The sequence below is a fragment of the Kogia breviceps genome, chromosome 7, assembly GCF_026419965.1.
Source record: "Kogia breviceps isolate mKogBre1 chromosome 7, mKogBre1 haplotype 1, whole genome shotgun sequence".
Taxonomy (NCBI): domain Eukaryota; kingdom Metazoa; phylum Chordata; class Mammalia; order Artiodactyla; family Physeteridae; genus Kogia; species Kogia breviceps.
In genome coordinates, this window is record NC_081316.1 from 92,882,097 (window position 1) to 92,949,888 (window position 67,792).

Genomic DNA, 67,792 nt, shown 5'->3' on the forward strand with positions numbered 1-67,792 from the left:
ATGAGGCCTAGGGTCGAGATTGTGGTACATACATGTGTTACCGGGCGTTTTCTTTGCAGGGCGCGGCTTATCGTTAGGGTAGGCCTCAGGGTTCAGGCTGCGGGTGAGGCTTAGCGTTCAGGGTCAGGCTTGGAGCTAGGGTTAGGTTTAGGCTCCCGGTGAGGCCTAGGTTCGAGAATGGGATACAGATACGAGTTCGGGGGCGTTTGCGTTGTTGGTCGTGACTTATCCTTAGGGTAGGCCTCAGAGTTCAGGCTGCGTGTGAGGCTTAGGATTCAAGGTCAGGGTTGGAGCTAGGGATAGGTTTAGGCTCCCGTTGAGGCTTCGGGTCGAGATTGGGGTACGGATACTTTTTAGGGCGAGTGTGCATTGCAGAGCGCGGCTGATCATAAGGGTAGGCCTCAGGGTTCAGGCTGTGGGTGAGTCTTAGGTTTCAGGGTCAGGGTTGGAGCTAGGGTTAGGGTTAGGCTCCCGCAGAGCCTTACAGTCGAGATTGGGGTACAGATACATGTTAGGGGGCGTGTGCGTTGCAGGGCGCGGATAATCGTTAGGGTAGGCCTCCGGGTACAGACTGTGGTTCAGGCTTAGGGTTCAGGGTCAGGTTTGGAGATAAGGTTAGGTGTAGGCTCCCGGTGAGGCCTAGGTTCGAGATTGGAGTACAGATACTTGTTAGGCAGAGTGTGCGTTTTAGGGCGCGGCTTATCGTTAGGGTAGGGCTCAGGGTTCAGGCTGCGGGTGAGGCTTAGGGTTCAGGGTCAGGGATGGAGCTAGGGTTAGGGTTAGACTTCCGGTTAGGCCTAGGGTCAAGATTGGGGTACGGATACATGTTAGGGGGCGTGTGCTTTGCAGGGCGCGGCTTATCGTTAGGGTAGGCCTCAGGGATCAGGCTGTGGGTGAGGTTTAGTGTTCAGGGTCAGGGTTGGAGGTAGGGTTAGCTTTAGGCTCCCAGTGAGGCCTATGGTGGAGATTGTGGTTCGGATACGTGTTTGGATGCGTGTGCGTTGCAGGTCGCAGCTTATCGTTAGGGTATGCCTCACGTTCAGGCTGCGGGCGAGGCTTAGGATTCAGTGTCAGGTTGGAGCTAGGGTTAGGTTTAGGTTCCCGGTGAGGCCTTCGGTGGATATTGGGGTACGAATACGTGTTAGGGGCCGTGTGGGTTTGCAGGGCACAGCTTATCGTTAGGGTAGGCCTCACGTTCAGGCTGCAGGTGCGGGTGATGATTAGGGTTCAGGGTCAGGGTTTGAGCTAGGGTTAGGGTTAGGCTCCCGGTGAGGCCTATGGGGGAGATTGGGGTACGGATACGTGTTACGGTGCGTGTGCGTTGCAGGGCGTGGCTTATCAATAGGTTAGGCATCACGTTCAGGCTGCGGGTGAGGCTTAGGGTTCAGGGTAAGGTTTGGACGTAGGGTTAGTGTTAGGCTCCCAGTGAGGCCTACGGTCGCGATTGGGGTACGGATATGCGTTCGTGGGTGTTTTGGTTGCAGGACGCGGCTTATCGTTAGGGTAGGCCACAGGGTTCAGGCTGCGGGTGAGACTTAGTGTTCAGGGTCAGGGTTGGACCTAGGGTTAGGGTTAGGCTTCCGGTGAGGCTTACAGTCGAGATTGGGGTACGGACACCTGTTAGGGGGCGTGTGCGTTGCAGGGCGTGGCTTATCGTTATGGTAGGCATCAGGGTTCAGGCTGCGGTTGAGGCTTAGGTTTCAGGGTCAGGGTTGGAGCTAGGGTTATGGTTAGGCACCCGGTGAGGCTTAGGGTCGAGATTGGGGTACGGATACTTGTTAGGGGGCGTGTGCGTTGCAGGGCGCGGCTTATAGTTAGGGTAGGCCTCAGGGTTCAGTCTTCCGGTTTGGCTTAGTGTTCAGGGTCAGGGTTGGAGCTAGAGTTAGTGTTAGGCTCCCGGTGAGGCCTAGTGTGGAGATTGGGGTACGGATACGTGTAAGGGGGCGTGTGAGTTGCACGGCGTGGCTTATCGTTAGAGTAGGCCTCAGGGTTTAGGCTGCGGATGAGGCTTAGGTTTCAGGGTCAGTTTTGGAGCTCGGGTTAGGGTTAGGCTCCCTCTAAGGCATAGGTTCGAGATTGGGGTACGGATACGTGTTAGGGGGAGTGTGCGTTGCAGTGCGCGTCTTATCGTTAGGGTAGGCCTCAGGGTACAGGCTGCGGGTGAGGCTTAGGGTTCTGGAAAACGATTGGAAATAGGGTTATGGTTAGGCTCCCGGTGAGGCCTAGGGTCAAGATTGGGGTACGGATACGTGTTAGGGTGCTTGTGTGTTGCGGGGCTCGGGTTATCGTTATGGTAGGCCTCAGGGTTCAGGCAGCGGGTGAGGCTTAGTGTTCAGGGTCAGGGATGGAGCTACCGTTAGATTTAGGCTACCGGTGAGGCTTCGGGTCGAGATTCTGGTACGGATACGTGTTAAGGGGGGTGTGCATTGCAGGGCGCAGCTTCTAGTTCGGGTAGGCCTCAGGGTCCAGTATTCCAGTTATGCTTAGGTTTCAGGGTCAGGGTTGGAGCTAGGGTTAGTGTTAGGCTCCTGTTGAGTCCTAGGGTCGAGATTGGGGTACGGATATGTGTAAGGGGGCGTGTGAGTTGCATGGCGTGGCTTATCCTTAGCCTAGGCGTCTGGGTTCAGGCTGCACGTGAGGCTTAGCGTTCACGGTCAGGGTTGGATCTAGGGTTAGTGTTAGGCTCCCGGTGAGGCCTATGGTCGAGATTGGGGTACGGAAACATGTTAGGGTGCGTTTGGGTTGCAGGTCGCGACTTATCGTTAGGGTAGGCCCCAGGGTTCAGGCTGCCGGTGAGGCTTAGGGTTCAGGGTCAGGGTTGGAGCTACGGTTAGGGTTAGGCTCTCACTGAGGCCTATGGCCGAGATTGGGGTATGGATACGTGTTAGGGGGAGTGTGCATTGCAGGGCATGGCTGATCGTTAGTGTAGGCCTCAGGGTTCAGGCTGTGGGTGAGGCTTAGGGTTCAGGGAAACGATTGGACATAGGGTTAGGGTTAGGCTTCCAGTGAGGCCTAGGGTCAAGATTGGGGTACGGATATGTGTTACTGGGCATTTTCTTTGCAGGGCGTGGCTAATCATTAGCGTAGGACTCAGGGTTCAGGCTGCGGGTGAGGCTTAAGTTTCAGCGTCATGGTTGGAGCTAGGGTTAGGGTTAGGCTCCCGGTGAGGCTTCAGGTCGAGATTGGGGTACGGATACGTGTTATGGAGCTTTGCGTTGCAGGGCGGGACTTCTCCTTAGGGTAGGCCTCAGTGTTCAGGCTGTGGGTGAGGCTTAGGGTTCAGGGTCAGGGTTGGAGCTAGGGTTAGGGTTAGGCTCCCGGTGAGGCCTAGGTTCGAGAATGGGGTACGGATACGTGTTAGCGGGAGTTTGCGTTGCAGGGCGCGACTTATCCATAGGGTAGGCCTCAGGGTTCAGGCAGCGTGTGAGGGTTAGGGTTCAGTGTCAGGGTTGGAGCTAGGGTTAGCGTTAGGCTCTCGGTGAGGCCTAGGGTCGAGATTGAGGTACGGCTACGTGTAAGGGGGCGTGTGAGTTGCACGGCGCGGCTTATCGTTAGAGTAGACCTCAGGGTTCAGGCTGCGGATGAGGCTTAGATTTCAGGGTCAGGGTTGGAGCTCGTGTTAGGGTTAGACTCCCGGTGAGGCTTAGGGCCGAGATTGGGGTACGGATACGTGTTAGGGGGCGTGTTCGTTGCAGGGCGTGGGTTATCGTTAGGGTAGGCCTTAGGGTTCAGGCTGCAGGTTAGGCTTACTGTTCAGGGTCAATGTTCGAGCTATGGTTAGGTTTAGGCTCCCGGTGAGGCTTCGGGTCGAGACTGGGTTACTGATACGTGTTAGGGGGCGTGTGCGTTGCAGGGCGCGGCTTATCGTTAGGGTAGGCCTCAGGGTTCAGGCTGTGGGTGAGGCTTAGGGTTCAGTGTCAGGTTTGGAGCTAGGGTTAGGGTTCGGCTCCCTCTGAGGCCTGGTTCGAGGTTGGTGTACGGATACGTGTTAACGGGAGTGTGTGTTGCAAGTCGCGGAGTATGGTTAGGGTAGAGCTCAGGGTTGTGGCTGCGGGTGAGGCTTAGGGTTCAGGACAAGTGTTGGAGTTAGGGTTAGGGTTAGGCTCCCGGTGAGGCCTAGGTTCGAGAATGGCGTACGGATACGTGTTAGGGGGCGTTTGCATTGCAGGGCGCGACTTATCCTTAGGGTAGGCCTCAGGGTTCAGGCTGTGGGTGAGGCTTAGGGTTCGTGTCAGGATTGGAGCTAGGATTATGGTTAGGCTCCGGGTGAGGCTTTCGGTCGATATTGGGGTACGGATACGTGTTAGTGTTCATGTGCGTTGCAGGGCGCGGCTTATAGTTAGGGTAGGCCTCAGGGTTCAGCCTGTGGGTGAGGCTTAGGGTTCAGTGACACGGTTGGAACCAGCGTTAGCGTTCGGCTCCCGGTTAGGCCTAGGGTTGAGATTGGGGTACAGATACGTGTTTGGCGGCGTGTGCGTTGCAGGGCGCGGCTTATTGTTATGGTAGGGCTCAGGGTGCAGGCTGCGGGTGAGGCTTAGGGTTCAGGGTCATGGTTGGAGCTAGGGTTAGGTTTAGGCTCCCTCTGAGACCTAGGTTCGCGATTGGTGTACGGATACGTATTAGGGGTTTGAGCGTTGCAGGGCGCGGCTTATCGTTAGGGTAGGGCTCAGGGTTGTTGCTGTGGGTGAGGCTTAGTGTTCAGGATAAGAGTTGGAGTTATGGTTAGGGCTCGGCTCCCACTGAGGCTTACGGTCGAGATTGGGGTAGAGATACGTGTTAGGGGGCATGTGCGTTGCAGGGCGCGGATAATCGTTAGGGTAGGCCTCAGGTTTCAGGCTGCGGATGAGGCTTAGGGTTCAGGGTCAGGGTTGGAGCTCGGGTTAGGGTTAGGCTCCCGGTGAGGCCTAGGTTCGAGAATAGGGTTCGGATACGTGTTAGGGGGCGTGTGCATTGCAGGGTGCGGCTTATAGTTAGGGTAGGCCTCAGGGTTCAGGCTTCCGGTTAGGCTTAGGGTTCAGGGCCAGGGTTGGAACTAGGGTTAGTGTTAGGCTCCCTGTCAGGCCTAGGGTCGAGATTGGGGTACAGATATGTGTTAGGGGGCGTTGTTGTTGCAGGGCGCGTTTTATCATTAGGGTAGGCCTCAGGGTTCAGGCTGCAGGTGAGGTTTATTGTTCAGGGTCAGGGTTGGAGCTAGGGTTAGGGTTAGCCTCCGGGTGAGGCTTTGGGTCGAGATTAGGGTACGGATACGTGTTAGGGGGCGTGTGCGTTGCAGGGCACGGATAAACGTTCGGGTAGGCCTCAGTGTTCAGGCTGCGGGTGAGGCTTAGGGTTCTGGGTCAGGGATGGAGATAGGGTTAGGGTTAGGCTCCCGGTTAGGCTTAGGGTCGAGATTGGGGTACGGATACTTGTTCGGGGGCGTGAGCATTGCTGGGCGCCGCTTATCATTAGGTTAGTCCTCAGGGATCAGGCTGCGGGTGAGGATTAATGTTCAGGGTGAGAGATGGAGCTAGGGTTAGGATTAGACTTCTGTTGAGGCTTAGAGCCGAAATTTGTGTATGGATACTTGTTAGGGGGCCTGTTCGTTGCAGGGCGTTTGTTATCGTTAGGGTAGGCCTCAGGGTTCAGGCTGCGGGTGAGGCTTAGGATTCAGGGTCAGAGTTGGAGCTAGGGTTAGGTTTAGGTTCCCGGTGAGGCTTCGGGTAGAGATTGGGGTACGGATACATGTTAGGGGGCGTGTGCGTTGCAGGGCGCGGCTTATCGTTAGTGTAGGCCTCAGGGTTCAGTCTTCCTGTGAGGCTTAGCGCTCAGGGTCAAGGTTGGAACTAGTGTTAGCGTTCGGCTCACGGTGAGGCCTAGGGTCGAGATTGGGGTACGTATATATGTTAGAGTGAGTGTGCGTTGCAGCGCGCTGCTTATCGTTAGGGTAGGGCTCAGGGTTTTTGCTGCGGGTGAGGCTTAGTGTTCAGCATAAAGGTTGGAGTTATGGTTAGGGTTTGGCTCCGTGAGGCCTAGGGTCCAGATTGGGGTACGGATATGTGTTAGGGGGCATTGTTGTTGCAGGGCGCGGTTTATCGGTAGGGTGGTCCTCAGGGTTCAGGCTGCGGGTGAGTCTTAGGGTTCAGGGTCAGGGATGGAGCTAGGGTTAGGGTTAGACTTCCGGTTAGGCCTAGGGTCAAGATTGGGGTACGGATACATGTTAGGGGGCGTGTGCTTTGCAGGGCGCGGCTTATCGTTAGGGTAGGCCTCAGGGATCAGGCTGCGGGTGATGTTTAGTGTTCAGGGTCAGGGTTGGAGGTAGGGTTAGCTTTAGGCTCCCGGTGAGGCCTATGGTGGAGATTGTGGTTTGGATACGTGTTTGGATGCGTGTGCGTTGCAGGTCGCAGCTTATCGTTAGGGTAGGCCTCACGTTCAGGCTGCGGGCGAGGCTTAGGATTCAGTGTCAGGGTTGGAGCTAGGGTTAGGTTTAGGTTCCCGGTGAGGCCTTCGGTGGATATTGGGGTACGAATACGTGTTAGGGGCCGTGTGGGTCACAGGGCGCAGCTTATCGTTAGGGTAGGCCTCACGTTCAGGCTGCGGGTGCGGGTGATGATTAGGGTTCAGGGTCAGGGTTTGAGCTAGGGTTAGGGTTAGGCTCCCGAGGGGGCCTATAGTGGAGATTGGGGTACGGATAAGTGTTACGGTGCGTGTGCGTTGCAGGGCGCGGCTGATCGTTAGTGTAGGCCTCTGGGTTCAGGCTGCGGTTGAGGCTTAGCTTTCAGGGTCAGGTTTGGAGGTAAGGTTAGGTATATTCTCCCGGTGAGGCCTATGTTCGAGAGTCTGGTACGGATACGTGTTAGGGGGAGTGTGCGTTTTGGGGCGTGGCTTATCGTTAGGGTAGGGCTCAGGGTTGTGGCTGCGGCTGAGGCTTAAGGTTTAGGATAAGGGTTGGAGTTACGGTTAGGGTTAGGCTCCTGGTGAGGCCTAGGGTCGAGATTGGGGATCGGATATGTGTTAGGGAGGGTTGTTGTTGCAGGGCGCGGCTTACCGTTCGGGTACGCCTCAGGGTTCAGGCTGTGGGTGAGGCTTAGGCTTCAGGGTAACGGTTGGACTTAGGGTTAGGCACCCGATGAGGCCTAGGGTCGAGATTGTGGTACATACATGTGTTACCGGGCGTTTTCTTTGCAGGGCGCGGCTTATCGTTAGGGTAGGCCTCAGGGTTCAGGCTGCGGGTGAGGCTTAGCGTTCAGGGTCAGGCTTGGAGCTAGGGTTAGGTTTAGGCTCCCGGTGAGGCCTAGGTTCGAGAATGGGATACAGATACGAGTTCGGGGGCGTTTGCGTTGTTGGTCGTGACTTATCCTTAGGGTAGGCCTCAGAGTTCAGGCTGCGTGTGAGGCTTAGGATTCAAGGTCAGGGTTGGAGCTAGGGATAGGTTTAGGCTCCCGTTGAGGCTTCGGGTCGAGATTGGGGTACGGATACTTTTTAGGGCGAGTGTGCATTGCAGAGCGCGGCTGATCATAAGGGTAGGCCTCAGGGTTCAGGCTGTGGGTGAGTCTTAGGTTTCAGGGTCAGGGTTGGAGCTAGGGTTAGGGTTAGGCTCCCGCAGAGCCTTACAGTCGAGATTGGGGTACAGATACATGTTAGGGGGCGTGTGCGTTGCAGGGCGCGGATAATCGTTAGGGTACGCCTCCGGGTACAGACTGTGGTTCAGGCTTAGGGTTCAGGGTCAGGTTTGGAGATAAGGTTAGGTGTAGGCTCCCGGTGAGGCCTAGGTTCGTGATTGGAGTACAGATACTTGTTAGGCAGAGTGTGCGTTTTAGGGCGCGGCTTATCGTTAGGGTAGGGCTCAGGGTTCAGGCTGTGGGTGAGGCTTAGGGTTCAGGGTCAGGGATGGAGCTAGGGTTAGGGTTAGACTTCCGGTTAGGCCTAGGGTCAAGATTGGGGTACGGATACATGTTAGGGGGCGTGTGCTTTGCAGGGCGCGGCTTATCGTTAGGGTAGGCCTCAGGGATCAGGCTGCGGGTGATGTTTAGTGTTCAGGGTCAGGGTTGGAGGTAGGGTTAGCTTTAGGCTCCCGGTGAGGCCTATGGTGGAGATTGTGGTTTGGATACGTGTTTGGATGCGTGTGCGTTGCAGGTCGCAGCTTATCGTTAGGGTAGGCCTCACGTTCAGGCTGCGGGCGAGGCTTAGGATTCAGTGTCAGGGTTGGAGCTAGGGTTAGGTTTAGGTTCCCGGTGAGGCCTTCGGTGGATATTGGGGTACGAATACGTGTTAGGGGCCGTGTGGGTCACAGGGCGCAGCTTATCGTTAGGGTAGGCCTCACGTTCAGGCTGCGGGTGCGGGTGATGATTAGGGTTCAGGGTCAGGGTTTGAGCTAGGGTTAGGGTTAGGCTCCCGAGGGGGCCTATAGTGGAGATTGGGGTACGGATAAGTGTTACGGTGCGTGTGCGTTGCAGGGCGCGGCTGATCGTTAGTGTAGGCCTCTGGGTTCAGGCTGCGGTTGAGGCTTAGCTTTCAGGGTCAGGTTTGGAGGTAAGGTTAGGTATATTCTCCCGGTGAGGCCTATGTTCGAGAGTCTGGTACGGATACGTGTTAGGGGGAGTGTGCGTTTTGGGGCGTGGCTTATCGTTAGGGTAGGGCTCAGGGTTGTGGCTGCGGCTGAGGCTTAAGGTTTAGGATAAGGGTTGGAGTTACGGTTAGGGTTAGGCTCCTGGTGAGGCCTAGGGTCGAGATTGGGGATCGGATATGTGTTAGGGAGGGTTGTTGTTGCAGGGCGCGGCTTACCGTTCGGGTACGCCTCAGGGTTCAGGCTGTGGGTGAGGCTTAGGCTTCAGGGTAACGGTTGGACTTAGGGTTAGGCACCCGATGAGGCCTAGGGTCGAGATTGTGGTACATACATGTGTTACCGGGCGTTTTCTTTGCAGGGCGCGGCTTATCGTTAGGGTAGGCCTCAGGGTTCAGGCTGCGGGTGAGGCTTAGCGTTCAGGGTCAGGCTTGGAGCTAGGGTTAGGTTTAGGCTCCCGGTGAGGCCTAGGTTCGAGAATGGGATACAGATACGAGTTCGGGGGCGTTTGCGTTGTTGGTCGTGACTTATCCTTAGGGTAGGCCTCAGAGTTCAGGCTGCGTGTGAGGCTTAGGATTCAAGGTCAGGGTTGGAGCTAGGGATAGGTTTAGGCTCCCGTTGAGGCTTCGGGTCGAGATTGGGGTACGGATACTTTTTAGGGCGAGTGTGCATTGCAGAGCGCGGCTGATCATAAGGGTAGGCCTCAGGGTTCAGGCTGTGGGTGAGTCTTAGGTTTCAGGGTCAGGGTTGGAGCTAGGGTTAGGGTTAGGCTCCCGCAGAGCCTTACAGTCGAGATTGGGGTACAGATACATGTTAGGGGGCGTGTGCGTTGCAGGGCGCGGATAATCGTTAGGGTACGCCTCCGGGTACAGACTGTGGTTCAGGCTTAGGGTTCAGGGTCAGGTTTGGAGATAAGGTTAGGTGTAGGCTCCCGATGAGGCCTAGGTTCGAGATTGGAGTACAGATACTTGTTAGGCAGAGTGTGCGTTTTAGGGCGCGGCTTATCGTTAGGGTAGGGCTCAGGGTTCAGACTGTGGGTGAGGCTTAGGGTTCAGGGTCAGGGATGGAGCTAGGGTTAGGGTTAGACTTCCGGTTAGGCCTAGGGACAAGATTGGGGTACGGATACATGTTAGGGGGCGTGTGCTTTGCAGGGCGCGGCTTATCGTTAGGGTAGGCCTCAGGGATCAGGCTGTGGGTGAGGTTTAGTGTTCAGGGTCAGGGTTGGAGGTAGGGTTAGCTTTAGGCTCCCGGTGAGGCCTATGGTGGAGATTGTGGTTCGGATACGTGTTTGGATGCGTGTGCGTTGCAGGTCGCAGCTTATCGTTAGGGTAGCCCTCACGTTCTGGCTGCGGGCGAGGCTTCGGATTCAGTGTCAGGTTGGAGCTAGGGTTAGGTTTAGGTTACCGGTGAGGCCTTCGGTGGATATTGGGGTACGAATACGTGTTAGGGGCCGTGTGGGTTTGCAGGGCACAGCTTATCGTTAGGGTAGGCCTCACGTTCAGGCTGCAGGTGCGGGTGATGATTAGGGTTCAGGGTCAGGGTTTGAGCTAGGGTTAGGGTTAGGCTCCCGGTGAGGCCTATGGTGGAGATTGGGGTACGGATACGTTTTACGGTGCGTGTGCGTTGCAGGGCGTGGCTTATCAATAGGTTAGGCATCACGTTCAGGCTGCGGGTGAGGCTTAGGGTTCAGGGTAAGGTTCGGACGTAGGGTTAGGATTAGGCTCCCAGTGAGGCCTACGGTCGCGATTGGGGTACGGATATGCGTTCGTGGGTGTTTTGGTTGCAGGTCGTGGCTTATCGTTAGGGTAGGCCACAGGGTTCAGGCTGCGGGTGAGACTTAGTGTTCAGGGTCAGGGTTGGACCTAGGGTTAGGGTTAGGCTTCCGGTGAGGCTTATAGTCGAGATTGGGGTACGGACACCTGTTAGGGGGCGTGTGCGTTGCAGGGAGTTGCTTATCGTTATGGTAGGCATCAGGGTTCAGGCTGCGGTTGAGGCTTAGGTTTCAGGGTCAGGGTTGGAGCTAGGGTTATGGTTAGGCACCCGGTGAGGCTTAGGGTGTAGATTGGGGTACGGATACGTGTTAGGGGGCGTGTGCGTTGCAGGGCGCGGCTTATAGTTAGGGTAGGCCTCAGGGTTCAGTCTTCCGGTTTGGCTTAGGGTTCAGGGTCCGGGTTGGAGCTAGAGTTAGTGTTAGGCTCCCGGTGAGACCTAGTGTCGAGATTGGGGTACGGATACGTGTAAGTGGGCGTGTGAGTTGCACGGCGTGGCTTATCGTTAGAGTAGTCCTCAGGGTTTAGGCTGCGGATGAGGCTTAGGTTTTAGGGTCAGTGTTGGAGCTCCGGTTAGGGTTAGGCTCCCTCTGAGGCATAGGTTCGAGATTGGGGTACGGATACGTGTTAGGGGGAGTGTGCGTTGCAGTGCGCGTCTTATCGTTAGGGTAAGCCTCAGGGTACAGGCTGCGGGTGAGGCTTAGGGTTCTGGAAAACGATTGGAAATAGGGTTATGGTTAGGCTCCCGGTGAGGCCTAGGGTCAAGATTGGGGTACGGATACGTGTTAGGGTGCTTGTGTGTTGCGGGGCTCGGGTTATCGTTATGGTAGGCCTCAGGGTTCAGGCAGCGGGTGAGGCTTAGTGTTCAGGGTCAGGGATGGAGCTACCGTTAGATTTAGGCTACCGGTGAGGCTTCGGGTCGAGATTCTGGTACGGATACGTGTTAAGGGGGGTGTGCATTGCAGGGCGCGGCTTCTAGTTCGGGTAGGCCTCAGGGTCCAGTATTCCAGTTATGCTTAGGTTTCAGGGTCAAGGTTGGAGCTAGGGTTAGTGTTAGGCTCCTGTTGAGTCCTAGGGTCGAGATTGGGGTACGGATATGTGTAAGGGGGCGTGTGAGTTGCATGGCGTGGCTTATCCTTAGCCTAGGCGTCTGGGTTCAGGCTGCACGTGAGGCTTAGCGTTCACGGTCAGGGTTGGATCTAGGGTTAGTGTTAGGCTCCCGGTGAGGCCTATGGTCGAGATTGGGGTACGGAAACATGTTAGGGGGCGTTTGGGTTGCAGGTCGCGACTTATCGTTAGGGTAGGCCCCAGGGTTCAGGCTGCCGGTGAGGCTTAGGGTTCAGGGTCAGGGTTGGACCTACGGTTAGGGTTAGGCTCTCACTGAGGCCTATGGCCGAGATTGGGGTATGGATACGTGTTAGGGGGAGTGTGCATTGCAGGGCATGGCTGATCGTTAGTGTAGGCCTCAGGGTTCAGGCTGTGGGTGAGGCTTAGGGTACAGGGAAACGATTGGACATAGGGTTAGGGTTAGGCTCCCAGTGAGGCCTAGGGTCAAGATTGGGGTACGGATATGTGTTACGGGGCGTTTTCTTTGCAGGGCGTGGCTAATCATTAGCGTTGGACTCAGGGTTCAGGCTGTGGGTGAGGCTTAAGTTTCAGCGTCATGGTTGGAGCTAGGGTTAGGGTTAGGCTCCCGGTGAGGCTTCGGGTCGAGATTGGGGTACGGATACGTGTTATGGAGCTTTGCGTTGCAGGGCGGGACTTCTCCTTAGGGTAGGCCTCAGTGTTCCGGCTTTGGGTGAGGCTTAGGGTTCAGGGTCAGGGTTGGAGCTAGGGTTAGGGTTAGGCTCCCGGTGAGGCCTAGGTTCGAGAATGGGGTACGGATACGTGTTAGCGGGAGTTTGCGTTGCAGGGCGCGACTTATCCATAGGGTAGCTCTCAGGGTTCAGGCAGCGTGTGAGGCTTAGGGTTCAGTGTCAGGGTTGGAGCTAGGGTTAGCGTTAGGCTCTCGGTGAGGCTTAGGGCCGAGATTGGGGTACGGATACGTGTTAGGGGGCGTGTTCGTTGCAGGGCGTGGGTTATCGTTAGGGTAGGCCTTAGGGTTCAGGCTGCAGGTTAGGCTTACTGTTCAGGGTCAATGTTCGAGCTATGGTTAGGTTTAGGCTCCCGGTGAGGCTTCGGGTCGAGACTGGGATACTGATAAGTGTTAGGGGGCGTGTGTGTTGCAGGGCGCGGCTTATCGTTAGGGTAGGCCTCAGGGTTCAGGCTGCGGGTGAGGCTTAGGGTTCAGTGTCAGGTTTGGAGCTAGGGTTAGGGTTCGGCTCCCTCTGAGGCCTGGTTCGAGATTGGTGTACGGATACGTGTTAACGGGAGTGTGTGTTGCAAGTCGCGGAGTATGGTTAGGGTAGAGCTCAGGGTTGTGGCTGCGGGTGAGGCTTAGGGTTCAGGACAAGTGTTGGAGTTAGGGTTAGGGTTAGGCTCCCGGTGAGGCCTAGGTTCGAGAATGGCGTACGGATACGTGTTAGGGGGCGTTTGCATTGCAGGGCGCGACTTATCCTTAGGGTAGGCCTCAGGGTTCAGGCTGTGGGTGAGGCTTAGGGTTCATGTCAGGATTGGAGCTAGGATTATGGTTAGGCTCCAGGTGAGGCTTTCGGTCGATATTGGGGTACGGATACGTGTTAGTGTTCATGTGCGTTGCAGGGCGCGGCTTATAGTTAGGGTAGGCCTCAGGGTTCAGCCTGCGGGTGAGGCTTAGGGTTCAGTGACACGGTTCGAGCCAGCGTTAGCGTTCGGCTCCCGGTTAGGCCTAGGGTTGAGATTGGGGTACAGATACGTGTTTGGGGGCGTGTGCGTTACAGGGCGCGGCTTATTGTTATGGTAGGGCTCAGGGTGCAGGCTGCGGGTGAGGCTTAGGGTTCAGGGTCATGGTTGGAGCTAGGGTTAGGTTTAGGCTCCCTCTGAGACCTAGGTTCGCGATTGGTGTACGGATACGTATTAGGGGTTTGAGCGTTGCAGGGCGCGGCTTATCGTTAGGGTAGGGCTCAGGGTTGTTGCTGTGGGTGAGGCTTAGTGTTCAGGATAAGAGTTGGAGTTACGGTTAGGGCTCGGCTCCCACTGAGGCTTATGGTCGAGATTGGGGTAGAGATACGTGTTAGGGGGCATGTGCGTTGCAGGGCATGGATAATCGTTAGGGTAGGCCTCAGGTTTCAGGCTGCGGATGAGGCTTAGGGTTCAGGGTCAGGGTTGGAGCTCGGGTTAGGGTTAGGCTCCCGGTGAGGCCTAGGTTCAAGAATAGGGTTCGGATACGTGTTAGGGGGCGTGTGCATTGCAGGGCGCGGCTTATAGTTAGGGTAGGCCTCAGGGTTCAGGCTTCCGGTTAGGCTTCGGGTTCAGGGCCAGGGTTGGAACTAGGGTTAGTGTTAGGCTCCCTGTCAGGCCTAGGGTCGAGATTGGGGTACAGATATGTGTTAGGGGGCGTTGTTGCAGGGCGCGTTTTATCATTAGGGTAGGCCTCAGGGTTCAGGCTGCAGGTGAGGTTTATTGTTCAGGGTCAGGGTTGGAGCTAGGGTTAGGGTTAGCCTCCGGGTGAGGCTTTGGGTCGAGATTAGGGTACGGATACGTGTTAGGGGGCGTGTGTGTTGCAGGGCACGGATAACCGTTCGGGTAGGCCTCAGTGTTCAGGCTGCGGGTGAGGCTTAGGGTTCTGGGTCAGGGATGGAGATAGGGTTAGGGTTAGGCTCCCGGTTAGGCTTAGGGTCGAGATTGGGGTACGGATACTTGTTCGGGGGCGTGTGCATTGCTGGGCGCCGCTTATCATTAGGTTAGTCCTCAGGGATCAGGCTGCGGGTGAGGATTAATGTTCAGGGTGAGAGATGGAGCTAGGGTTAGGATTAGACTTCTGTTGAGGCTTAGAGCCGAAATTTGTGTATGGATACTTGTTAGGGGGCGTGTTCGTTGCAGGGCGTTTGTTATCGTTAGGGTAGGCCTCAGGGTTCAGGCTGTGGGTGAGGCTTAGGATTCAGGGTCAGAGTTGGAGCTAGGGTTAGGTTTAGGTTCCCGGTGAGGCTTCGGGTAGAGATTGGGTTACGGATACATGTTAGGGGGCGTGTGCGTTGCTGGGCGCGGCTTATAGTTAAGGTAGGCCTCAGGGTTCAGTCTTACGGTTAGGCTTAGTGTTCAGGGTCAGGGTTGGAGCTAGGGTTAGTGTTAGGCTCCCGGTGTTGCCTAGGGTCGAGATTGGGGTACGGATACGTGTAAGGGGTCGTGTGAGTTGTGAAGCTTATCGTTAGAGTAGGCCTCAGGGTTCAGGCTGCGGATGAGGCTTAGGTTTTAGGGTCAGGGTTGGAGCTCGGGTTAGGGTTAGGCTCTCTCTGAGGCCTATGTTCGAGATTGGGGTACGGATACGTGTTAGGGCGTGTGGGCGTTGCTGGGCGCATCTTATCGTTAGGTTAGGCCTCAGGGTTCCGGCTGCGGTTGAGGCTTAAGGTTCAGGGTAACGGTTGGACTTAGGTTTAGGGTTAGGCTCCCTGTGAGGCCTAGGGTTAAGATTGGGGTACGGATATGTGTTACGGGGCGATTTCTTTGCCGGGCGCGGCCAATTGTTAGGGTAGGACTCAGGGTTCAGGCTGCGGGTGAGGCTTAGGGTTCAGGGTCAGGGTTGGAGCTACGGTTAGATTTAGGCTACCGGAGAGGCTTCGGGTCGAGATTGGGGTACGGATACGTGTTAGGGGGCGTGTGAGTTGCAGGGCGCGGCTTCTAGTTCGGGTAGGCCTCAGGGTTCAGTCTTCCGGTTAGGCTTAGGTTTCAGGGTCAGGATTGGAGCTAGGTTTAGTGTTCGGCTCCTGGTGAGTCCTAGGGTCGAGATTGCGGTACGGATACGTGTAAGGGGGCGTTTGAGTTGCACGGCGTGGCTTATCCTTAGCCTCGGGCTCAGGGTTCAGGCTGCAGGTGGGGCTTAGCGTTCACAGTCACGGTTGGAGCTAGGGTTAGTGTTAGGCTCGCGGTGAGGCCTATGGTCGAGATTGCGGTACGGAAAAGTGTTCGGGGGAGTTTGCGTTGCAGGGCGCGACTTATCGTTAGGGTAGACGCCAGGTTTCAGGGTGGGGGTGAGGCTTAGTGTTCAGGGTCAGGGTTGGAGCTAGTGTTACTGTTAGGCTCTCGCTTAGGCCTACGGGCGAGATTGGGGGACGGAAACGTGTTAGGGGGCGTGTGCATTGCAGGGCACTGCTGATCGTTAGTGTAGGCCTTATGGTTCAGGCTGCGGTTGAGCCTTAGGGTTCAGGGTCACGTTTGGAGATACGGTTAGGTTTAGGCTCCCAGTGAGTCCTAGGTTCGAGATTGGAGTACGGATATGTTTTAGGGGGAGAGTGCGTTTCAGGGCGTGGCTTCTCGTTAGGGTAGGGCTCACGGTTGTGGCTGCGAATGAGGCTTAGGGTTCAGGATAAGGGTTCTATTTAGGGTTAGGTTTAGGCTCCCGGTGAGGCCTAGGGTCGAAATTGGGGATTGGATATGTGTTAAGGGGCGTTGTTGTTGCAGGGCGCGGCTTATCGTTAGGGTAGGCCTCAGGGTTCAGGCTGCGGGTGAGGCTTAGCGTTCAGGGTCAGGCTTGGAGCTAGGGTTAGGATTAGGCTCCGGGTGAGAACTAGGTTTGAGAATGGGGTACGGATACGAGTTAGGGGGCGTTTGCGTTGTTGGTCATGACTTATCCTTAGGGTAGGCCTCAGGGTTCAGGCTGCGGATGAGGCTTAGGGTTCAGGGTCAGGGTTGGAGCTAGGGTTATGGTTAGGCTCCCGGTGAGGCTTAGGGTCGAGATTGGGGTACGGATACGTGTTAGGAGGCGTCTGCTTTGCTGGGCGCGGCTTATAGTTAGGGTAGGCCTCAGGGTTCAGTCTTACGGTTAGGCTTAGTGTTCAGGGTCAGGGTTGGAGCTAGGGTTATTGTTAGGCTCCCGGTGTTGCCTAGGGTCGAGATTGGGGTACGGATACGTGTAAGGGGGCGTGTGAGTTGTGAAGCTTATCGTTAGAGTAGGCCTCAGGGTTCAGGCTGCGGATGAGGCTTAGGTTTTAGGGTCAGGGTTGGAGCTCGGGTTAGGGTTAGGCTCTCTCTGAGGCCTATGTTCGAGATTGGGGTACGGATACTTGTTAGGGCGTGTGCGCGTTGCTGGGCGCGTCTTATCGTTAGGTTAGGCCTCAGGGTTCCGGCTGCAGTTGAGGCTTAAGGTTCAGGGTAACGGTTGGACTTAGGTTTAGGGTTAGGCTCCCTGTGAGGCCTAGGGTCAAGATTGGGGTACGGATATGTGTTACGGGGCGATTTCTTTGCCGGGCGCGGCTAATTGTTAGGGTAGGACTCAGGGTTCAGGCTGCGGGTGAGGCTTAGGGTTCAGGGTCAGGGTTGGAGCTACGGTTAGATTTAGGCTACCGGAGAGGCTTCGGGTCGAGATTGGGGTATGGATACGTGTTAGGGGGCGTGTGAGTTGCAGGGCGCGGCTTCTAGTTCGGGTAGGCCTCAGGGTTCAGTCTTCCGGTTAGGCTTAGGTTTCAGGGTCAGGTTTGGAGCTAGGTTTAGTGTTCGGCTCCTGGTGAGTCCTAGGGTCGAGATTGCGGTACGGATACGTGTAAGGGGGCGTTTGAGTTGCACGGCGTGGCTTATCCTTAGCCTCGGGCTCAGGGTTCAGGCTGCAGGTGGGGCTTAGCGTTCACAGTCACGGTTGGAGCTAGGGTTAGTGTTAGGCTTGCGGTGAGGCCTATGGTCGAGATTGCGGTACGGAAAAGTGTTCGGGGGCGTTTGCGTTGCAGGGCGCGACTTATCGTTAGGGTAGGCGCCAGGTTTCAGGGTGGGGGTGAGGCTTAGTGTTCAGGGTCAGGGTTGGAGCTAGTGTTACTGTTAGGCTCTCGCTTAGGCCTACGGGCGAGATTGGGGGACGGAAACGTGTTAGGGGGCGTGTGCATTGCAGGGCACTGCTGATCGTTAGTGTAGGCCTTAGGGTTCAGGCTGCGGTTGAGCCTTAGGGTTCAGGGTCACGTTTGGAGATACGGTTAGGTTTAGGCTCCCAGTGAGTCCTAGGTTCGAGATTGGAGTACGGATATGTTTTAGGGGGAGAGTGCGTTTCAGGGCGTGGCTTATCGTTAGGGTAGGGCTCAGGGTTGTGGCTGCGGATGAGGCTTAGGGTTCAGGATAAGGGTTGTATTTAGGGTTAGGTTTAGGCTCCCGGTGAGGCCTAGGGTCGAAATTGGGGATTGGATATGTGTTAAGGGGCGTTGTTGTTGCAGGGCGCGGCTTATCGTTAGGGTAGGCCTCAGGGTTCAGGCTGCGGGTGAGGCTTAGCGTTCAGGGTCAGGCTTGGAGCTAGGGTTAGGATTAGGCTCCGGGTGAGAACTAGGTTTGAGAATGGGGTACGGATACGAGTTAGGGGGCGTTTGCGTTGTTGGTCACGACTTATCCTTAGGGTAGGCCTCAGGGTTCAGGCTGCGGATGAGGCTTAGGGTTCAGGGTCAGGGTTGGAGCTAGGGTTATGGGTAGGCTCCCGGTGAGGCCTAGGGTCGAGATTGGGGTACGTATACATGTTAGAGGGAGTGTGCGTTGCAGCGCGCTGCTTATCGTTAGGGTAGGGCTCAGGGATTTTGCTGCGGGTGAGGCTTAGTGTTCAGCATAAAGGTTGGATTTATGGTTAGGGTTTGGCTCCCGGTGAGGCCTAGGGTCCAGATTGGGGTACGGATATGTGTTAGGGGGCATTGTTGTTGCAGGGCGCGGTTTATCGGTAGGGTAGTCCTCAGGGTTCAGGCTGCGGGTGAGGATTAGGGTTCAGGGTGAGTGTTGGAGATAGGGTTAGGGTTAGGCTTCCAGTGAGGCTTAGGGTCTAGATTGGGGTACGGATACGTGTTAGGGGGCGTGTTCGTTGCAGGGCGTGAGTTGTCGTTAGTGTAGGCCTCAGGGTTCAGTCTTCCTTTGAGGCTTAGGGTTCAGGGTAACGGTTGGACTTAGGATTAGTGTTCGGCTCCCGGTGAGGCCTAGGGTCGAGATTGGTGTACGGAAACCTGTTAGGGCGCGTTTTCGTTTCAGGGCGCAACTTATCGTTAGGGTAGGCCTCAGGGTTCAGGTTGCGGGTGAGGCTTAGGGTTCAGGGTCAGGGTTGGATCTAGGGTTAGAGTTAGGCTTCCTGTGACGCTTAGGGTCGAGATTGTGGTACAGATACCTCTTAGGGGGCGTGTGCGTTGCAGGGCGTGGCTTATCGTTACGGTAGGCCTCAGGGTTCAGGCTGCTGGTGAGTCTTAGGGTTCAGGGTCAGGTTTGGAGCTAGGGTTATGTTTAGGCTCTCGCTGAGGCCTACGGCCGAGATTGCATTACGGATACGTGTTAGTGGGCTTGTGCATTGCAGGGCATGGCTGATCGTTAGGGTAGGCCTCAGGGTTCAGGCTGCAGTTGAGGCTTAGGGTTCACGGTCAGGTTTGGAGCTAAGGTTAGGTTTAGGCTCCCGGTGATGCTTAGGGTCGAGATTGGGGTACGGATACGTGTTAGGGGTCGTGTGCTTCGCAGGGCGCGGCCTATAGTTAGGGTAGGCCTCAGGGTTCAGTCTTCCGGTAAGGCTTAGGGTTCAGGGTCAGTGTTGGAGCTAGGGTTAGGGTTAGGCTCCCGGTGAGGCTTAGGGTCGAGATTGGGGTACGTACACGTGTTAGGAGGCGTCTGCGTTGCTGGGCGCGGCTTATAGTTAGGGTAGGCCTCAGGGTTCAGTCTTATGGTTAGGCTTAGTGTTCAGGGTCAGGGTTGGAGCTAGGGTTAGTGTTAGGCTCCCGGTGTTGCCTAGGGTCGAGATTGGGGTACGGATACGTGTAAGGGGGCGTGTGAGTTGTGAAGCTTATCGTTAGAGTAGGCCTCAGGGTTCAGGCTGCGGATGAGGCTTAGGTTTTAGGGTCAGGGTTGGAGCTCGGGTTAGGGTTAGGCTCTCTCTGAGGCCTATGTTCGAGATTGGGGTACGGATACGTGTTAGGGCGTGTGCGCGTTGCTGGGCGCGTCTTATCGTTAGGTTAGGCCTCAGGGTTCCGGCTGCGGTTGAGGCTTAAGGTTCAGGGTAACGGTTGGACTTAGGTTTAGGGTTAGGCTCCCTGTGAGGCCTAGGGTCAAGATTGGGGTACGGATATGTGTTACGGGGCGATTTCTTTGCCGGGCGCGGCTAATTGTTAGGGTAGGACTCAGGGTTCAGGCTGCGGGTGAGGCTTAGGGTTCAGGGTCAGGGTTGGAGCTACAGTTAGATTTAGGCTACCGGAGAGGCTTCGGGTCGAGATTGGGGTACGGATACGTGTTAGGGGGCGTGTGAGTTGCAGGGCGCAGCTTCTAGTTCGGGTAGGCCTTAGGGTTCAGTCTGCCGTTGAGCCTTAGGGTTCAGGGTCACGTTTGGAGATACGGTTAGGTTTAGGCTCCCAGTGAGTCCTAGGTTCGAGATTGGAGTACGGATATGTTTTAGGGGGAGAGTGCGTTTCAGGGCGTGGCTTATCGTTAGGGTAGGGCTCAGGGTTGTGGCTGCGGATGAGGGTTAGGGTTCAGGATAAGGGTTGTATTTAGGGTTAAGTTTAGGCTCCCGGTGAGGCCTAGGGTCGAAATTGGGGATTGGATATGTGTTAAGGGGCGTTGTTGTTGCAGGGCGCGGCTTATCGTTAGGGTAGGCCTCAGGGTTCAGGCTGCGGGTGAGGTTTAGCGTTCAGGGTCAGGCTTGGAGCTAGGGTTAGGATTAGGCTCCGGGTGAGAACTAGGTTTGAGAATGGGGTACGGATACGAGTTAGGGGGCGTTTGCGTTGTTGGTCACGACTTATCCTTAGGGTAGGCCTCAGGGTTCAGGCTGCGGATGAGGCTTAGGGTTCAGGGTCAGGGTTGGAGCTAGGGTTATGGGTAGGCTCCCGGTGAGGCCTAGGGTCGAGATTGGGGTACGTATACATGTTAGAGGGAGTGTGCGTTGCAGCGCGCTGCTTATCGTTAGGGTAGGGCTCAGGGTTTTTGCTGCGGGTGAGGCTTAGTGTTCAGCATAAAGGTTGGATTTATGGTTAGGGTTTGGCTCCCGGTGAGGCCTAGGGTCCAGATTGGGGTATGGATATGTGTTAGGGGGCATTGTTGTTGCAGGGCGCGGTTTATCGGTAGGGTAGTCCTCAGGGTTCAGGCTGCGGGTGAGGATTAGGGTTCAGGGTGAGTGTTGGAGATAGGGTTAGGGTTAGGCTTCCAGTGAGGCTTAGGGTCTAGATTGGGGTATGGATACGTGTTAGGGGGCGTGTTCGTTGCAGGGCGTGAGTTGTCGTTAGTGTAGGCCTCAGGGTTCAGTCTTCCTTTGAGGCTTAGGGTTCAGGGTAACGGTTGGACTTAGGATTAGTGTTCGGCTCCCGGTGAGGCCTAGGGTCGAGATTGGTGTACGGAAACCTGTTAGGGCGCGTTTTCGTTTCAGGGCGCAACTTATCGTTAGGGTAGGCCTCAGGGTTCAGGTTGCGGGTGAGGCTTAGGGTTCAGGGTCAGGGTTGGATCTAGGGTTAGAGTTAGGCTTCCTGTGACGCTTAGGGTCGAGATTGTGGTACAGATACCTCTTAGGGGGCGTGTGCGTTGCAGGGCGTGGCTTATCGTTACGGTAGGCCTCAGGGTTCAGGCTGCTGGTGAGTCTTAGGGTTCAGGGTCATTTTTGAAGCTAGGGTTAGGTTTAGGCTCTCGCTGAGGCCTACGGCCGAGATTGCATTACGGATACGTGTTAGTGGGCTTGTGCATTGCAGGGCATGGCTGATCGTTAGGGTAGGCCTCAGGGTTCAGGCTGCAGTTGAGGCTTAGGGTTCACGGTCAGGTTTGGAGCTAAGGTTAGGTTTAGGCTCCCGGTGATGCTTAGGGTCGAGATTGGGGTACGGATACGTGTTAGGGGTCGTGTGCTTCGCAGGGCGCGGCCTATAGTTAGGGTAGGCCTCAGGGTTCAGTCTTCCGGTAAGGCTTAGGGTTCAGGGTCAGTGTTGGAGCTAGGGTTAGCGTTCGGCACCCGGTGAGGTCTAGGGTCGAGATTGGGGTACGGATACGTGTAAGGAGGTGTGTGAGTTGCCCGCCGCGGCTTATCCTAAGCGAAGGCCTCAGCGTTCAGGCTGCAGGTGAGGCTTAGCCTTCAGGGTCAGGGTTGGAGCTAGGGTAAGGGTTAGGCACGCGGTGAGGCCTATGGTCGAGATTGTGTTACGGAAACGTGTTAGGGGGCGTTTGAGTTGCAGGGCGCAAATTATCGTTAGGGAAGGCCCCAGGGTTCAGGCTGCGGGTGAGGCTTAGGTTTCAAAGTCAGGTTTGGAGGTAGTGTTAGCGTTCGACTCCCGTTGAGGCCTAGGGTCGAGATTGGGGTACGGATACCTGTTAGGGGGTGTGTGCATTGCAGGGCGCGGCTTATCGTTAGGGTAGGACTCAGGGTTCAGGCTGCTGGTGAGGCTAAGGGTTCAGGGTCAGGGTTGGAGCTACGGTTAGGTTTCGGCTCCCTCTAAGTCCTAGGTTCGAGATTGGGGTACGGATACGTGTTAGCGGGAGTGTGCGTTGCAGTGCGCGGCTTTTCGTTAGGGTAGCGCTCAGGGTTGTGGCTGCGGGTGAGGCTTAGTGTTCAGGATAAGGGTTGTAGTTCGGGTTAGGGTTAGGCTCCCGGTGAGGCCTAGGGTCGAGATTGGGGTACGGATATATGTTAGGGGGCGTTGTTCTTTCAGGGCGCGGTTTGTCGTTAGGGTAGGCCTCACGGTTCAGGCTGCAGGTGAGGTTTATTGTTCAGGGTCAGGGTTGGAGCTAGGGTTAGGGTTAGGCTCCCGGTGAGGTTTTGGGTCGAGATTGGGGTACGGATACGTGTTAAGGGGCGTGTGCCTTGCAGGGCGGGGCTTAACGTTAGGGTAGGCCTCAGGGTTCAGGCGGCGGGTGAGACTTAGGGTTCAGGGTCAGGTTTCGAGCTAGGGGTAGGTTTAGGCTACCCTTGAGGCTTTGGGTCGAGACTGGCGTTCGGATACGTGTTAGGTTGCGTGTGAGTTGCAGGGCACGGCTGACGTTAGGGTAGACCTCAGGTATCAGGCTGTGGGTGAGGCTTAGGATTCAGGTTCAGGGTTGGAGATAGGGTTAGGTTTAGGCTCCCGTTGAGGTTTAGGGTCGAGATTGGGTTACAGATACGTGTTAGGGGGCATGTGCGTTGCAGGGCGCAGATAATCGTTAGGGTAGTCCTCAGGGTACAGGCTGCGGGTGAGGCTTAGGGTTCAGGATCAGGGTTGGAGCTAGGGTTAGGGTTAGGCCCCCGGTGAGGCCTAGGTTCGAGAATGGGGTACGGATACGTATTAGGGGGCGTTTGCATTGAAGGGCGAGACTTATCCTTAGTGTAGGCCTCAGGGTTCAGGCTGCAGGTGAGGCTTAGGGTTCAGGGTCAGGGTTGGAGCTAGGGTTATGGTTAGGCTCCCGGTGAGGCTTAGGGTCGAGATTGGGGTACGTACACGTGTTAGGAGGCGTCTGCGTTGCTGGGCGCGGCTTATAGTTAGGGTAGGCCTCAGGGTTCAGTCTTACGGTTAGGCTTAGTGTTCAGGGTCAGGGTTGGAGCTAGGGTTCGTGTTAGGCTCCCGGTGTTGCCTAGGGTCGAGATTGGGGTACGGATACGTGTAAGGGGGCGTGTGAGTTGTGAAGCTTATCGTTAGAGTAGGCCTCAGGGTTCAGGCTGCGGATGAGGCTTAGGTTTTAGGGTCAGGGTTGGAGCTCGGGTTAGGGTTAGGCTCTCTCTGAGGCCTATGTTCGAGATTGGGGTACGGATACGTGTTAGGGCGTGTGCGCGTTGCTGGGCGCGTCTTATCGTTAGGTTAGGCCTCAGGGTTCCGGCTGCGGTTGAGGCTTAAGGTTCAGGGTAACGGTTGGACTTAGGTTTAGGGTTAGGCTCCCTGTGAGGCCTAGGGTCAAGATTGGGGTACGGATATGTGTTACGGGGCGATTTCTTTGCCGGGCGTGGCTAATTGTTAGGGTAGGACTCAGGTTTCAGGCTGCGGGTGAGGCTTAGGGTTCAGGGTAAGGGTTGGAGCTACGGTTAGATTTAGGCTACCGGAGAGGCTTCGGGTCGAGATTGGGGTACGGATACGTGTTAGGGGGCGTGTGAGTTGCAGGGCGCAGCTTCTAGTTCGGGTAGGCCTTAGGGTTCAGGCTGCGGTTGAGCCTTAGGGTTCAGGGTCACGTTTGGAGATACGGTTAGGTTTAGGCTCCCAGTGAGTCCTAGGTTCGAGATTGGAGTACGGATACGTTTTAGGGGGAGAGTGCGTTTCAGGGCGTGGCTTATCGTTAGGGTAGGGCTCAGGGTTGTGGCTGCGGATGAGGGTTAGGGTTCAGGATAAGGGTTGTATTTAGGGTTAAGTTTAGGCTCCCGGTGAGGCCTAGGGTCGAAATTGGGGATTGGATATGTGTTAAGGGGCGTTGTTGTTGCAGGGCGCGGCTTATCGTTAGGGTAGGCCTCAGGGTTCAGGCTGCGGGTGAGGCTTAGCGTTCAGGGTCAGGCTTGGAGCTAGGGTTAGGATTAGGCTCCGGGTGAGAACTAGGTTTGAGAATGGGGTACGGATACGAGTTAGGGGGCGTTTGCGTTGTTGGTCACGACTTATCCTTAGGGTAGGCCTCAGGGTTCAGGCTGCGGATGAGGCTTAGGGTTCAGGGTCAGGGTTGGAGCTAGGGTTATGGGTAGGCTCCCGGTGAGGCCTAGGGTCGAGATTGGGGTACGTATACATGTTAGAGGGAGTGTGCGTTGCAGCGCGCTGCTTATCGTTAGGGTAGGGCTCAGGGTTTTTGCTGCGGGTGAGGCTTAGTGTTCAGCATAAAGGTTGGATTTATGGTTAGGGTTTGGCTCCCGGTGAGGCCTAGGGTCCAGATTGGGGTACGGATATGTGTTAGGGGGCATTGTTGTTGCAGGGCGCGGTTTATCGGTAGGGTAGTCCTCAGGGTTCAGGCTGTGGGTGAGGATTAGGGTTCAGGGTGAGTGTTGGAGATAGGGTTAGGGTTAGGCTTCCAGTGAGGCTTAGGGTCTAGATTGGGGTACGGATACGTGTTAGGGGGCGTGTTCGTTGCAGGGCGTGAGTTGTCGTTAGTGTAGGCCTCAGGGTTCAGTCTTCCTTTGAGGCTTAGGGTTCAGGGTAACGGTTGGACTTAGGATTAGTGTTCGGCTCCCGGTGAGGCCTAGGGTCGAGATTGGTGTACGGAAACCTGTTAGGGCGCGTTTTCGTTTCAGGGCGCAACTTATCGTTAGGGTAGGCCTCAGGGTTCAGGTTGCGGGTGAGGCTTAGGGTTCAGGGTCAGGGTTGGATCTAGGGTTAGAGTTAGGCTTCCTGTGATGCTTAGGGTCGAGATTGTGGTACAGATACCTCTTAGGGGGCGTGTGCGTTGCAGGGCGTGGCTTATCGTTACGGTAGGCCTCAGGGTTCAGGCTGCTGGTGAGTCTTAGGGTTCAGGGTCAGGTTTGGAGCTAGGGTTAGGTTTAGGCTCTCGCTGAGGCCTACGGCCGAGATTGCATTACGGATACGTGTTAGTGGGCTTGTGCATTGCAGGGCATGGCTGATCGTTAGGGTAGGCCTCAGGGTTCAGGCTGCAGTTGAGGCTTAGGGTTCACGGTCAGGTTTGGAGCTAAGGTTAGGTTTAGGCTCCCGGTGATGCCTAGGGTCGAGACTGGGGTACGGATACGTGTTAGGGGTCGTGTGCTTCGCAGGGCGCGGCCTATAGTTAGGGTAGGCCTCAGGGTTCAGTCTTCCGGTAAGGCTTAGGGTTCAGGGTCAGTGTTGGAGCTAGGGTTAGCGTTCGGCACCCGGTGAGGCCTAGGGTCGAGATTGGGGTACGGATACGTGTAAGGAGGTGTGTGAGTTGCCCGCCGTGGCTTATCCTAAGCGTAGGCCTCAGCGTTCAGGCTGCAGGTGAGGCTTAGCCTTCAGGGTCAGGGTTGGAGCTAGGGTTAGGGTTAGGCACGCGGTGAGGCCTATGGTCGAGATTGTGTTACGGAAACGTGTTAGGGGGCGTTTGAGTTGCAGGGCGCAAATTATCGTTAGGGAAGGCCCCAGGGTTCAGGCTGCGGGTGAGGCTTAGGTTTCAAAGTCAGGTTTGGAGGTAGTGTTAGCGTTCGACTCCCGTTGAGGCCTAGGGTCGAGATTGGGGTACGGATACCTGTTAGGGGGTGTGTGCATTGCAGGGCGCGGCTTATCGTTAGGGTAGGACTCAGGGTTCAGGCTGCTGGTGAGGCTAAGGGTTCAGGGTCAGGGTTGGAGCTACGGTTAGGTTTCGGCTCCCTCTGAGTCCTAGGTTCGAGATTGGGGTACGGATACGGGTTAGCGGGAGTGTGCGTTGCAGTGCGCGGCTTTTCGTTAGGGTAGCGCTCAGGGTTGTGGCTGCGGGTGAGGCTTAGTGTTCAGGATAAGGGTTGTAGTTCGGGTTAGGGTTAGGCTCCCGGTGAGGCCTAGGGTCGAGATTGGGGTACGGATATGTGTTAGGGGGCGTTGTTCTTGCAGGGCGCGGTTTGTCGTTAGGGTAGGCCTCACGGTTCAGGCTGCAGGTGAGGTTTATTGTTCAGGGTCAGGGTTGGAGCTAGGGTTAGGGTTAGGCTCCCGGTGAGGTTTTGGGTCGAGATTGGGGTACAGATACGTGTTAAGGGGCGTGTGCCTTGCAGGGCGGGGCTTAACGTTAGGGTAGGCCTCAGGGTTCAGGCGGCGGGTGAGACTTAGGGTTCAGGGTCAGGTTTCGAGCTAGGGGTAGGTTTAGGCTACCCTTGAGGCTTTGGGTCGAGACTGGCGTTCGGATACGTGTTAGGTTGCGTGTGAGTTGCAGGGCACGGCTGACGTTAGGGTAGACCTCAGGTATCAGGCTGTGGGTGAGGCTTAGGGTTCAGGATCAGGGTTGGAGCTAGGGTTAGTGTTAGGCTCCCGGTGAGACCTAGGTTCGAGAATGGGGTACGGATACGTATTAGGGGGCGTTTGCATTGAAGGGCGAGACTTATCCTTAGTGTAGGCCTCAGGGTTCAGGCTGCGGGTGAGGCTTAGGGTTCAGGGTCAGGGTTGGAGCTAGGGTTATGGTTAGGCTCCCGGTGAGGCTTAGGGTCGAGATTGGGGTACGGATACGTGTTAGGAGGCGTCTGCGTTGCTGGGCGCGGCTTATAGTTAGGGTAGGCCTCAGGGTTCAGTCTTACGGTTAGGCTTAGTGTTCAGGGTCAGGGTTGGAGCTAGGGTTCGTGTTAGGCTCCCGGTGTTGCCTAGGGTCGAGATTGGGGTACGGATACGTGTAAGGGGGCGTGTGAGTTGTGAAGCTTATCGTTAGAGTAGGCCTCAGGGTTCAGGCTGCGGATGAGGCTTAGGTTTTAGGGTCAGGGTTGGAGCTCGGGTTAGGGTTAGGCTCTCTCTGAGGCCTATGTTCGAGATTGGGGTACGGATACGTGTTAGGGCGTGTGCGCGTTGCTGGGCGCGTCTTATCGTTAGGTTAGGCCTCAGGGTTCCGGCTGCGGTTGAGGCTTAAGGTTCAGGGTAACGGTTGGACTTAGGTTTAGGGTTAGGCTCCCTGTGAGGCCTAGGGTCAAGATTGGGGTACGGATATGTGTTACGGGGCGATTTCTTTGCCGGGCGCGGGTAATTGTTAAGGTAGGACTCAGGGTTCAGGCTGCGGGTGAGGCTTAGGGTTCAGGGTCAGGGTTGGAGCTACGGTTAGATTTAGGCTACCGGAGAGGCTTCGGGTCGAGATTGGGGTACGGATACGTGTTAGGGGGAGTGTGAGTTGCAGGGCGCGGCTTCTAGTTCGGGTAGGCCTCAGGGTTCAGTCTTCCGGTTAGGCTTAGGTTTCAGGGTCAGGATTGGAGCTAGGTTTAGTGTTCGGCTCCTGGTGAGTCCTAGGGTCGAGATTGCGGTACGGATACGTGTAAGGGGGCGTTTGAGTTGCACGGCGTGGCTTATCCTTAGCCTCGGGCTCAGGATTCAGGCTGCAGGTGGGGCTTAGCGTTCACAGTCACGGTTGGAGCTAGGGTTAGTGTTAGGCTCGCGGTGAGGCCTATGGTCGAGATTGCGGTACGGAAAAGTGTTCGGGGGCGTTTGCGTTGCAGGGCGCGACTTATCGTTAAGGTAGGCGCCAGGTTTCAGGGTGGGGGTGAGGCTTAGTGTTCAGGGTCAGGGTTGGAGCTAGTGTTACTGTTAGGCTCTCGCTTAGGCCTACGGGCGAGATTGGGGGACGGAAACGTGTTAGGGGGCGTGTGCATTGCAGGGCACTGCTGATCGTTAGTGTAGGCCTTAGGGTTCAGGCTGCGGTTGAGCCTTAGGGTTCAGGGTCACGTTTGGAGATACGGTTAGGTTTAGGCTCCCAGTGAGTCCTAGGTTCGAGATTGGAGTACGGATATGTTTTAGGGGGAGAGTGCGTTTCAGGGCGTGGCTTATCGTTAGGGTAGGGCTCAGGGTTGTGGCTGCGGATGAGGCTTAGGGTTCAGGATAAGGGTTGTATTTAGGGTTAGGTTTAGGCTCCCGGTGAGGCCTAGGGTCGAAATTGGGGATTGGATATGTGTTAAGGGGCGTTGTTGTTGCATTGCGCGGCTTATCGTTAGGGTAGGCCTCAGGGTTCAGGCTGCGGGTGAGGCTTAGCGTTCAGGGTCAGGCTTGGAGCTAGGGTTAGGATTAGGCTCCGGGTGAGAACTAGGTTTGAGAATGGGGTACGGATACGAGTTAGGGTGCGTTTGCATTGTTGGTCACGACTTATCCTTAGGGTAGGCCTCAGGGTTCAGGCTGCCGATGAGGCTTAGGGTTCAGGGTCAGGGTTGGAGCTAGGGTTATGGGTAGGCTCCCAGTGAGGCCTAGGGTCGAGATTGGGGTACGTATACATGTTAGAGGGAGTGTGCGTTGCAGCGCGCTGCTTATCGTTAGGGTAGGGCTCAGGGATTTTGCTGCGGGTGAGGCTTAGTGTTCAGCATACAGGTTGGATTTATGGTTAGGGTTTGGCTCCCGGTGAGGCCTAGGGTCCAGATTGGGGTACGGATATGTGTTAGGGGGCATTGTTGTTGCAGGGCGCGGTTTATCGGTAGGGTAGTCCTCAGGGTTCAGGCTGCGGGTGAGGATTAGGGTTCAGGGTGAGTGTTGGAGATAGGGTTAGGGTTAGGCTTCCAGTGAGGCTTAGGGTCTAGATTGGGGTACGGATACGTGTTAGGGGGCGTGTTCGTTGCAGGGCGTGAGTTGTCGTTAGTGCAGGCCTCAGGGTTCAGTCTTCCTTTGAGGCTTAGGGTTCAGGGTAACGGTTGGACTTAGGATTAGTGTTCGGCTCCCGGTGAGGCCTAGGGTCGAAATTGGTGTATGGAAACCTGTTAGGGCGCGTTTTCGTTTCAGGGCGCAACTTATCGTTAGGGTAGGCCTCAGGGTTCAGGTTGCGGGTGAGGCTTAGGGTTCAGGGTCAGGGTTGGATCTAGGGTTAGAGTTAGGCTTCCTGTGACGCTTAGGGTCGAGATTGTGGTACAGATACCTCTTAGGGGGCGTGTGCGTTGCAGGGCGTGGCTTATCGTTACGGTAGGCCTCAGGGTTCAGGCTGCTGGTGAGTCTTAGGGTTCAGGGTCAGGTTTGGAGCTAGGGTTAGGTTTAGGCTCTCGCTGAGGCCTACGGCCGAGATTGCATTACGGATACGTGTTAGTGGGCTTGTGCATTGCAGGGCATGGCTGATCGTTAGGGTAGGCCTCAGGGTTCAGGCTGCAGTTGAGGCTTAGGGTTCACGGTCAGGTTTGGAGCTAAGGTTAGGTTTAGGCTCCCGGTGATGCTTAGGGTCGAGACTGGGGTACGGATACGTGTTAGGGGTCGTGTGCTTCGCAGGGCGCGGCCTATAGTTAGGGTAGGCCTCAGGGTTCAGTCTTCCGGTAAGGCTTAGGGTTCAGGGTCAGTGTTGGAGCTAGGGTTAGCGTTCGGCACCCGGTGAGGCCTAGGGTCGAGATTGGGGTACGGATACGTGTAAGGAGGTGTGTGAGTTGCCCGCCGTGGCTTATCCTAAGCGAAGGCCTCAGCGTTCAGGCTGCAGGTGAGGCTTAGCCTTCAGGGTCAGGGTTGGAGCTAGGGTTAGGGTTAGGCACGCGGTGAGGCCTATGGTCGAGATTGTGTTACGGAAACGTGTTAGGGGGCGTTTGAGTTGCAGGGCGCAAATTATCGTTAGGGAAGGCCCCAGGGTTCAGGCTGCGGGTGAGGCTTAGGTTTCAAAGTCAGGTTTGGAGGTAGTGTTAGCGTTCGACTCCCGTTGAGGCCTAGGGTCGAGATTGGGGTACGGATACCTGTTAGGGTGAGTGTGCATTGCAGGGCGCGGCTTATCGTTAGGGTAGGACTCAGGGTTCAGGCTGCTGGTGAGGCTAAGGGTTCAGGGTCAGGGTTGGAGCTAGGGTTAGTGTTAGGCTCCCGGTGAGGTTTTGGGTCGAGATTGGGGTACAGATACGTGTTTGGGGGCGTGTGCGTTACAGGGCGCGGCTTATTGTTATGGTAGGGCTCAGGGTGCAGGCTGCGGGTGAGGCTTAGGGTTCAGGGTCATGGTTGGAGCTAGGGTTAGGTTTAGGCTCCCTCTGAGACCTAGGTTCGCGATTGGTGTACGGATACGTATTAGGGGTTTGAGCGTTGCAGGGCGCGGCTTATCGTTAGGGTAGGGCTCAGGGTTGTTGCTGTGGGTGAGGCTTAGTGTTCAGGATAAGAGTTGGAGTTACGGTTAGGGCTCGGCTCCCACTGAGGCTTACGGTCGAGATTGGGGTAGAGATACGTGTTAGGGGGCATGTGCGTTGCAGGGCATGGATAATCGTTAGGGTAGGCCTCAGGTTTCAGGCTGCGGATGAGGCTTAGGGTTCAGGGTCAGGGTTGGAGCTCGGGTTAGGGTTAGGCTCCCGGTGAGGCCTAGGTTCAAGAATAGGGTTCGGATACGTGTTAGGGGGCGTGTGCATTGCAGGGCGCGGCTTATAGTTAGGGTAGGCCTCAGGGTTCAGGCTTCCGGTTAGGCTTCGGGTTCAGGGCCAGGGTTGGAACTAGGGTTAGTGTTAGGCTCCCTGTCAGGCCTAGGGTCGAGATTGGGGTACAGATATGTGTTAGGGGGCGTTGTTGCAGGGCGCGTTTTATCATTAGGGTAGGCCTCAGGGTTCAGGCTGCAGGTGAGGTTTATTGTTCAGGGTCAGGGTTGGAGCTAGGGTTAGGGTTAGCCTCCGGGTGAGGCTTTGGGTCGAGATTAGGGTACGGATACGTGTTAGGGGGCGTGTGTGTTGCAGGGCACGGATAACCGTTCGGGTAGGCCTCAGTGTTCAGGCTGCGGGTGAGGCTTAGGGTTCTGGGTCAGGGATGGAGATAGGGTTAGGGTTAGGCTCCCGGTTAGGCTTAGGGTCGAGATTGGGGTACGGATACTTGTTCGGGGGCGTGTGCATTGCTGGGCGCCGCTTATCATTAGGTTAGTCCTCAGGGATCAGGCTGCGGGTGAGGATTAATGTTCAGGGTGAGAGATGGAGCTAGGGTTAGGATTAGACTTCTGTTGAGGCTTAGAGCCGAAATTTGTGTATGGATACTTGTTAGGGGGCGTGTTCGTTGCAGGGCGTTTGTTATCGTTAGGGTAGGCCTCAGGGTTCAGGCTGTGGGTGAGGCTTAGGATTCAGGGTCAGAGTTGGAGCTAGGGTTAGGTTTAGGTTCCCGGTGAGGCTTCGGGTAGAGATTGGGTTACGGATACATGTTAGGGGGCGTGTGCGTTGCTGGGCGCGGCTTATAGTTAAGGTAGGCCTCAGGGTTCAGTCTTACGGTTAGGCTTAGTGTTCAGGGTCAGGGTTGGAGCTAGGGTTAGTGTTAGGCTCCCGGTGTTGCCTAGGGTCGAGATTGGGGTACGGATACGTGTAAGGGGGCGTGTGAGTTGTGAAGCTTATCGTTAGAGTAGGCCTCAGGGTTCAGGCTGCGGATGAGGCTTAGGTTTTAGGGTCAGGGTTGGAGCTCGGGTTAGGGTTAGGCTCTCTCTGAGGCCTATGTTCGAGATTGGGGTACGGATACGTGTTAGGGCGTGTGGGCGTTGCTGGGCGCATCTTATCGTTAGGTTAGGCCTCAGGGTTCCGGCTGCGGTTGAGGCTTAAGGTTCAGGGTAACGGTTGGACTTAGGTTTAGGGTTAGGCTCCCTGTGAGGCCTAGGGTTAAGATTGGGGTACGGATATGTGTTACGGGGCGATTTCTTTGCCGGGCGCGGCCAATTGTTAGGGTAGGACTCAGGGTTCAGGCTGCGGGTGAGGCTTAGGGTTCAGGGTCAGGGTTGGAGCTACGGTTAGATTTAGGCTACCGGAGAGGCTTCGGGTCGAGATTGGGGTACGGATACGTGTTAGGGGGCGTGTGAGTTGCAGGGCGCGGCTTCTAGTTCGGGTAGGCCTCAGGGTTCAGTCTTCCGGTTAGGCTTAGGTTTCAGGGTCAGGATTGGAGCTAGGTTTAGTGTTCGGCTCCTGGTGAGTCCTAGGGTCGAGATTGCGGTACGGATACGTGTAAGGGGGCGTTTGAGTTGCACGGCGTGGCTTATCCTTAGCCTCGGGCTCAGGGTTCAGGCTGCAGGTGGGGCTTAGCGTTCACAGTCACGGTTGGAGCTAGGGTTAGTGTTAGGCTCGCGGTGAGGCCTATGGTCGAGATTGCGGTACGGAAAAGTGTTCGGGGGAGTTTGCGTTGCAGGGCGCGACTTATCGTTAGGGTAGACGCCAGGTTTCAGGGTGGGGGTGAGGCTTAGTGTTCAGGGTCAGGGTTGGAGCTAGTGTTACTGTTAGGCTCTCGCTTAGGCCTACGGGCGAGATTGGGGGACGGAAACGTGTTAGGGGGCGTGTGCATTGCAGGGCACTGCTGATCGTTAGTGTAGGCCTTATGGTTCAGGCTGCGGTTGAGCCTTAGGGTTCAGGGTCACGTTTGGAGATACGGTTAGGTTTAGGCTCCCAGTGAGTCCTAGGTTCGAGATTGGAGTACGGATATGTTTTAGGGGGAGAGTGCGTTTCAGGGCGTGGCTTCTCGTTAGGGTAGGGCTCACGGTTGTGGCTGCGAATGAGGCTTAGGGTTCAGGATAAGGGTTCTATTTAGGGTTAGGTTTAGGCTCCCGGTGAGGCCTAGGGTCGAAATTGGGGATTGGATATGTGTTAAGGGGCGTTGTTGTTGCAGGGCGCGGCTTATCGTTAGGGTAGGCCTCAGGGTTCAGGCTGCGGGTGAGGCTTAGCGTTCAGGGTCAGGCTTGGAGCTAGGGTTAGGATTAGGCTCCGGGTGAGAACTAGGTTTGAGAATGGGGTACGGATACGAGTTAGGGGGCGTTTGCGTTGTTGGTCATGACTTATCCTTAGGGTAGGCCTCAGGGTTCAGGCTGCGGATGAGGCTTAGGGTTCAGGGTCAGGGTTGGAGCTAGGGTTATGGTTAGGCTCCCGGTGAGGCTTAGGGTCGAGATTGGGGTACGGATACGTGTTAGGAGGCGTCTGCTTTGCTGGGCGCGGCTTATAGTTAGGGTAGGCCTCAGGGTTCAGTCTTACGGTTAGGCTTAGTGTTCAGGGTCAGGGTTGGAGCTAGGGTTATTGTTAGGCTCCCGGTGTTGCCTAGGGTCGAGATTGGGGTACGGATACGTGTAAGGGGGCGTGTGAGTTGTGAAGCTTATCGTTAGAGTAGGCCTCAGGGTTCAGGCTGCGGATGAGGCTTAGGTTTTAGGGTCAGGGTTGGAGCTCGGGTTAGGGTTAGGCTCTCTCTGAGGCCTATGTTCGAGATTGGGGTACGGATACTTGTTAGGGCGTGTGCGCGTTGCTGGGCGCGTCTTATCGTTAGGTTAGGCCTCAGGGTTCCGGCTGCAGTTGAGGCTTAAGGTTCAGGGTAACGGTTGGACTTAGGTTTAGGGTTAGGCTCCCTGTGAGGCCTAGGGTCAAGATTGGGGTACGGATATGTGTTACGGGGCGATTTCTTTGCCGGGCGCGGCTAATTGTTAGGGTAGGACTCAGGGTTCAGGCTGCGGGTGAGGCTTAGGGTTCAGGGTCAGGGTTGGAGCTACGGTTAGATTTAGGCTACCGGAGAGGCTTCGGGTCGAGATTGGGGTATGGATACGTGTTAGGGGGCGTGTGAGTTGCAGGGCGCGGCTTCTAGTTCGGGTAGGCCTCAGGGTTCAGTCTTCCGGTTAGGCTTAGGTTTCAGGGTCAGGTTTGGAGCTAGGTTTAGTGTTCGGCTCCTGGTGAGTCCTAGGGTCGAGATTGCGGTACGGATACGTGTAAGGGGGCGTTTGAGTTGCACGGCGTGGCTTATCCTTAGCCTCGGGCTCAGGGTTCAGGCTGCAGGTGGGGCTTAGCGTTCACAGTCACGGTTGGAGCTAGGGTTAGTGTTAGGCTTGCGGTGAGGCCTATGGTCGAGATTGCGGTACGGAAAAGTGTTCGGGGGCGTTTGCGTTGCAGGGCGCGACTTATCGTTAGGGTAGGCGCCAGGTTTCAGGGTGGGGGTGAGGCTTAGTGTTCAGGGTCAGGGTTGGAGCTAGTGTTACTGTTAGGCTCTCGCTTAGGCCTACGGGCGAGATTGGGGGACGGAAACGTGTTAGGGGGCGTGTGCATTGCAGGGCACTGCTGATCGTTAGTGTAGGCCTTAGGGTTCAGGCTGCGGTTGAGCCTTAGGGTTCAGGGTCACGTTTGGAGATACGGTTAGGTTTAGGCTCCCAGTGAGTCCTAGGTTCGAGATTGGAGTACGGATATGTTTTAGGGGGAGAGTGCGTTTCAGGGCGTGGCTTATCGTTAGGGTAGGGCTCAGGGTTGTGGCTGCGGATGAGGCTTAGGGTTCAGGATAAGGGTTGTATTTAGGGTTAGGTTTAGGCTCCCGGTGAGGCCTAGGGTCGAAATTGGGGATTGGATATGTGTTAAGGGGCGTTGTTGTTGCAGGGCGCGGCTTATCGTTAGGGTAGGCCTCAGGGTTCAGGCTGCGGGTGAGGCTTAGCGTTCAGGGTCAGGCTTGGAGCTAGGGTTAGGATTAGGCTCCGGGTGAGAACTAGGTTTGAGAATGGGGTACGGATACGAGTTAGGGGGCGTTTGCGTTGTTGGTCACGACTTATCCTTAGGGTAGGCCTCAGGGTTCAGGCTGCGGATGAGGCTTAGGGTTCAGGGTCAGGGTTGGAGCTAGGGTTATGGGTAGGCTCCCGGTGAGGCCTAGGGTCGAGATTGGGGTACGTATACATGTTAGAGGGAGTGTGCGTTGCAGCGCGCTGCTTATCGTTAGGGTAGGGCTCAGGGATTTTGCTGCGGGTGAGGCTTAGTGTTCAGCATAAAGGTTGGATTTATGGTTAGGGTTTGGCTCCCGGTGAGGCCTAGGGTCCAGATTGGGGTACGGATATGTGTTAGGGGGCATTGTTGTTGCAGGGCGCGGTTTATCGGTAGGGTAGTCCTCAGGGTTCAGGCTGCGGGTGAGGATTAGGGTTCAGGGTGAGTGTTGGAGATAGGGTTAGGGTTAGGCTTCCAGTGAGGCTTAGGGTCTAGATTGGGGTACGGATACGTGTTAGGGGGCGTGTTCGTTGCAGGGCGTGAGTTGTCGTTAGTGTAGGCCTCAGGGTTCAGTCTTCCTTTGAGGCTTAGGGTTCAGGGTAACGGTTGGACTTAGGATTAGTGTTCGGCTCCCGGTGAGGCCTAGGGTCGAGATTGGTGTACGGAAACCTGTTAGGGCGCGTTTTCGTTTCAGGGCGCAACTTATCGTTAGGGTAGGCCTCAGGGTTCAGGTTGCGGGTGAGGCTTAGGGTTCAGGGTCAGGGTTGGATCTAGGGTTAGAGTTAGGCTTCCTGTGACGCTTAGGGTCGAGATTGTGGTACAGATACCTCTTAGGGGGCGTGTGCGTTGCAGGGCGTGGCTTATCGTTACGGTAGGCCTCAGGGTTCAGGCTGCTGGTGAGTCTTAGGGTTCAGGGTCAGGTTTGGAGCTAGGGTTATGTTTAGGCTCTCGCTGAGGCCTACGGCCGAGATTGCATTACGGATACGTGTTAGTGGGCTTGTGCATTGCAGGGCATGGCTGATCGTTAGGGTAGGCCTCAGGGTTCAGGCTGCAGTTGAGGCTTAGGGTTCACGGTCAGGTTTGGAGCTAAGGTTAGGTTTAGGCTCCCGGTGATGCTTAGGGTCGAGATTGGGGTACGGATACGTGTTAGGGGTCGTGTGCTTCGCAGGGCGCGGCCTATAGTTAGGGTAGGCCTCAGGGTTCAGTCTTCCGGTAAGGCTTAGGGTTCAGGGTCAGTGTTGGAGCTAGGGTTAGGGTTAGGCTCCCGGTGAGGCTTAGGGTCGAGATTGGGGTACGTACACGTGTTAGGAGGCGTCTGCGTTGCTGGGCGCGGCTTATAGTTAGGGTAGGCCTCAGGGTTCAGTCTTATGGTTAGGCTTAGTGTTCAGGGTCAGGGTTGGAGCTAGGGTTAGTGTTAGGCTCCCGGTGTTGCCTAGGGTCGAGATTGGGGTACGGATACGTGTAAGGGGGCGTGTGAGTTGTGAAGCTTATCGTTAGAGTAGGCCTCAGGGTTCAGGCTGCGGATGAGGCTTAGGTTTTAGGGTCAGGGTTGGAGCTCGGGTTAGGGTTAGGCTCTCTCTGAGGCCTATGTTCGAGATTGGGGTACGGATACGTGTTAGGGCGTGTGCGCGTTGCTGGGCGCGTCTTATCGTTAGGTTAGGCCTCAGGGTTCCGGCTGCGGTTGAGGCTTAAGGTTCAGGGTAACGGTTGGACTTAGGTTTAGGGTTAGGCTCCCTGTGAGGCCTAGGGTCAAGATTGGGGTACGGATATGTGTTACGGGGCGATTTCTTTGCCGGGCGCGGCTAATTGTTAGGGTAGGACTCAGGGTTCAGGCTGCGGGTGAGGCTTAGGGTTCAGGGTCAGGGTTGGAGCTACAGTTAGATTTAGGCTACCGGAGAGGCTTCGGGTCGAGATTGGGGTACGGATACGTGTTAGGGGGCGTGTGAGTTGCAGGGCGCAGCTTCTAGTTCGGGTAGGCCTTAGGGTTCAGTCTGCCGTTGAGCCTTAGGGTTCAGGGTCACGTTTGGAGATACGGTTAGGTTTAGGCTCCCAGTGAGTCCTAGGTTCGAGATTGGAGTACGGATATGTTTTAGGGGGAGAGTGCGTTTCAGGGCGTGGCTTATCGTTAGGGTAGGGCTCAGGGTTGTGGCTGCGGATGAGGGTTAGGGTTCAGGATAAGGGTTGTATTTAGGGTTAAGTTTAGGCTCCCGGTGAGGCCTAGGGTCGAAATTGGGGATTGGATATGTGTTAAGGGGCGTTGTTGTTGCAGGGCGCGGCTTATCGTTAGGGTAGGCCTCAGGGTTCAGGCTGCGGGTGAGGTTTAGCGTTCAGGGTCAGGCTTGGAGCTAGGGTTAGGATTAGGCTCCGGGTGAGAACTAGGTTTGAGAATGGGGTACGGATACGAGTTAGGGGGCGTTTGCGTTGTTGGTCACGACTTATCCTTAGGGTAGGCCTCAGGGTTCAGGCTGCGGATGAGGCTTAGGGTTCAGGGTCAGGGTTGGAGCTAGGGTTATGGGTAGGCTCCCGGTGAGGCCTAGGGTCGAGATTGGGGTACGTATACATGTTAGAGGGAGTGTGCGTTGCAGCGCGCTGCTTATCGTTAGGGTAGGGCTCAGGGTTTTTGCTGCGGGTGAGGCTTAGTGTTCAGCATAAAGGTTGGATTTATGGTTAGGGTTTGGCTCCCGGTGAGGCCTAGGGTCCAGATTGGGGTATGGATATGTGTTAGGGGGCATTGTTGTTGCAGGGCGCGGTTTATCGGTAGGGTAGTCCTCAGGGTTCAGGCTGCGGGTGAGGATTAGGGTTCAGGGTGAGTGTTGGAGATAGGGTTAGGGTTAGGCTTCCAGTGAGGCTTAGGGTCTAGATTGGGGTATGGATACGTGTTAGGGGGCGTGTTCGTTGCAGGGCGTGAGTTGTCGTTAGTGTAGGCCTCAGGGTTCAGTCTTCCTTTGAGGCTTAGGGTTCAGGGTAACGGTTGGACTTAGGATTAGTGTTCGGCTCCCGGTGAGGCCTAGGGTCGAGATTGGTGTACGGAAACCTGTTAGGGCGCGTTTTCGTTTCAGGGCGCAACTTATCGTTAGGGTAGGCCTCAGGGTTCAGGTTGCGGGTGAGGCTTAGGGTTCAGGGTCAGGGTTGGATCTAGGGTTAGAGTTAGGCTTCCTGTGACGCTTAGGGTCGAGATTGTGGTACAGATACCTCTTAGGGGGCGTGTGCGTTGCAGGGCGTGGCTTATCGTTACGGTAGGCCTCAGGGTTCAGGCTGCTGGTGAGTCTTAGGGTTCAGGGTCATTTTTGAAGCTAGGGTTAGGTTTAGGCTCTCGCTGAGGCCTACGGCCGAGATTGCATTACGGATACGTGTTAGTGGGCTTGTGCATTGCAGGGCATGGCTGATCGTTAGGGTAGGCCTCAGGGTTCAGGCTGCAGTTGAGGCTTAGGGTTCACGGTCAGGTTTGGAGCTAAGGTTAGGTTTAGGCTCCCGGTGATGCTTAGGGTCGAGATTGGGGTACGGATACGTGTTAGGGGTCGTGTGCTTCGCAGGGCGCGGCCTATAGTTAGGGTAGGCCTCAGGGTTCAGTCTTCCGGTAAGGCTTAGGGTTCAGGGTCAGTGTTGGAGCTAGGGTTAGCGTTCGGCACCCGGTGAGGTCTAGGGTCGAGATTGGGGTACGGATACGTGTAAGGAGGTGTGTGAGTTGCCCGCCGCGGCTTATCCTAAGCGAAGGCCTCAGCGTTCAGGCTGCAGGTGAGGCTTAGCCTTCAGGGTCAGGGTTGGAGCTAGGGTAAGGGTTAGGCACGCGGTGAGGCCTATGGTCGAGATTGTGTTACGGAAACGTGTTAGGGGGCGTTTGAGTTGCAGGGCGCAAATTATCGTTAGGGAAGGCCCCAGGGTTCAGGCTGCGGGTGAGGCTTAGGTTTCAAAGTCAGGTTTGGAGGTAGTGTTAGCGTTCGACTCCCGTTGAGGCCTAGGGTCGAGATTGGGGTACGGATACCTGTTAGGGGGTGTGTGCATTGCAGGGCGCGGCTTATCGTTAGGGTAGGACTCAGGGTTCAGGCTGCTGGTGAGGCTAAGGGTTCAGGGTCAGGGTTGGAGCTACGGTTAGGTTTCGGCTCCCTCTAAGTCCTAGGTTCGAGATTGGGGTACGGATACGTGTTAGCGGGAGTGTGCGTTGCAGTGCGCGGCTTTTCGTTAGGGTAGCGCTCAGGGTTGTGGCTGCGGGTGAGGCTTAGTGTTCAGGATAAGGGTTGTAGTTCGGGTTAGGGTTAGGCTCCCGGTGAGGCCTAGGGTCGAGATTGGGGTACGGATATATGTTAGGGGGCGTTGTTCTTTCAGGGCGCGGTTTGTCGTTAGGGTAGGCCTCACGGTTCAGGCTGCAGGTGAGGTTTATTGTTCAGGGTCAGGGTTGGAGCTAGGGTTAGGGTTAGGCTCCCGGTGAGGTTTTGGGTCGAGATTGGGGTACGGATACGTGTTAAGGGGCGTGTGCCTTGCAGGGCGGGGCTTAACGTTAGGGTAGGCCTCAGGGTTCAGGCGGCGGGTGAGACTTAGGGTTCAGGGTCAGGTTTCGAGCTAGGGGTAGGTTTAGGCTACCCTTGAGGCTTTGGGTCGAGACTGGCGTTCGGATACGTGTTAGGTTGCGTGTGAGTTGCAGGGCACGGCTGACGTTAGGGTAGACCTCAGGTATCAGGCTGTGGGTGAGGCTTAGGATTCAGGTTCAGGGTTGGAGATAGGGTTAGGTTTAGGCTCCCGTTGAGGTTTAGGGTCGAGATTGGGTTACAGATACGTGTTAGGGGGCATGTGCGTTGCAGGGCGCAGATAATCGTTAGGGTAGTCCTCAGGGTACAGGCTGCGGGTGAGGCTTAGGGTTCAGGATCAGGGTTGGAGCTAGGGTTAGGGTTAGGCCCCCGGTGAGGCCTAGGTTCGAGAATGGGGTACGGATACGTATTAGGGGGCGTTTGCATTGAAGGGCGAGACTTATCCTTAGTGTAGGCCTCAGGGTTCAGGCTGCAGGTGAGGCTTAGGGTTCAGGGTCAGGGTTGGAGCTAGGGTTATGGTTAGGCTCCCGGTGAGGCTTAGGGTCGAGATTGGGGTACGTACACGTGTTAGGAGGCGTCTGCGTTGCTGGGCGCGGCTTATAGTTAGGGTAGGCCTCAGGGTTCAGTCTTACGGTTAGGCTTAGTGTTCAGGGTCAGGGTTGGAGCTAGGGTTCGTGTTAGGCTCCCGGTGTTGCCTAGGGTCGAGATTGGGGTACGGATACGTGTAAGGGGGCGTGTGAGTTGTGAAGCTTATCGTTAGAGTAGGCCTCAGGGTTCAGGCTGCGGATGAGGCTTAGGTTTTAGGGTCAGGGTTGGAGCTCGGGTTAGGGTTAGGCTCTCTCTGAGGCCTATGTTCGAGATTGGGGTACGGATACGTGTTAGGGCGTGTGCGCGTTGCTGGGCGCGTCTTATCGTTAGGTTAGGCCTCAGGGTTCCGGCTGCGGTTGAGGCTTAAGGTTCAGGGTAACGGTTGGACTTAGGTTTAGGGTTAGGCTCCCTGTGAGGCCTAGGGTCAAGATTGGGGTACGGATATGTGTTACGGGGCGATTTCTTTGCCGGGCGTGGCTAATTGTTAGGGTAGGACTCAGGTTTCAGGCTGCGGGTGAGGCTTAGGGTTCAGGGTAAGGGTTGGAGCTACGGTTAGATTTAGGCTACCGGAGAGGCTTCGGGTCGAGATTGGGGTACGGATACGTGTTAGGGGGCGTGTGAGTTGCAGGGCGCAGCTTCTAGTTCGGGTAGGCCTTAGGGTTCAGGCTGCGGTTGAGCCTTAGGGTTCAGGGTCACGTTTGGAGATACGGTTAGGTTTAGGCTCCCAGTGAGTCCTAGGTTCGAGATTGGAGTACGGATACGTTTTAGGGGGAGAGTGCGTTTCAGGGCGTGGCTTATCGTTAGGGTAGGGCTCAGGGTTGTGGCTGCGGATGAGGGTTAGGGTTCAGGATAAGGGTTGTATTTAGGGTTAAGTTTAGGCTCCCGGTGAGGCCTAGGGTCGAAATTGGGGATTGGATATGTGTTAAGGGGCGTTGTTGTTGCAGGGCGCGGCTTATCGTTAGGGTAGGCCTCAGGGTTCAGGCTGCGGGTGAGGCTTAGCGTTCAGGGTCAGGCTTGGAGCTAGGGTTAGGATTAGGCTCCGGGTGAGAACTAGGTTTGAGAATGGGGTACGGATACGAGTTAGGGGGCGTTTGCGTTGTTGGTCACGACTTATCCTTAGGGTAGGCCTCAGGGTTCAGGCTGCGGATGAGGCTTAGGGTTCAGGGTCAGGGTTGGAGCTAGGGTTATGGGTAGGCTCCCGGTGAGGCCTAGGGTCGAGATTGGGGTACGTATACATGTTAGAGGGAGTGTGCGTTGCAGCGCGCTGCTTATCGTTAGGGTAGGGCTCAGGGTTTTTGCTGCGGGTGAGGCTTAGTGTTCAGCATAAAGGTTGGATTTATGGTTAGGGTTTGGCTCCCGGTGAGGCCTAGGGTCCAGATTGGGGTACGGATATGTGTTAGGGGGCATTGTTGTTGCAGGGCGCGGTTTATCGGTAGGGTAGTCCTCAGGGTTCAGGCTGTGGGTGAGGATTAGGGTTCAGGGTGAGTGTTGGAGATAGGGTTAGGGTTAGGCTTCCAGTGAGGCTTAGGGTCTAGATTGGGGTACGGATACGTGTTAGGGGGCGTGTTCGTTGCAGGGCGTGAGTTGTCGTTAGTGTAGGCCTCAGGGTTCAGTCTTCCTTTGAGGCTTAGGGTTCAGGGTAACGGTTGGACTTAGGATTAGTGTTCGGCTCCCGGTGAGGCCTAGGGTCGAGATTGGTGTACGGAAACCTGTTAGGGCGCGTTTTCGTTTCAGGGCGCAACTTATCGTTAGGGTAGGCCTCAGGGTTCAGGTTGCGGGTGAGGCTTAGGGTTCAGGGTCAGGGTTGGATCTAGGGTTAGAGTTAGGCTTCCTGTGATGCTTAGGGTCGAGATTGTGGTACAGATACCTCTTAGGGGGCGTGTGCGTTGCAGGGCGTGGCTTATCGTTACGGTAGGCCTCAGGGTTCAGGCTGCTGGTGAGTCTTAGGGTTCAGGGTCAGGTTTGGAGCTAGGGTTAGGTTTAGGCTCTCGCTGAGGCCTACGGCCGAGATTGCATTACGGATACGTGTTAGTGGGCTTGTGCATTGCAGGGCATGGCTGATCGTTAGGGTAGGCCTCAGGGTTCAGGCTGCAGTTGAGGCTTAGGGTTCACGGTCAGGTTTGGAGCTAAGGTTAGGTTTAGGCTCCCGGTGATGCCTAGGGTCGAGACTGGGGTACGGATACGTGTTAGGGGTCGTGTGCTTCGCAGGGCGCGGCCTATAGTTAGGGTAGGCCTCAGGGTTCAGTCTTCCGGTAAGGCTTAGGGTTCAGGGTCAGTGTTGGAGCTAGGGTTAGCGTTCGGCACCCGGTGAGGCCTAGGGTCGAGATTGGGGTACGGATACGTGTAAGGAGGTGTGTGAGTTGCCCGCCGTGGCTTATCCTAAGCGTAGGCCTCAGCGTTCAGGCTGCAGGTGAGGCTTAGCCTTCAGGGTCAGGGTTGGAGCTAGGGTTAGGGTTAGGCACGCGGTGAGGCCTATGGTCGAGATTGTGTTACGGAAACGTGTTAGGGGGCGTTTGAGTTGCAGGGCGCAAATTATCGTTAGGGAAGGCCCCAGGGTTCAGGCTGCGGGTGAGGCTTAGGTTTCAAAGTCAGGTTTGGAGGTAGTGTTAGCGTTCGACTCCCGTTGAGGCCTAGGGTCGAGATTGGGGTACGGATACCTGTTAGGGGGTGTGTGCATTGCAGGGCGCGGCTTATCGTTAGGGTAGGACTCAGGGTTCAGGCTGCTGGTGAGGCTAAGGGTTCAGGGTCAGGGTTGGAGCTACGGTTAGGTTTCGGCTCCCTCTGAGTCCTAGGTTCGAGATTGGGGTACGGATACGGGTTAGCGGGAGTGTGCGTTGCAGTGCGCGGCTTTTCGTTAGGGTAGCGCTCAGGGTTGTGGCTGCGGGTGAGGCTTAGTGTTCAGGATAAGGGTTGTAGTTCGGGTTAGGGTTAGGCTCCCGGTGAGGCCTAGGGTCGAGATTGGGGTACGGATATGTGTTAGGGGGCGTTGTTCTTGCAGGGCGCGGTTTGTCGTTAGGGTAGGCCTCACGGTTCAGGCTGCAGGTGAGGTTTATTGTTCAGGGTCAGGGTTGGAGCTAGGGTTAGGGTTAGGCTCCCGGTGAGGTTTTGGGTCGAGATTGGGGTACAGATACGTGTTAAGGGGCGTGTGCCTTGCAGGGCGGGGCTTAACGTTAGGGTAGGCCTCAGGGTTCAGGCGGCGGGTGAGACTTAGGGTTCAGGGTCAGGTTTCGAGCTAGGGGTAGGTTTAGGCTACCCTTGAGGCTTTGGGTCGAGACTGGCGTTCGGATACGTGTTAGGTTGCGTGTGAGTTGCAGGGCACGGCTGACGTTAGGGTAGACCTCAGGTATCAGGCTGTGGGTGAGGCTTAGGGTTCAGGATCAGGGTTGGAGCTAGGGTTAGTGTTAGGCTCCCGGTGAGACCTAGGTTCGAGAATGGGGTACGGATACGTATTAGGGGGCGTTTGCATTGAAGGGCGAGACTTATCCTTAGTGTAGGCCTCAGGGTTCAGGCTGCGGGTGAGGCTTAGGGTTCAGGGTCAGGGTTGGAGCTAGGGTTATGGTTAGGCTCCCGGTGAGGCTTAGGGTCGAGATTGGGGTACGGATACGTGTTAGGAGGCGTCTGCGTTGCTGGGCGCGGCTTATAGTTAGGGTAGGCCTCAGGGTTCAGTCTTACGGTTAGGCTTAGTGTTCAGGGTCAGGGTTGGAGCTAGGGTTCGTGTTAGGCTCCCGGTGTTGCCTAGGGTCGAGATTGGGGTACGGATACGTGTAAGGGGGCGTGTGAGTTGTGAAGCTTATCGTTAGAGTAGGCCTCAGGGTTCAGGCTGCGGATGAGGCTTAGGTTTTAGGGTCAGGGTTGGAGCTCGGGTTAGGGTTAGGCTCTCTCTGAGGCCTATGTTCGAGATTGGGGTACGGATACGTGTTAGGGCGTGTGCGCGTTGCTGGGCGCGTCTTATCGTTAGGTTAGGCCTCAGGGTTCCGGCTGCGGTTGAGGCTTAAGGTTCAGGGTAACGGTTGGACTTAGGTTTAGGGTTAGGCTCCCTGTGAGGCCTAGGGTCAAGATTGGGGTACGGATATGTGTTACGGGGCGATTTCTTTGCCGGGCGCGGGTAATTGTTAAGGTAGGACTCAGGGTTCAGGCTGCGGGTGAGGCTTAGGGTTCAGGGTCAGGGTTGGAGCTACGGTTAGATTTAGGCTACCGGAGAGGCTTCGGGTCGAGATTGGGGTACGGATACGTGTTAGGGGGAGTGTGAGTTGCAGGGCGCGGCTTCTAGTTCGGGTAGGCCTCAGGGTTCAGTCTTCCGGTTAGGCTTAGGTTTCAGGGTCAGGATTGGAGCTAGGTTTAGTGTTCGGCTCCTGGTGAGTCCTAGGGTCGAGATTGCGGTACGGATACGTGTAAGGGGGCGTTTGAGTTGCACGGCGTGGCTTATCCTTAGCCTCGGGCTCAGGATTCAGGCTGCAGGTGGGGCTTAGCGTTCACAGTCACGGTTGGAGCTAGGGTTAGTGTTAGGCTCGCGGTGAGGCCTATGGTCGAGATTGCGGTACGGAAAAGTGTTCGGGGGCGTTTGCGTTGCAGGGCGCGACTTATCGTTAAGGTAGGCGCCAGGTTTCAGGGTGGGGGTGAGGCTTAGTGTTCAGGGTCAGGGTTGGAGCTAGTGTTACTGTTAGGCTCTCGCTTAGGCCTACGGGCGAGATTGGGGGACGGAAACGTGTTAGGGGGCGTGTGCATTGCAGGGCACTGCTGATCGTTAGTGTAGGCCTTAGGGTTCAGGCTGCGGTTGAGCCTTAGGGTTCAGGGTCACGTTTGGAGATACGGTTAGGTTTAGGCTCCCAGTGAGTCCTAGGTTCGAGATTGGAGTACGGATATGTTTTAGGGGGAGAGTGCGTTTCAGGGCGTGGCTTATCGTTAGGGTAGGGCTCAGGGTTGTGGCTGCGGATGAGGCTTAGGGTTCAGGATAAGGGTTGTATTTAGGGTTAGGTTTAGGCTCCCGGTGAGGCCTAGGGTCGAAATTGGGGATTGGATATGTGTTAAGGGGCGTTGTTGTTGCATTGCGCGGCTTATCGTTAGGGTAGGCCTCAGGGTTCAGGCTGCGGGTGAGGCTTAGCGTTCAGGGTCAGGCTTGGAGCTAGGGTTAGGATTAGGCTCCGGGTGAGAACTAGGTTTGAGAATGGGGTACGGATACGAGTTAGGGTGCGTTTGCATTGTTGGTCACGACTTATCCTTAGGGTAGGCCTCAGGGTTCAGGCTGCCGATGAGGCTTAGGGTTCAGGGTCAGGGTTGGAGCTAGGGTTATGGGTAGGCTCCCAGTGAGGCCTAGGGTCGAGATTGGGGTACGTATACATGTTAGAGGGAGTGTGCGTTGCAGCGCGCTGCTTATCGTTAGGGTAGGGCTCAGGGATTTTGCTGCGGGTGAGGCTTAGTGTTCAGCATACAGGTTGGATTTATGGTTAGGGTTTGGCTCCCGGTGAGGCCTAGGGTCCAGATTGGGGTACGGATATGTGTTAGGGGGCATTGTTGTTGCAGGGCGCGGTTTATCGGTAGGGTAGTCCTCAGGGTTCAGGCTGCGGGTGAGGATTAGGGTTCAGGGTGAGTGTTGGAGATAGGGTTAGGGTTAGGCTTCCAGTGAGGCTTAGGGTCTAGATTGGGGTACGGATACGTGTTAGGGGGCGTGTTCGTTGCAGGGCGTGAGTTGTCGTTAGTGCAGGCCTCAGGGTTCAGTCTTCCTTTGAGGCTTAGGGTTCAGGGTAACGGTTGGACTTAGGATTAGTGTTCGGCTCCCGGTGAGGCCTAGGGTCGAAATTGGTGTATGGAAACCTGTTAGGGCGCGTTTTCGTTTCAGGGCGCAACTTATCGTTAGGGTAGGCCTCAGGGTTCAGGTTGCGGGTGAGGCTTAGGGTTCAGGGTCAGGGTTGGATCTAGGGTTAGAGTTAGGCTTCCTGTGACGCTTAGGGTCGAGATTGTGGTACAGATACCTCTTAGGGGGCGTGTGCGTTGCAGGGCGTGGCTTATCGTTACGGTAGGCCTCAGGGTTCAGGCTGCTGGTGAGTCTTAGGGTTCAGGGTCAGGTTTGGAGCTAGGGTTAGGTTTAGGCTCTCGCTGAGGCCTACGGCCGAGATTGCATTACGGATACGTGTTAGTGGGCTTGTGCATTGCAGGGCATGGCTGATCGTTAGGGTAGGCCTCAGGGTTCAGGCTGCAGTTGAGGCTTAGGGTTCACGGTCAGGTTTGGAGCTAAGGTTAGGTTTAGGCTCCCGGTGATGCTTAGGGTCGAGACTGGGGTACGGATACGTGTTAGGGGTCGTGTGCTTCGCAGGGCGCGGCCTATAGTTAGGGTAGGCCTCAGGGTTCAGTCTTCCGGTAAGGCTTAGGGTTCAGGGTCAGTGTTGGAGCTAGGGTTAGCGTTCGGCACCCGGTGAGGCCTAGGGTCGAGATTGGGGTACGGATACGTGTAAGGAGGTGTGTGAGTTGCCCGCCGTGGCTTATCCTAAGCGAAGGCCTCAGCGTTCAGGCTGCAGGTGAGGCTTAGCCTTCAGGGTCAGGGTTGGAGCTAGGGTTAGGGTTAGGCACGCGGTGAGGCCTATGGTCGAGATTGTGTTACGGAAACGTGTTAGGGGGCGTTTGAGTTGCAGGGCGCAAATTATCGTTAGGGAAGGCCCCAGGGTTCAGGCTGCGGGTGAGGCTTAGGTTTCAAAGTCAGGTTTGGAGGTAGTGTTAGCGTTCGACTCCCGTTGAGGCCTAGGGTCGAGATTGGGGTACGGATACCTGTTAGGGGGAGTGTGCATTGCAGGGCGCGGCTTATCGTTAGGGTAGGACTCAGGGTTCAGGCTGCTGGTGAGGCTAAGGGTTCAGGGTCAGGGTTGGAGCTAGGGTTAGTGTTAGGCTCCCGGTGAGGTTTTGGGTCGAGATTGGGGTACAGATACGTGTTAAGGGGCGTGTGCTTGCAGGGCGGGGCTTAACGTTAGGGTAGGCCTCAGGGTTCAGGCGGCGGGTGAGACTTAGGGTTCAGGGTCAGGTTTCGAGCTAGGGGTAGGTTTAGGCTACCCTTGAGGCTTTGGGTCGAGACTGGCGTTCGGATACGTGTTAGGTTGCGTGTGAGTTGCAGGGCACGGCTGACGTTAGGGTAGACCTCAGGTATCAGGCTGTGGGTGAGGCTTAGGATTCAGGTTCAGGGTTGGAGATAGGGTTAGGTTTAGGCTCCCGTTGAGGTTTAGGGTCGAGATTGGGGTACAGATACGTGTTAGGGGGCGTGTGCGTTGCAGGGCGCAGATAATCGTTAGGGTACTCCTCAGGGTACAGGCTGCGGGTGAGGCTTAGGGTTCAGGATCAGGGTTGGAGCTAGGGTTAGGGTTAGGCTCCCGGTGAGACCTAGGTTCGAGAATGGGGTACGGATACGTATTAGGAGGCGTTTGCATTGAAGGGCGAGACTTATCCTTAGTGTAGGCCTCAGGGTTCAGGCTGCGGGTGAGGCTTAGGGTTCAGGGTCAGGGTTGGAGCTAGGGTTATGGTTAGGCTCCCGGTGAGGCTTAGGGTCGAGATTGGGGTACGGATACGTGTTAGGAGGCGTCTGCGTTGCTGGGCGCGGCTTATAGTTAGGGTAGGCCTCAGGGTTCAGTCTTACGGTTAGGCTTAGTGTTCAGGGTCAGGGTTGGAGCTAGGGTTCGTGTTAGGCTCCCGGTGTTGCCTAGCGTCGAGATTGGGGTACGGATACGTGTAAGGGGGCGTGTGAGTTGTGAAGCTTATCGTTAGAGTAGGCCTCAGGGTTCAGGCTGCGGATGAGGCTTAGTTTTTAGGGTCAGGGTTGGAGCTCGGGTTAGGGTTAGGCTCTCTCTGAGGCCTATGTTCGAGATTGGGGTACGGATACGTGTTAGGGCGTGTGCGCGTTGCTGGGCGCGTCTTATCGTTAGGTTAGGCCTCAGGGTTCCGGCTGCGGTTGAGGCTTAAGGTTCAGGGTAACGGTTGGACTTAGGTTTAGGGTTAGGCTCCCTGTGAGGCCTAGGGTCAAGATTGGGGTACGGATATGTGTTACGGGGCGATTTCTTTGCCGGGCGCGGGTAATTGTTAAGGAAGGACTCAGGGTTCAGGCTGCGGGTGAGGCTTAGGGTTCAGGGTCAGGGTTGGAGCTACGGTTAGATTTAGGCTACCGGAGAGGCTTCTGGTCGAGATTGGGGTACGGATACGTTTTAGGGGGCGTGTGAGTTGCAGGGCGCGGCTTCTAGTTCGGGTAGGCCTCAGGGTTCAGTCTTCCCGTTAGGCTTAGGTTTCAGGGTCAGGATTGGAGCTAGGTTTAGTGTTCGGCTCCTGGTGAGTCCTAGGGTCGAGATTGCGGTACGGATACGTGTAAGGGGGCGTTTGAGTTGCACGGCGTGGCTTATCCTTAGCATCGGGCTCAGGGTTCAGGCTGCAGGTGGGGCTTAGCGTTCACAGTCACGGTTGGAGCTAGGGTTAGTGTTAGGCTCGTGGTGAGGCCTATGGTCGAGATTGCGGTACGGAAAAGTGTTCGGGGGCGTTTGCGTTGCAGGGCGCGACTTATCGTTAAGGTAGGCGCCAGGTTTCACGGTGGGGGTGAGGCTTAGTGTTCAGGGTCAGGGTTGGAGCTAGTGTTACTGTTAGGCTCTCGCTTAGGCCTACGGGCGAGATTGGGGGACGGAAACGTGTTAGGGGGCGTGTGCATTGCAGGGCACTGCTGATCGTTAGTGTAGGCCTTAGGGTTCAGGCTGCGGTTGAGCCTTAGGGTTCAGGGTCACGTTTTGAGATACGGTTAGGTTTAGGCTCCCAGTGAGTCCTAGGTTCGAGATTGGAGTACGGATATGTTTTAGGGGGAGAGTGCGTTTCAGGGCGTGGCTTCTCGTTAGGGTAGGGCTCAGGGTTGTGGCTGCGGATGAGGGTTAGGGTTCAGGATAAGGGTTGTATTTAGGGTTAGGTTTAGGCTCCCGGTGAGGCCTAGGGTCGAAATTGGGGATTGGATATGTGTTAAGGGGCGTTGTTGTTGCAGGGCGCGGCTTATCGTTAGGGTAGGCCTCAGGGTTCAGGCTGCGGGTGAGGCTTAGCGTTCAGGGTCAGGCTTGGAGCTAGGGTTAGGATTAGGCTCCGGGTGAGAACTAGGTTTGAGAATGGGGTACGGATACGAGTTAGGGGGCGTTTGCGTTGTTGGTCACGACTTATCCTTAGGGTAGGCCTCAGGGTTCAGGCTGCGGATGAGGCTTAGGGTTCAGGGTCAGGGTTGGAGCTAGGGTTATGGGTAGGCTCCCAGTGAGGCCTAGGGTCGAGATTGGGGTACGTATACATGTTAGAGGGAGTGTGCGTTGCAGCGCGCTGCTTATCGTTAGGGTAGGGCTCAGGGATTTTGCTGCGGGTGAGGCTTAGTGTTCAGCATACAGGTTGGATTTATGGTTAGGGTTTGGCTCCCGGTGAGGCCTAGGGTCCAGATTGGGGTACGGATATGTGTTAGGGGGCATTGTTGTTGCAGGGCGCGGTTTATCGGTAGGGTAGTCCTCAGGGTTCAGGCTGCGGGTGAGGATTAGGGTTCAGGGTGAGTGTTGGAGATAGGGTTAGGGTTAGGCTTCCAGTGAGGCTTAGGGTCTAGATTGGGGTACGGATACGTGTTAGGGGGCGTGTTCGTTGCAGGGCGTGAGTTGTCGTTAGTGCAGGCCTCAGGGTTCAGTCTTCCTTTGAGGCTTAGGGTTCAGGGTAACGGTTGGACTTAGGATTAGTGTTCGGCTCCCGGTGAGGCCTAGGGTCGAGATTGGTGTACGGAAACCTGTTAGGGCGCGTTTTCGTTTCAGGGCGCAACTTATCGTTAGGGTAGGCCTCAGGGTTCAGGTTGCGGGTGAGGCTTAGGGTTCAGGGTCAGGGTTGGATCTAGGGTTAGAGTTAGGCTTCCTGTGATGCTTAGGGTCGAGATTGTGGTACAGATACCTCTTAGGGGGCGTGTGCGTTGCAGGGCGTGGCTTATCGTTACGGTAGGCCTCAGGGTTCAGGCTGCTGGTGAGTCTTAGGGTTCAGGGTCAGGTTTGGAGCTAGGGTTAGGTTTAGGCTCTCGCTGAGGCCTACGGCCGAGATTGCATTACGGATACGTGTTAGTGGGCTTGTGCATTGCAGGGCATGGCTGATCGTTAGGGTAGGCCTCAGGGTTCAGGCTGCAGTTGAGGCTTAGGGTTCACGGTCAGGTTTGGAGCTAAGGTTAGGTTTAGGCTCCCGGTGATGCCTAGGGTCGAGATTGGGGTACGGATACGTGTTAGGGGTCGTGTGCTTCGCAGGGCGCGGCCTATAGTTAGGGTAGGCCTCAGGGTTCTGTCTTCCGGTAAGGCTTAGGGTTCAGGGTCAGTGTTGGAGCTAGGGTTAGCGTTCGGCACCCGGTGAGGCCTAGGGTCGAGATTGGGGTACGGATACGTGTAAGGAGGTGTGTGAGTTGCCCACCGTGGCTTATCCTAAGCGAAGGCCTCAGCGTTCAGGCTGCAGGTGAGGCTTAGCCTTCAGGGTCAGGGTTGGAGCTAGGGTTAGGGTTAGGCACGCGGTGAGGCCTATGGTCGAGATTGTGTTACGGAAACGTGTTAGGGGGCGTTTGAGTTGCAGGGCGCAAATTATCGTTAGGGAAGGCCCCAGGGTTCAGGCTGTGGGTGAGGCTTAGGTTTCAAAGTCAGGTTTGGAGGTAGTGTTAGCGTTCGACTCCCGTTGAGGCCTAGGGTCGAGATTGGGGTACGGATACCTGTTAGGGGGTGTGTGCATTGCAGGGCGCGGCTTATCGTTAGGGTAGGACTCAGGGTTCAGGCTGCTGGTGAGGCTAAGGGTTCAGGGTCAGGGTTGGAGCTACGGTTAGGTTTCGGCTCCCTCTGAGTCCTAGGTTCGAGATTGGGGTACGGATACGTGTTAGCGGGAGTGTGCGTTGCAGTGCGCGGCTTTTCGTTAGGGTAGCGCTCAGGGTTGTGGCTGCGGGTGAGGCTTAGTGTTCAGGATAAGGGTTGTAGTTCGGGTTAGGGTTAGGCTCCCGGTGAGGCCTAGGGTCGAGATTGGGGTACGGATATGTGTTAGGGGGCGTTGTTCTTGCAGGGCGCGGTTTGTCGTTAGGGTAGGCCTCACGGTTCAGGCTGCAGGTGAGGTTTATTGTTCACGGTCAGGGTTGGAGCTAGGGTTAGGGTTAGGCTCCCGGTGAGGTTTTGGGTCGAGATTGGGGTACAGATACGTGTTAAGGGGCGTGTGCCTTGCAGGGCGGGGCTTAACGTTAGGGTAGGCCTCAGGGTTCAGGCGGCGGGTGAGACTTAGGGTTCAGTGTCAGGTTTCGAGCTAGGGGTAGGTTTAGGCTACCCTTGAGGCTTTGGGTCGAGACTGGCGTTCGGATACGTGTTAGGTTGCGTGTGAGTTGCAGGGCATGGCTGACGTTAGGGTAGACCTCAGGTATCAGGCTGTGGGTGAGGCTTAGGATTCAGGTTCAGGGTTGGAGATAGGGTTAGGTTTAGGCTCCCGTTGAGGTTTAGGGTCGAGATTGGGGTTACGATACGTGTTAGGGGGCGTGTGCGTTGCAGGGCGCAGATAATCGTTAGGGTAGTCCTCAGGGTACAGGCTGCGGGTGAGGCTTAGGGTTCAGGATCAGGGTTGGAGCTAGGGTTAGGGTTAGGCTCCCGGTGAGGCCTAGGTTCGAGAATGGGGTACGGATACGTATTAGGGGGCGTTTGCATTGAAGGGCGAGACTTATCCTTAGTGTAGGCCTCAGGGTTCAGGCTGCGGGTGAGGCTTAGGGTTCAGTGTCAGGGTTGGAGCTAGGGTTATGGTTAGGCTCCCGGTGAGGCTTAGGGTCGAGATTGGGGTACGGATATGTGTTAGGAGGCGTCTGCGTTGCTGGGCGCGGCTTATAGTTAGGGTAGGCCTCAGGGTTCAGTCTTATGGTTAGGCTTAGTGTTCAGGGTCAGGGTTGGAGCTAGGGTTAGTGTTAGGCTCCCGGTGTTGCCTAGTGTCGAGATTGGGGTACGGATACGTGTAAGGGGGCGTGTGAGTTGCATGGTGCGTCTTATCGTTAGAGTAGGCCTCAGGGTTCAGGCTGCGGATGAGGCTTAGGTTTTAGGGTCAGGGTTGGAGCTCGGGTTAGGGTTAGGCTCTCTCTGAGGCCTATGTTCGAGATTCGGGTACGGATACGTGTTAGGGCGTGTGCGCGTTGCTGGGCGCGTCTTATCGTTAGGTTAGGCCTCAGGGTTCCGGCTGCGGTTGAGGCTTAAGGTTCAGGGTAACGGTTGGACTTAGGTTTAGGGTTAGGCTCCCTGTGAGGCCTAGGGTCAAGATTGGGGTACGGATATGTGTTACGGGGCGATTTCTTTGCCGGGCGCGGCTAATTGTTTGGGTAGGACTCAGGGTTCAGGCTGCGGGTGAGGCTTAGGGTTCAGGGTCAGGGTTGGAGCTACGGTTAGATTTAGGCTACCGGAGAGGCTTCGGGTCGAGATTGGGGTACGGATACGTGTTAGGGGGCGTGTGAGTTGCAGGGCGCGGCTTCTAGTTCGGGTAGGCCTTAGGGTTCAGGCTGCGGTTGAGCCTTAGGGTTCAGGGTCACGTTTGGAGATACGGTTAGGTTTAGGCTCCCAGTGAGTCCTAGGTTCGAGATTGGAGTACGGATATGTTTTAGGGGGAGAGTGCGTTTCAGGGCGTGGCTTATCGTTAGGGTAGGGCTCAGGGTTGTGGCTGCGGATGAGGCTTAGGGTTCAGGATAAGGGTTGTATTTAGGGTTAGGTTTAGGCTCCCGGTGAGTCCTAGGGTCGAAATTGGGGATTGGATATGTGTTAAGGGGCGTTGTTGTTGCAGGGCGTGGCTTATCGTTAGGGTAGGCCTCAGGGTTCAGGCTGCGGGTGAGGCTTAGCGTTCAGGGTCAGGCTTGGAGCTAGGGTTAGGATTAGGCTCCGGGTGAGAACTAGGTTTGAGAATGGGGTACGGATACGAGTTAGGGGGCGTTTGCGTTGTTGGTCACGACTTATCCTTAGGGTAGGCCTCAGGGTTCAGGCTGCGGATGAGGCTTAGGGTTCAGGGTCAGGGTTGGAGCTAGGGTTATGGGTAGGCTCCCGGTGAGGCCTAGGGTCGAGATTGGGGTACGTATACATGTTAGAGGGAGTGTGCGTTGCAGCGCGCTGCTTATCGTTAGGGTAGGGCTCAGGGATTTTGCTGCGGGTGAGGCTTAGTGTTCAGCATAAAGGTTGGATTTATGGTTAGGGTTTGGCTCCCGGTGAGGCCTAGGGTCCAGATTGGGGTACGGATATGTGTTAGGGGGCATTGTTGTTGCAGGGCGCGGTTTATCGGTAGGGTAGTCCTCAGGGTTCAGGCTGCGGGTGAGGATTAGGGTTCAGGGTGAGTGTTGGAGATAGGGTTAGGGTTAGGCTTCCAGTGAGGCTTAGGGTCTAGATTGGGGTACGGATACGTGTTAGGGGGCGTGTTCGTTGCAGGGCGTGAGTTGTCGTTAGTGTAGGCCTCAGGGTTCAGTCTTCCTTTGAGGCTTAGGGTTCAGGGTAACGGTTGGACTTAGGATTAGTGTTCGGCTCCCGGTGAGGCCTAGGGTCGAGATTGGTGTACGGAAACCTGTTAGGGCGCGTTTTCGTTTCAGGGCGCAACTTATCGTTAGGGTAGGCCTCAGGGTTCAGGTTGCGGGTGAGGCTTAGGGTTCAGGGTCAGGGTTGGATCTAGGGTTAGAGTTAGGCTTCCTGTGACGCTTAGGGTCGAGATTGTGGTACAGATACCTCTTAGGGGGCGTGTGCGTTGCAGGGCGTGGCTTATCGTTACGGTAGGCCTCAGGGTTCAGGCTGCTGGTGAGTCTTAGGGTTCAGGGTCAGGTTTGGAGCTAGGGTTATGTTTAGGCTCTCGCTGAGGCCTACGGCCGAGATTGCATTACGGATACGTGTTAGTGGGCTTGTGCATTGCAGGGCATGGCTGATCGTTAGGGTAGGCCTCAGGGTTCAGGCTGCAGTTGAGGCTTAGGGTTCACGGTCAGGTTTGGAGCTAAGGTTAGGTTTAGGCTCCCGGTGATGCCTAGGGTCGAGACTGGGGTACGGATACGTGTTAGGGGTCGTGTGCTTCACAGGGCGCGGCCTATAGTTAGGGTAGGCCTCAGGGTTCAGTCTTCCGGTAAGGCTTAGGGTTCAGGGTCAGTGTTGGAGCTAGGGTTAGCGTTCGGCACTCGGTGAGGCCTAGGGTCGAGATTGGGGTACGGATACGTGTAAGGAGGTGTGTGAGTTGCCCGCCGCGGCTTATCCTAAGCGTAGGCCTCAGCGTTCAGGCTGCAGGTGAGGCTTAGCCTTCAGGGTCAGGGTTGGAGCTAGGGTTCGGGTTAGGCTCTCTCTGAGGCCTATGTTCGAGATTGGGGTACGGATACGTGTTAGGGCGTGTGCGTGTTGCTGGGCGCGTCTTATCGTTAGGTTAGGCCTCAGGGTTCCGGCTGCGGTTGAGGCTTAAGGTTCAGGGTAACGGTTGGACTTAGGTTTAGGGTTAGGCTCCCTGTGAGGCCTAGGCTCAAGATTGGGGTACGGATATGTGTTACGGGGCGATTTCTTTGCCGGGCGCGGCTAATTGTTAGGGTAGGACTCAGGGTTCAGGCTGCGGGTGAGGCTTAGGGTTCAGGGTCAGGGTTGGAGCTACGGTTAGATTTAGGCTACCGGAGAGGCTTCGGGTCGAGATTGGGGTACGGATACGTGTTAGGGGGCGTGTGAGTTGCAGGGCGTGGCTTCTAGTTCGGGTAGGCCTCAGGGTTCAGTCTTCCGGTTAGGCTTAGGTTTCAGGGTCAGGTTTGGAGCTAGGTTTAGTGTTCGGCTGCTGGTGAGTCCTAGGGTCGAGATTGCGGTACGGATACGTGTAAGGGGGCGTTTGAGTTGCACGGCGTGGCTTATCCTTAGCCTCGGGCTCAGGGTTCAGGCTGCAGGTGGGGCTTAGCGTTCACAGTCACGGTTGGAGCTAGGGTTAGTGTTAGGCTCGCGGTGAGGCCTATGGTCGAGATTGCGGTACGGAAAAGTGTTCGGGGGCGTTTGCGTTGCAGGGCGCGACTTATCGTTAGGGTAGGCGCCAGGTTTCAGGGTGGGGGTGAGGCTTAGTGTTCAGGGTCAGGGTTGGAGCTAGTGTTACTGTTAGGCTCTCGCTTAGGCCTACGGGCGAGATTGGGGGACGGAAACGTGTTAGGGGGCGTGTGCATTGCAGGGCACTGCTTATCGTTAGTGTAGGCCTTAGGGTTCAGGTTGCGGTTGAGCCTTAGGGTTCAGGGTCACGTTTGGAGATACGGTTAGGTTTAGGTTCCCAGTGAGTCCTAGGTTCGAGATTGGAGTACGGATATGTTTTAGGGGGAGTGTGCGTTTCAGGGCATGGCTTATCGTTAGGGTAGGGCTCAGGGTTGTGGCTGCGGATGAGGCTTAGGGTTCAGGATAAGGGTTGTATTTAGGGTTAGGTTTAGGCTCCCGGTGAGGCCTAGGGTCGTAATTGGGGATTGGATATGTGTTAAGGGGAGTTGTTGTTGCAGGGCGCGGCTTATCGTTAGGGTAGGCCTCAGGGTTCAGGCTGCGGTTGAGGATTAGGTTTCAGGGTGAGAGTTGCAGCTAGGGTTAGGGTTAGGCTTCCGGTGAGGCTTAGGATCTAGATTGGGGTACGGATTCGTGTTAGGGGCGTGGTCGTCGCACTCCGTGTGTTATCATTAGGGTAGGCCTCAGGGTTCTGTCTGTAGGTGAGGCTTAGGGTTCAGGGTCAGGGTTGGAGCTAGGGTTAGTGTTAGGCTCCCGATGAGGCCTAGAGTCGAGATTCGGCTACAGATACATGTAAGGGGCATGTGAGTTGCACGGCGCAACTTATGGTTAGAGTAGGCCTCAGGGTTCATGCTGCGGATGAGGCTTAGGTTTCAGGGTCAGGTTTGGAGCTAGGGATAGGGTTAGGCTCCCTCTGAGGCCTAGGTTCGAGATTGGGGTACGTAAACGTGTTAGGGGGAGTGTTCGTTGCAAGGCCCAGCTTATCGTTAGGGTAGGTCTCAGGGTTCAGGCAGCGAGTGAGACTTACTGTTCAGGGTCAAGTTTGGAGCTAGGTGTAGGTTTAGGCTCCCCGTGAGGCTTTGGGTCGAGATTGGGGTACGAATACGTGTTAGGGGGCATGTGAGTTGCAGGGCACGGCTGACGTTAGGGTAGGCCTCAGATATCGGGCTGCAGGTGAGGCTTAGGATTCAGGGTCAGGGTTGGAGCTAGGGTTAGGTTTAGGCTCCCGTTGTGGCTTCAGGTCAAGATTGGGGTACGGATACGTTTTGGAGCGCGTGTGCATTGCAGAGCGCGGCTGATCATTAGGGTAGGCCTCAGGGTTCAGGCTGTGTGTTAGTCTTAGTTTTCAGGGTCAGGGTTTCAGCTAGGGTTAGGGTTAGTCTCCCGGTGAAGCTTACGGTGGAGATTGGGGTACAGATACGTGGTAGTGGGCGTGTGCATTGCAGGGCGCGGATAATAATTAGGGTAGGCCTAAGGGTTCAGGCTTCGGGTGAGGCTTAGGGTTCAGGGTCAGGGTTGGAGCTAGGTGTAGGGTGAGGCTCCTGGTGAGACCTAGGATCGAGAATGGGGTACGGATACGTGTTAGGGGGAGTTTGCGTTGCAGGGCGCGACTTATCCATAGGGTAGGGCTCAGGGATCAGGCTGCGGGTAGGGCTTAGGGTTCAGGGTCAGGGTTCCAACTTGGGTTATGGTTAGGCTCCCGGTGAGGCTTACGGTCGAGATTGGGGTACAGATACGTGTTAGGGGGAGTGTGCATTGCAGGGCGCTGCTAATAGTTAGGGTAGGCCTCAGGTTTCAGTCTTCCGGTTAGGCTTAGGGTTCAGGGTCAGGTTTGGAGCTAGGGGTAGTTTTAGGCTCCCTGCGAGGCGTTGGGTCGAGATTGGGGTACGGATACCTGATAAGGGGCGTGCGAGTTGCAGGGCACGGCTGATGTTAGGGTAGGCCTCAGGTATCGGGCTGCGGGTGAGGCTTAGGATTCAGGGTCAGGGTTGGAGCTAGGGTTAGGTTTAGGCTCCCGTTGAGGCTTCGGGTCGAGATTGGGATACGGATACGTTTTAGGGCGCGTGTGCATTGCAGGGCGTGGCTGATCATTAGGGTAGGCCTCAGGGTTCAGGCTGTGAGTGAGTCTTAGGTTTCAGGGTCAGGGTTGGAGCTCGGGTTAGGTTTAGGATCCCGCTGAGGCTTACGGTCGAGATTGGGGTACAGATACGTGTTAGGGGGCGTGTGGGTTGCAGGGCGCGAATAATCGTTAGGGTAGGCCTCAGGGATCAGGCTGCGGGTGAGGCTTAGGTTTCAGGGTCAGGGTTGGAGCCAGGTTTAGGGATAGGTTCCTGGTGAGGCCTAGGGTCGAGATTGGGGTACGGATATGTGTAAGGGGGCGAGTGTGTTGTACGACGCGGCTTATCGTTAGAGTAGGCCTCAGGGTTAAGGCTGCGGATGAGGCTTAGGTTTCAGGGCCAGGGTTGGAGCTCGGGTTAGCGTTAGGCTCCCACTGAGGCTTACGGTCGAGATTGGGGTACAGATACGTGTTAGGGGGAGTGTGCCTTGCAGGGCGCGGCTAATAGTTAGGGTAGGCCTCATGCTTCAGTCTTCCGGTTAGGCTTAGGGTTCAGGGTCAGGTTTGGAGCTAGGATTAGTGTTAGGCTCCCGGTGAGGCCTAGGGTCGAGATTGGGGTACGGATACATGTAAGGGGCATGTGAGTTGCACTGCGCGACTTATGGTTAGAATAGGCCTCAGTGTTCAGGCTGCGGATGAGGCTTAGGTTTCAGGGTCAGCGTTGGAGCTAGGGATAGGGTTAGGCTCCCTCTGAGGCCTAGGTTCGAGATTGGGGTACGGATACGTGTTAGGGGGAGTGTGCGTTGCAGGGCGCGGCTTATCGTTAGTTTAGGTCTCAGGGTTCAGGCCGCGAGTGAGACTTACTGTTCAGGGTCAAGTTTGGAGTTAGGGGTATGTTTAGGCTCCCCGTGAGGCTTTGGGTCGAGATTGGGGTACGGATACGTTTTAGGGGGCATGTGCGTTGCAGGGCCTGGATAACCGTTCGGGTAGGCCTCAGTGTTCAGGCTGCGGGTGAGGCTTAGGGTTCAGGTTCAGGGTTGGAGATAGGGTTAGTGTTAGGCCCAGTTTAGGCCTAGGGTCGAGATTGGGGTACGGATACTTGTTAGGGGGCGTGCGCATTGCTGGGCGCCGCTTTTCATTAGGTTAGGCTTCAGGGTTCAGGCTGCGGGTGAGAATTAGTGTTCAGGGTGAGAGATGGAGCTAGGGTTAGGATTAGGCTTCTGGTGATGCTTAGGGCCGAAATTGGGGTACGGATACGTGTTAGGGGGCGTGTTCATTGCACGGCGTTTGTTATCGTTAGAGTAGGCCTCAGGGTTCATTCTGTGGGTGAGGCTTAGGGTTCAGGGTCAGAGTTGGAGCCAGGGTTAGGTTTAGGTTCCCGTTGAGGCTTCGGGGAGAGATTAGGGTACGGATTCATGTTAGGGGGCGTTGTTGTTGCAGGGCGCGGTTTATCGGTAGGGTAAGCCTCAGGGTTCTGGCTGCAGGTGAGGTTTATTGTTCAGGGTCAGGGCTGGAGCTAGGGTTAAGTTTAGGCTCCCGGTGAGGCTTTGGGTCGAGATTGGGGTAAGGATACGTGTTAGGGTGCTTGTGAGTTGCAGGACACTGCTGACTTTAGGGTTAGTGTAGGCCTCACGGTTCAGTCTTCCTGTGAGGCTTAGGGTTCAGGGTCATGGTTGGAGCTAGTGTTAGGTTTCGGCTCCCGGTGAGGCCTATGGTCGAAATTGGGGTACGGATACGTTTTAGGGCACGTGTGCATTGCAGGGCGTGTCTGATCGTTAGGGTAAGCCTCAGGGTTCAGGCTGCGGGTGAGGCTTACGGTTCAGGGTAAGGGTTGGACTAAAGGTTAGAGTTAGGATCCCGGTTAGGCCTATGATCGAGATTGGGGTACGCATATGTGTTAGTGGGCGTTTTCGTTGCACGGCGCGGCTTATCGTTAGGGTAGGCCTCAGGGTTCAGGCTGCAGGTGAGACTTAGTGTTCAGGGTCAGGTTTGGAGCTAGGGGTAGTTTTAGGCTCCCCGTGAGGCGTTGGGTCGAGATTGGGGTACGGATACCTGTTAAGGGGCGTGTGAGTTGCAGGGCACGGATGACGTTAGGGTAGGCCTCAGGTATCGGGCTGCAGGTGAGGCTTAGGATTCAGGGTCAGGGTTGGAGCTAGGGTTAGGTTTAGGCTCCCGTTGAGGCTTCAGGTCGAGATTGGGGTACGGATACGTTTTGGAGCGCGTGTGCATTGCAGAACGCGGCTGATCATTAGGGTAGGCCTCAGGGTTCAGGCTGTGGGTTAGTCTTAGTTTTCAGGGTCAGGGTTTCAGCTAGGGTTAGGGTTAGGCTCCCGCTGAAGCTTACGGTCGCGATTGGGGTACAGATACGTGGTAGTGGGCGTGTGCGTTGCAGGGCGCGGATAATAGTTAGGGTAGGCCTAAGGGTTCAGGCTGTGGATGAGGCTTAGGGTTCAGGGTCAGGGTTGGATCTAGGGTTAGGGTTAGGCTCCTGATGAGGCCAGGATCGAGAATGGGGTACGGATACGTGTTAGGGGTATTTTGCGTTGCAGGGCGCGACTTATCCATAGGGTAGGGCTCAGGGTTCAGGCTGCAGGTGAGGCTTAGGGTTCAGGGTCAGGGTTGCAGCCTGGGTTATGGTTAGGCTCCCGGTGAGGCTTAGGGTCGAGATTGGGGTACGGATACGTGTTGGGGGGAGTGTGCATTGCAGTGCGCGGCTAATAGTTAGGGTAGGCCTCAGGTTTCAGTCTTCCGGTTAGGCTTAGGGTTCAGGGTCAGGTTTGGAGCTAGGGTTAGTGTTAGGCTCCCGGTGAGGCCTAGGGTAGAGACTGGGGTACGGATACATGTAAGGGGCGTGTGAGTTGCACGGCGTGGCTTATCATTAGAGTAGGCCTCAGGGTTTAGGCTGCGGATGAGGCTTAGGTTTCAGGGTCAGGGTTGGAGCTCGGGTTAGGGTTAGGCTCCCAGTGAGGTCTAGGGTCGATACTGGGGTACAGATATGTTTTAGGGGGTGTGTGCATTGCAGGGCACGGCTTATTGTTAGGGTAGGCCTCAGGGTTCAGGCTGCAGGTGAGGCTTAGGGTTCAGGGTAAGGGTTGGAGTTAGGGTTATGGTAAGGCTCCCGGTGAGGCCTAGGGTCGAGATTGGGGTACGGATATGTGATAGGGGGCGTTATTGTTGCAGGGCACAGCTTATAGTTAGGGTAGCCCTCAGGGTTCAGGCTGCGGGTGAGGTTTACTGTTCAGGGTCAGGGCTGGAGCTAGGGTTAGAGTTGGGCTCCCGGTGAGGCTTTCGGTCGAGATTGGGGTACGGTACGTGTTAAGGGGCGTGTGCGTTGCAGGGCGTGGCTTATCATTACGGTAGGCCTCAGGGTTCAGGCTGCGGTTGAGGCTTAGGTTTCAGGGTCAGGATTGGAGCTAGGGTTTAGGTTAGGTTTCCGGTGAGGCTTAGGCTCGAAATTGTGGTACGGATACGTGTTCGGGTTCATGTGCGTTTCAGGGCGTGGATTATCAATACGGTAGGCCTCAGGGTTCAGGCTGGGGGGGAAGCTTAGTGTTCAGAATCAGGGTTGGAGCTAGGGTTATGTTTAGACCCTCGCTGAGGCCTAGGGTCGTGATTGGGGTGCGGATACGAGTTAGGGGGCGTGTGCATTGCAGGGCACGGCTGATCGTTAGGGTAGGCCTCAAGGTTCAGTCTTCCGGTTAGTCTTAGTGTTCAGGGTCAGAGTTGGAGCTAGACTTAGCGTTAGGCTTCCGGTGAGGCCTAGGTTCGAGATTGGGGTACGGATACGTGTAAGTGGGCGTGTGAGTTGCACGGCGCGGCTTATCGTTAGAGTAGGCCTCAGGGTTCAGGCTGCGGATGAGGCTTAGGTTTCAGGGTGAGGGTTGGAGCTCGGGTTAGGGTTAGGCTCCCGGTGAGTCGTAGGTTCGAGAATGGGGTACGGATACGTGTTAGGGGGCGTTTGCGTTGCAGGGCGCGACTTATCCTTAGGGTTGGCCTCAGGGTTCAGGCTGTGGGTGAGGTTTAGGTTTCAGGGTCACGTTTGGAGCTTGGGTTATGGTTAGGCTCCTGGTGAGGCTTAGGGTCGAGATTGGGGTACGGACACGTGTTAGGGGACATGTGCGTTGCAGGGCGTGGCTTATCATTAGTGTAGGCCTCAGGGTTCAGTCTTCCTGTGAGGCTTAGTGTTCAGGTTCAGGGTTGGAGCTAGCGTTAGCGTTCGGCTCCCGGTGTGGCCTAGGGTCGAGATTGGGGTACGGATACGTGTAAGGGGTTGTGTTCGTTGCAGGGCGCGGTTTCTCGTTAGGGTAGGCCTCAGTGTTCAGGCTGCGTGTGAGGCTTATTGTTCAGGGTCAGGATTGGAGCTAGGGATAGGGTTAGGCTCCCGGTGAGGGTTACGGTCGAGATTGTGGTACGGATACTTGTTAGGGGGCGTGTGCGTGGCAGGGCGTGACTTATCGTTAAGGTAGGCCTCAGGGTTCAGTCTGCGGGTGAGACTTAGGGTTCAGGTCAGGGTTGTTTCTAGGGTTAGGGTTAGGCTCCCGATGAGGCCTAGGTTGGAGATTGGGGTACGGATAGGTGTTCGGGTTCGTGTGCGTTGCAGGGCGCAGCTTATCGTCAGGGTAGGACTCAGGTTTGAGGCTGCGTGTGAGGCTTAGGGTTCAGGGTCAGGGTTTTAGCTAGTGTTAGGTTTAGGCTCCCAGTGATATTTAGGGTCGAGATTGGGATAAGGATACGTGTTAGGGGGCGTGTGTGTTGCACGGCGCGGGTTACTGTTAGGGTAGGCTTCAGGGTTCAGGCTGCGGGTGAGGCTAAGGCTTCACGGTCACCGTTTGAGCTAGGGTTAGGCTTAGGATCCCGGTGAGTCCTAGGGTCGAGATTCGCGTAGGGATATGTGTTATGGGGCGTGGGCGCTGCAGGGCGCGGCTTATCCTTAAGGTAGGCCTCAGGGTTCAGGCTGCGTGTGAGGCTTAGGGTTTAGGGTCAGGGTTTTAGCTAGGGTTAGGGTTACGCTCCCGGTGAGGCCTAGGGTCGAGATTGGGGTACGGATATGTGTTAGGGGGCGTGTGCATTGCAGGGCACGGCTCTTCGCTAAGGTAGGCCTCAGGGTTCAGGCTGCGGGTGAGGCTTAGAGTTCAGGGTCAGAGTTGGAGCTAGGGTTAGGTTTAGGCTCCCCGTGAGGCTTCAGGTCGAGATTGGGGTACGGATACGTGTTTGGGGGCGTGTGCCTTGCAGGGCGTGGCTTTTCGTTAGTGTAGGCCTCACGGTTCAGTCTTCCTGTGAGGCTTAGGGTTCAGGGTCATGGTTGGAGCTAGTGTTAGGTTTCGGCTCCCGTTGAGGCCTATGGTCGAAATTGGGGTACGGATACGTTTTAGGGCGCGTGTGCATTGCAGGGCGTGTCTGATCGTTAGGGTAAGCCTCAGGGTTCAGGCTGCGGGTGAGGCTTACGGTTCAGGGTAAGGGTTGGACTAAAGGTTAGAGTTAGGATCCCGGTTAGGCCTATGATCGAGATTGGGGTACGCATATGTGTTAGTGGGCGTTTTCGTTGCACGGCGCGGCTTATCGTTAGGGTAGGCCTCAGGGTTCAGGTTGCAGGTGAGACTTAGTGTTCAGGGTCAGGTTTGGAGCTAGGGGTAGTTTTAGGCTCCCCGTGAGGCGTTGGGTCGAGATTGGGGTACGGATACCTGTTAAGGGGCGTGTGAGTTGCAGGGCACAGCTGACGTTAGGGTAGGCCTCAGGTATCGGGCTGCAGGTGAGGCTTAGGATTCAGGGTCAGGGTTGGAGCTAGGGTTAGGTTTAGGCTCCCGTTGAGGCTTCAGGTCGAGATTGGGGTACGGATACGTTTTGGAGCGCGTGTGCATTGCAGAGCGCGGCTGATCATTAGGGTAGGCCTCAGGGTTCAGGCTGTGGGTTAGTCTTAGTTTTCAGGGTCAGGGTTTCAGCTAGGGTTAGGGTTAGGCTCCTGCTGAAGCTTACGGTCGCGATTGGGGTACAGATACGTGGTAGTGGGCGTGTGCGTTGCAGGGCGCGGATAATAGTTAGTGTAGGCCTAAGGGTTCAGGCTGCGGGTGAGGCTTAGGGTTCAGGGTCAGGGTTGGATCTAGGGTTAGGGTTAGGCTCCTGGTGAGACCTAGGATCGAGAATGGGGTACGGATACGTGTTAGGGGGAGTTTGCGTTGCAGGGCGCGACTTATCCATAGGGTAGGGCTCAGGGTTCAGGCTGCAGGTGGGGCTTAGGGTTCAGGGTCAGGGTTGCAGCCTGGGTTATGGTTAGGCTCCCGGTGAGGCTTAGGGTCGAGATTGGGGTACGGATACGTGTTAGGGGGAGTGTGCATTGCAGTGCGCGGCTAATAGTTAGGGTAGGCCTCAGGTTTCAGTCTTCCGGTTAGGCTTAGGGTTCAGGGTCAGGTTTGGATCTAGGGTTAGTGTTAGGCTCCCGGTGAGGCCTAGGGTAGAGATTGGGGTACGGATACATGTAAGGGGCGTGTGAGTTGCACGGCGTGGCTTATCATTAGAGGAGGCCTCAGGGTTTAGGCTGCGGATGAGGCTTAGGTTTCAGGGTCAGGGTTGGAGCTCGGGTTAGGGTTAGGCTCCCAGTGAGGTCTAGGGTCGATACTGGGGTACAGATATGTTTTAGGGGGTGTGTGCATTGCAGGGCACGGCTTATTGTTAGGGTAGGCCTCAGGGTTCAGGCTGCAGGTGAGGCTTAGGGTTCAGGGTAAGGGTTGGAGTTAGGGTTAGGGTAAGGCTCCCGGTGAGGCCTAGGGTCGAGATTGGGGTACGGATATGTGATAGGGGGCGTTATTGTTGCAGGGCACAGCTTATAGTTAGGGTAGCCCTCAGGGTTCAGGCTGCGGGTGAGGTTTACTGTTCAGGGTCAGGGCTGGAGCTAGGGTTAGGGTTGGGCTCCCGGTGAGGCTTTCGGTCGAGATTGGGGTACGGTACGTGTTAAGGGGCGTGTGCGTTGCAGGGCGTGGCTTATCATTACGGTAGGCCTCAGGGTTCAGGCTGCGGTTGAGGCTTAGGTTTCAGGGTCAGGATTGGAGCTAGGGTTTAGGTTAGGTTTCCGGTGAGGCTTAGGGTCGAAATTGTGGTACGGATACGTGTTCGGGTTCATGTGCGTTTCAGGGCGTGGATTATCATTACGGTAGGCCTCAGGGTTCAGGCTGGGGGGGAAGCTTAGTGTTCAGAATCAGGGTTGGAGCTAGGGTTATGTTTAGACCCTCGCTGAGGCCTAGGGTCGTGATTGGGGTGTGGATACGAGTTAGGGGGCGTGTGCATTGCAGGGCACGGCTGATCGTTAGGGTAGGCCTCAAGGTTCAGTCTTCGGGTTAGTCTTAGTGTTCAGGGTCAGAGTTGGAGCTAGACTTAGCGTTAGGCTTCCGATGAGGCCTAGGTTCGAGATTGGGGTACGGATACGTGTAAGTGGGCGTGTGAGTTGCACGGCGCGGCTTATCGTTAGAGTAGGCCTCAGGGTTCAGGCTGCGGATGAGGCTTAGGTTTCAGGGTGAGGGTTGGAGCTCGGGTTAGGGTTAGGCTCCCGGTGAGTCGTAGGTTCGAGAATGGGGTACGGATACGTGTTAGGGGGCGTTTGCGTTGCAGGGCGCGACTTATCCTTAGGGTTGGCCTCAGGGTTCAGGCTGTGGGTGAGGTTTAGGTTTCAGGGTCACGTTTGGAGCTTGGGTTATGGTTAGGCTCCTGGTGAGGCTTAGGGTCGAGATTGGGGTACGGACACGTGTTAGGGGACATGTGCGTTGCAGGGCGTGGCTTATCATTAGTGTAGGCCTCAGGGTTCAGTCTTCCTGTGAGGCTTAGTGTTCAGGTTCAGGGTTGGAGCTAGCGTTAGCGTTCGGCTCCCGGTGTGGCCTAGGGTCGAGATTGGGGTACGGATACGTGTAAGGGGTTGTGTTCGTTGCAGGGCGCGGTTTCTCGTTAGGGTAGGCCTCAGTGTTCAGGCTGCGTGTGAGGCTTATTGTTCAGGGTCAGGATTGGAGCTAGGGATAGGGTTAGGCTCCCGGTGAGGGTTACGGTCGAGATTGTGGTACGGATACTTGTTAGGGGGCGTGTGCGTGGCAGGGCGTGACTTATCGTTAAGGTAGGCCTCAGGGTTCAGTCTGCGGGTGAGACTTAGGGTTCAGGTCAGGGTTGTTTCTAGGGTTAGGGTTAGGCTCCCGATGAGGCCTAGGTTGGAGATTGGGGTACGGATAGGTGTTCGGGTTCGTGTGCGTTGCAGGGCGCAGCTTATCGTCAGGGTAGGACTCAGGTTTGAGGCTGCGTGTGAGGCTTAGGGTTCAGGGTCAGGGTTTTAGCTAGTGTTAGGTTTAGGCTCCCAGTGATATTTAGGGTCGAGATTGGGATAAGGATACGTGTTAGGGGGCGTGTGTGTTGCACGGCGCGGGTTACTGTTAGGGTAGGCTTCAGGGTTCAGGCTGCGGGTGAGGCTAAGGCTTCACGGTCACCGTTTGAGCTAGGGTTAGGCTTAGGATCCCGGTGAGTCCTAGGGTCGAGATTCGCGTAGGGATATGTGTTATGGGGCGTGGGCGCTGCAGGGCGCGGCTTATCCTTAAGGTAGGCCTCAGGGTTCAGGCTGCGTGTGAGGCTTAGGGTTTAGGGTCAGGGTTTTAGCTAGGGTTAGGGTTACGCTCCCGGTGAGGCCTAGGGTCGAGATTGGGGTACGGATATGTGTTAGGGGGCGTGTGCATTGCAGGGCACGGCTCTTCGCTAAGGTAGGCCTCAGGGTTCAGGCTGCGGGTGAGGCTTAGAGTTCAGGGTCAGAGTTGGAGCTAGGGTTAGGTTTAGGCTCCCCGTGAGGCTTCAGGTCGAGATTGGGGTACGGATACGTGTTTGGGGGCGTGTGCCTTGCAGGGCGTGGCTTTTCGTTAGTGTAGGCCTCACGGTTCAGTCTTCCTGTGAGGCTTAGGGTTCAGGGTCATGGTTGGAGCTAGTGTTAGGTTTCGGCTCCCGGTGAGGCCTATGGTCGAAATTGGGGTACGGATACGTTTTAGGGCGCGTGTGCATTGCAGGGCGTGTCTGATCGTTAGGGTAAGCCTCAGGGTTCAGGCTGCGGGTGAGGCTTACGGTTCAGGGTAAGGGTTGGACTAAAGGTTAGAGTTAGGATCCCGGTTAGGCCTATGATCGAGATTGGGGTACGCATATGTGTTAGTGGGCGTTTTCGTTGCACGGCGCGGCTTATCGTTAGGGTAGGCCTCAGGGTTCAGGCTGCAGGTGAGACTTAGTGTTCAGGGTCAGGTTTGGAGCTAGGGGTAGTTTTAGGCTCCCCGTGAGGCGTTGGGTCGAGATTGGGGTACGGATACCTGTTAAGGGGCGTGTGAGTTGCAGGGCACGGCTGACGTTAGGGTAGGCCTCAGGTATCGGGCTGCAGGTGAGGCTTAGGATTCAGGGTCAGGGTTGGAGCTAGGGTTAGGTTTAGGCTCCCGTTGAGGCTTCAGGTCGAGATTGGGGTACGGATACGTTTTGGAGCGCGTGTGCATTGCAGAGCGCGGCTGATCATTAGGGTAGGCCTCAGGGTTCAGGCTGTGGGTTAGTCTTAGTTTTCAGGGTCAGGGTTTCAGCTAGGGTTAGGGTTAGGCTCCTGCTGAAGCTTACGGTCGCGATTGGGGTACAGATACGTGGTAGTGGGCGTGTGCGTTGCAGGGCGCGGATAATAGTTAGTGTAGGCCTAAGGGTTCAGGCTGCGGGTGAGGCTTAGGGTTCAGGGTCAGGGTTGGATCTAGGGTTAGGGTTAGGCTCCTGGTGAGACCTAGGATCGAGAATGGGGTACGGATACGTGTTAGGGGGAGTTTGCGTTGCAGGGCGCGACTTATCCATAGGGTAGGGCTCAGGGTTCAGGCTGCAGGTGGGGCTTAGGGTTCAGGGTCAGGGTTGCAGCCTGGGTTATGGTTAGGCTCCCGGTGAGGCTTAGGGTCGAGATTGGGGTACGGATACGTGTTAGGGGGAGTGTGCATTGCAGTGCGCGGCTAATAGTTAGGGTAGGCCTCAGGTTTCAGTCTTCCGGTTAGGCTTAGGGTTCAGGGTCAGGTTTGGATCTAGGGTTAGTGTTAGGCTCCCGGTGAGGCCTAGGGTAGAGATTGGGGTACGGATACATGTAAGGGGCGTGTGAGTTGCACGGCGTGGTTTATCATTAGAGTAGGCCTCAAGGTTTAGGCTGCGGATGAGGCTTAGGTTTCAGGGTCAGGGTTGGAGCTCGGGTTAGGGTTAGGCTCCCAGTGAGGTCTAGGGTCGATACTGGGGTACAGATATGTGTTAGGGGGTGTGTGCATTGCAGGGCGCGGCTTATTGTTAGGGTAGGCCTCAGGGTTCAGGCTGCAGGTGAGGCTTAGGGTTCAGGGTAATGGTGGGAGTTAGTGTTAGGGTAAGGCTCCCGGTGAGGCCTAGGGTCGAGATTGGGGTACGGATATGTGATAGGGGGCGTTATTGTTGCAGGGCACAGCTTATAGTTAGGGTAGCCCTCAGGGTTCAGGCTGCGGGTGAGGTTTACTGTTCAGGGTCAGGGCTGGAGCTAGGGTTAGGGTTAGGCTCCCGGTGAGGCTTTCGGTCGAGATTGGTGTACGGTACGTGTTAAGGGGCGTGTGCGTTGCAAGGCGCGTCTTATCGTTAGGGTAGGCCTCAGGGCTCAGGCTGCGGGTGAGGCTTAATGTTCAGGGTCATGGTTGGAGCTAGGGTTAGGGTTAGGTTCCCGGTGAGGCCAAGGGTCGAGATTGGGGTACAGATATGTTTTAGGGGGTGTTGTTGTTGCAGGGCGCAGTTTATCGTTAGGGTAGGCCTCAGGGTTAAGGCGGCGGATGAGGCTTAGGTTTCAGGGTCAGGGTTGGAGCTCGGGTTAGGGTTTGGCTCCCGGTGAGGCTTTGGGTCGAGATTGGTGTATGGAAACATGTTAAGGTGCGTGTGCATTGCAGGGCACGGCTGATCGTTAGTGTAGGCCTCAGGGTTTAGGCTGCGAGTGAGGCTTAGGGTTCAGGGTCAGGGTTGGAGGTAGGGTTAGCGTTCGGCTCCCAGTGAGGCCTAGGTTTGAGAATGGGGTACCGATACGTGTTACGGGGCGTTTGCCTTGCAGCGCGTGACTTATCCTTAACGTAGGCCTCAGGGTTCAGGCTGCGGGTGAGGCTTAGTGTTCAGGGTCAGGGTTGGAGCCAGGGTTATGGATAGGCACCCGGTGAGGCTTAGGGTCAGGATTGGGGTATGGATACGTGTTAGTTAGGGGGCGTGTTCGTTGCAGGGCCCGGCGGGTAGTTAGGGTAGACCTCAGGGTTCAAGGCTGCAGGTGAGGTTTATTGTCCAGGATCGGGGTTGGAGCTAGGGTTAGGGTTAGGCTCCTGGTGAGGCTTTGGGTCGAGATTGGGGTATGGGTAAGTGTTAGAGGGCGTGTGAGTTGCAGGGCACGTCTGACGTTAGGGTAGGCCTCAGGGTTCAG